Genomic DNA, 71003 nt, shown 5'->3' on the forward strand with positions numbered 1-71003 from the left:
GCACGGAATTATTTTCTGAGAGGGGGTAGAAACAACTCTGAAACTTTAATCTCCTCCTTTCAGTTTGGGAGGGGGAGTTATAGTGACATACTCAAAAGGAGAAAATGGGGGTGGGGGGAAGGGCTATCAGGAAGCCTCAGGACACAGTGATCCTCTGATAAGGAGCTGTGCTTTAGGGCCTGTGTCTTGTCAGGATAAAGAAATCCACATCTGGGCTGGAGAGATGGCTTAGCGGTTAAGCGCTTGCCTGTAAGGCCTAAGGACCCCAGTTTGAGGCTTGATTCCCCAGGACCCATGTTAGCCACATGCACAAGGGGGTGCATGTATCTGGAGTTCCTTTGCAGTGGCTGGAGACCTTGGTGCGCCCATTCTCTCTCTCTCTCGGTCTCTCTCTGCCTCTTTCTCTGTCTGTTGCTCCCAAGTAAATAAATAAAAATGAACAAAAAGGGCTGGAGAGATGGCTTAGTGGTTAAGCGCTTGCCTGTGAAGCCAAGGACCCCGGTTCGAGGCTCGACTCCTCAGGTCCCACGTTAGCCAGATGCACAAGGGGGCGCATGCGTCTGGAGTTCGTTTGCAGAGGCTGGAAGCCCTGGCGTGCCCATTCTCTCTCTCTCCCTCTATCTGTCTTTCTCTCTGTGTCTGTCGCTCTCAAATAAATAAATTAAAAAATTAAAAAAAAAGAACAAAAAAATTAAAAATAAAAATGAAATCCACATCTGGAAACATAGGAAGCTAGAGAGGGTCTATGAATACAGAGTGGTTATTAAGAAATAACTGAATCTGTTGGACTAGAGGCAAAGAAGAGGCTAACCTGTAGGTATGAAGAAGTCCTATCATATAGGGGAATAAATTACATGTCAGATGCAGGATAGGTTTAATTTAAAGGGAGTGGAGCTGTGAGATTTAACTTACAGCAACAGATATCTTAGCTGGTCATAAAGAGATGCCAGGTCATATGTAGAGAAATAATAAGTTAGCTGTTAAAAGGCTAATCTACCCTAAAATATTGTTGGCTCTGGATTGGTAACATTTGTTTCTCCACAATTGCTGCAGTCCATTGTTGAAGTTCTAGTCACACAGGTATGGCTTCTACGAGCCTCCAGTTTTGATTCTTTATTTTCCAAACATGCATGATAGGCTGTTATCCTATGTGACTTTTTCTTAGAGTCTTAAGGATGATGTTCAGTCAGGCATGAAGACAGCTTCTTCAGGACAGTGGTACTAATCAGAGCCATTATTAAAGAAACTCCTAAATCATATTAAATTTATTAGCCAGTGTGATCCAGTCAATATATATCTATATGAATTTTATTTTTCAAAACATTTTATTTTTATTTATTTATTTGAGAGAAAGGGAGGGAAGGAAGATGGGAGGGAGGGAGGGAGGGAGGGAGAGAGAGAGAGAGAGAGAGAGAGAGGGAGGCAGAAAATGAGAGAGAGAATGGGTGTGCCAGGGCCTCCAGCCTCTGCAAATGAACTCCAGATGCATGCACCCCCTTGTGCATCTGGCTTACATGGATCCTGGGAAACTGGACCTGGATCCTTTGGTTTTGCAAGCAAGTATCTTAACCACTAAGCAATTTCTCCTGCCCTGAATTTTCTTTTATATGACATGACATTTACTGAGGGAGAACATTTATTGAAGCTTCATGTATGGACCTCTGCTAGCTAATGCCCTAACAGACAGAGGTCCCCAACATTGATTGTGCTAGAGTTTTATATCTTTTATAGTCCTTTATTTGAATTTTCCTGTGCTTGTAAAGGGGAGAGATTTACAGTGTATGAGTATAGAGTTAAGATATTCCTTTCTGTCAAATAAGATTAACCACAACCTTAATCTTATTGTCTCCCAAGATGAAGTACTTATATATATTGTCTAAAAAGGGTCAGGCCTAGAGTCAGTTCCTCTCTAACTTTAGTTGTAAATTGTTACGGAATTTTTATCTCTTAGCTACTATAAATTGTTTAAAGGCATCTCCCTTGCTGCAGTTTCTCTTACCTCTGCCTCCTGAGTGCTGGGAATAAAGGTGTGTGCCACCATGCCTGGCTTAGCAAAACTGAAAAAAAAAAAAAAGAATTATTTATTTATGTGAGAGAGACATACCAGAATGAAAGAGAGAGAGAGAGAGAGAGAGAGAGAGAGAGAGAGAGAGAGAGAGAGAGAGAGAGAGAGAGGGGGGGGGGGAGGGAGAGAGAATGGGTACACTAGGGAACCCTGCTTGCTACTGCAAATGAACTCCAGATGCATGTGCTGTTTTGTGAGTCTGGCTTTACATGTGTACTGGGGAATTGAACCTGGTCTGGCAGACTTTACAAGGAAACACCTTTGACCACTGAGCAATCTTACCATTCTCCCCCAACATTGAAAAAATCTTACCATTCTCCCCCAACATTGAAAAAAGCTTTTAGCCACTTTCCTGAACTTTCTGTAATATGTAGTATATCATTAAGGAATCCTATGGTTCCAAGCAACAGAAAATCTAAGTCAAGTTTAAACAATAAAGGGAATTTAGTTGTTTATGTAACTAAAAGCTTCAAAGGTAATCTTAGCTGTAAGTGAAGCTTGATCTAGGAATTCAAACAATATAACTAGTTACTATGATTTAAATGAGTCCCCTAAGGATTCATGTGCTGTTAAGAGGCAGTGGGACCTTTAAAAAGTGGTTTCTAGTGGGACCCTGTTATAGGTTATTAAGAGACTTAGAAAATGGTTGTTATAGAAGAGCAAGTCAGACCTTTGAATCATTCTGAGGCTTCTTTGCTAGGAATATTATCTCCTCTCTTGCACATGCTTCTTCCATGATACTGTCCATGGTGCCATGTGTTTCCTCTCACACCAAGCCAAGCTGATGCCAGCAATATGCTTTGTACCTCTCAAACTGTAGGTTTAATAAACCTATTTTGTTTACAAATCTCTTACCCTTCTGTAGAATTTTTTTTTGCAGCAATAGTAGAATGGATTGGTATTCAGTTTCAGTTTGTATATTTCTCAGTTCTATTCCTTAGGTATTGATTGCATTCTTGTCCATTTTTCCTACATCAATGGCTCATGAGATTGTATTCTTTCAGGAGAGAGATTGTGTGTGTGTGTGTGTGTGTGTGTGTGTGTGTGTGTGTGTGCGAGAGAGAGAGAGAGAGAGAGAGAGAGAGAGAGAGAGAGAGAGAGATATTTCAGGTATCCTAATTAAGATCAGAAGTCAAATTACATTAGCTATGATTGGATTACACTGGTCATGTGCTTTCTTCCAGGAGAAACTGTGGGAGAGGTGAATACAGACTGCTTTAATCACACTACCAAAATGACTGGGCAGTAGGGCAAGGATCAGAACCTGGGGGTAGCCTATGACTTTGTCTACACAGTGACTTGCCTTTTGCCTTAGAGGAGTAACTAGATACCAGATTACAGCAGGAAGTATACAGCAGAGTGTGACACATAAATAAAATACTGGGTACTGCGTTGCATAAATCCAGGCCCATAATGGGATTGGAAGTAATATCCAACTCAGTTGACCTCCAAGACAGTACATTTATGGTAGAGGGTAGAAGAGGGATTCAGGGAAAGGATGCTGGGGACTCACTTAACTGAAATCTCCTCTACTCACTGAAACCCTCTAGGGTAGCCCTTTTTGCTTCTAGGAAAATCCTGTATGGTCCCTTCCAGGAGCCATGGCTCCTTTATTAGTTTGGAGAGCCCTCAGGCTCTTCCTCAAACACTTCCTTCATCACACTGCCAGGCTGAGACCATGATGTTGCAAGAATTCACTACAAAACCATCATGGTACCTAACTCTTTGACCCATGAGAATTGCATTTAAAAAATTTATTTATTTATTATTTATTTGTAAGCAGAGTGAGAGAGAAAGAGGGAGACAGACAGACAGACACACACACACACACACACACACACACACAGAGGGAGAGAGAGAGAGAGAGAGAGAGAGAGGGAAAGAGAGAGGGAGAGAGAGAGAGAATGGGCATGCCAGGGTCTCTAGCCACTGCAAATGAATTCCAAATACATGGGCCACCTTGTACATCTAGCTTACATTGGGAATTGAACCTGGGTCCTTAGGCTTCACAGGCAATTACCTTAACTGCTAAGCCATCTTTCCAGCCCAGAATTGTATTTTAAATGGAGGTATTCAGCATATTGATCTAATAAAATGAAGAATGGGTGTAGGTTCTCAGAAGTGTGATATACCAGTGGAGAAGACACCTTTGGAGTTTCTTTCCTCATACTATCTTCCTGCCTTCTCTGCTTAAGGGTAGGACTGGATATTGTATTTCCCCAACAGGAAGGAGGCTTGGTCTCTTCTTCCAGAAGGGATAGAGGCTTTGTTGACACCCCAACCACTCTCTGAATTAGCACATACCTTCTGAGTTCCACATCCACCTGTGTCCTGGTTTACTGCCCATCACATTCAGTCTTTGATCTTCTGTCTCTACTGGGAGGCTGACTTCTATAGACCAACTTCCCCAGACACCCTTGCTGTCTCATTTCGGTTGGAGTCAAGTGATGGGAAACACCAGTAAGAGATTAGAAGATGAGGGCTGGAGGGATGGCTCAGCATTGAAGGCGCTTGCCTGCAAAGCTAAAGGTCCCAGTCCCGGTTCCTCAGGACTCATGTAAGCCAGACGTTTAAGGTGGTGCATATATCTGGAGTTCATTTGCAGCAGCCGGAGGCTCTATCATGCCCATTCTCTCTCTCTCACTTTCTCTTTATGTCTCTATCAAATAAATAAATAAATAAATAAATAAATAAATAAATAAATAAAGATTTTAAAAAGAGATTAGAAGATGGGAGAGGAGTACTTTTTGATTCCTGTCCTGTTCAGCATACTTCTCTGGAAAATGCAGCTTCTAACTGGGTTCTGGGAACACTACTCTTGTTCATTCAGTCTGTGTGTGTTGATGGAGTTCCTGCTGTTGTGAGTCCTTGGTTGATATGCTATATCTTATGTGGTGCCTTATAATTCTGTTTATTTTTTAGAAAGGAGCCCTGAATATAAGTCCCTTCATCTGAAACACCTGTAGTGAATTCTGTGTTTGGCTGGGGTCCAGCACTGGGGGAAGAGATAGCAGACATTCACTAGCAAGGATTTAGCTAAGCTTGTTCTTTAACACAACTCTGGACTGGAGCACTGAGAGCAGCCCCTATCTTGCTGGGCAACTTGGAACATTTCCCTACTCATCTCAGGGCTTGAGTGGCCCCTTCTGCCTAAAAGAGATTGACTTCGATGATCACTCCTCATCAACCTTGAAGGATGATAGTCTGTGTTCCTATTAAATTTGTACTATGGTAATGTCCTCTTCTGACCTTCTGGGGCTATAACACTGTCTCTAAAGTTACCACAGAGAAGAGACTCATAATATTATGAGCCTGGAAAAAGTGCTGGTCTCACCCCTACTCTTGGGTCCACGTCAAAGGGGATAGTGGAAGCCTTCCTACAAGAAAGCACAGGCAAACTCAACCTCGGTTTTCTTGTCTGGGAAATAGGGACAAAGAGTGTGCCTACCATATCCTTGTCCTGTGGGTTGAACAGGATAGTGTGTTCAATGTTCCTTGAACATACAAGGTGCTTGCAGGAAAACGCAGCTGTAATACCAATGATAACACCAAGAATTGACCTTTGCTATCTCTTCCTAAAAACCAAGGTGGGATGCCCACTGCCTGGTATCTCTTCAGCTGAATTTTGGGAGAAGTCACCCAGGCTTTCTCCTCTGCTGTTTATGAATTTTTAAGTTCTTGCCTCCACCCTATGACTCTCAGCTGAGCCTGGGCTGCTGCTGGTTACAGGGTGTGGCAAGAGAGTGGGGACTGGCAGGGTGCCTGGGTCCAGAGTATAAGACAAGCTAGGGGACAGCTGGAAGCAGTTTGGAGCCTGGGCCCTGCAACTGGAGCCATGGTGGTCGGTTTCCCCTCCTTGAGTCTCTCATGCTTCGGCCTGGGGGCTTTTGCCGTGATCCTGATCATAGGTTTCCTCAAGCTCCTCTGCCTGTTGCTCAGGAGGCAGAAGCTGGCCAGGGCTATGGACAACTTCCCAGGACCCCCCACTCATTGGTTCTTTGGACATGTGCTTGAGGTGGGTGTTGGAGAAAGAAGAGGGCCTTCTGGGGTCAGGGGAGTGAGACCATCAGCTTGGGCCAGGGTGATGTTCCAGAAGCCGTGGTTTCTAGTCAAAGCTTTCCAAAGGAGGATAGGCTCCCCTTGCCTGTCTTTCAAGCTAGCTTTATATTGCAGCGAGTGCCTCAATGTTGCAGCCCGAGAAGGTCCCAGCTGTCTTCTTATGTATTGTTCTCAGGTCCAAAGTTCAGACAAGGCAGTACTGAGGTTTGGTGACGGATGGCATGAGTAGAAACCAAATCTCCATAGTGTGACTCCATGAGGCAGTCATGTTAGAGATTCATCGGAACCCTTCTCTGCAGTGTCAATATTTCTGTTACTAAGGGAGAAAAATGAAGATGAAGGCATAAGTAGGTGCTGCTTCACTAGGCATTCTAGGGTGTTCTAGAGATTGGCTCCTCCACAGCAGGGACATTCTCCCTGCTATGCTGTTGATTGGGCTCAGATCCTGGCTCATCCTCCTGTTAAGACAGCACAGCAGGGGTCCATCTACTCTTAGGAATTGCTCCTGTCATGGGGATCCAGATCCTCTGTGAACAAAATACAGGGAAACGGGAGTCAACTCGGAGAAGCAGATTCCGGTTCTCAGGAGCTGGAGACTTGCTTTTGTTAGACTGGAACTAGGAACCTGAGACTGCAAACACCCCCAAGTGGTTTTGTTTTTTTGCTTTTTGAGTAGGGTCTCACTCTAGCCCAGGCAGACCTGGAATTCAGATTCAGTATGTAGTCTCAGGCTGGCCTTATACTCAAGGTGATCCTCTTACTTCTTCAGGGTGCTAGGATTAAAAGCGTGCTGCGCCATGCCTGGCCCAACTGTTTTGATGTGTAGCCAGGCACGGATGGCAGAGATGAAGGCTCAAACTTCCTTCTACCTCCTGAATTTGCTTGCCATCCTTCATTTGGAGAATCTTCTCTCTTCCAGAATTGATACTGGACATGAACTTGGTCTCTAAAGCTTATTCTTTCCCGTACTACTGATAACCCTTTGGGGATTGTCTAGTAACTTATCTGCTTCCCTGGACATACAGGATTAACAGAAAGGTGGGTTGGGAAGAGTACTGGACCCTGCCCAGGCTGTCAATGAACTTACTGTCTAGAGGGGAAAAAGACACCAGAGTCTTCCCTGACCCAGGTTGGCTGAAGTACTTACCCAGAGTCCCATATTTCCTCTATTCTTTTTGTCTCAGCACTTTGCATCTTCCCCTTTAGTCTGAGACTTCTGGAGGATGGAGATCTGGTCTGATTTATTCTATGCTAAGCATGGAAGGAAAGTCATGGAAAGTTGAGTTAGACCCTAATGGAGTATGAGCTGCACTTGGGGAGGCTTTCATTCTCTTTGCTCTATGCTCCTTGCACTCCTATCCGTCTCTGTCACAGTTGAGTTTGCCCTCAGCCAGTGGGTTTCCCTGGGACAGGGATCTTGCTCCCCCACAACTCCATGTCAGAGCTGGCTGCCCTCTTCCCACTCACTGCTCCACGTCATCTTAGAAGCACATGAAGTGTCTGGAACACAGCCTAGCTCAGCTTCTGGTGCCAATACAACAAACTATCTGGAGGGTTGTCTTGGCACTAGGAAGGGTATGAAACTCTTAAACACCACAAAGGTTTCCTGGGGAACTATTATGGGCACAATACCATTGCATTCCTCCAGGTCTTGGCACCCTTGCTGTGGGTTGGATTCACAACTGATCCTGAGAAATGTGAAAGGCAGCATGAGGATTAGTTTCTTTAATGTAAAGGCAAGGAGCCTGAGATTCAAAGCAGATAAGCTATTCATTTAAGTCTACATAATGGCTTCAGGAATCAAGTCTAGGGTGAGCCCAGGGCACCCACATCCTAATCTAGGATACAGTATGCTCATAAAAAGCAACTGAGAGGGCTGGAGGGATGGCTTAGTGGTTAAGGCATTTGCCTGCAAAGCCAAAGGACCCAGGTTTGATTCCCCAGGACCCACATTAGCCAGATGCACAAGGGGGTGCACACATCTGGAGTTTGTCTGTGGTGGCTGGAGGCCCTGGTGTGTCCATTCTCTCTCTCTCTTTTCTGTCAAATTAAAAGAAAAAAGCCACTGGGAATTGATTCCTACACCCAGTGAGGATGGGCGTGGGAAGGGAAGGGAGAGGATTGGTACTGAAGGGACTGGAGGTGTGGAAGAGTTGTCCATCAGGATTAATTTTTCCCTTCTTGGTTTCCAATTACAATATGGAAACCCTGGCAGCATCTACCTGTCATCCTATACAAACATCACGATGTGTTTTTTGAGGCAGGGGCATGCCAGATTCTTCTAGGGTTTCTCTCATTCTGTTCTGGAGCACAAGGAATACTTTGCACATAATAGATGGGAGAGGCTGACAAATCTGATCTCTCTCTGCATATGTACTGGGGAGAATACCGGTTCCCAGCCTCAGGAAAGGTGGTCCCCTGAAGTCCCAAAGGCCTCATTTTTCTCATCTTTGGCCCTGCCAATTGCTGGGAAGCCCTCTTGGCATTGTGTTGGATAGTGACAACTCTGCCTCATTCTGTTTGCCAAATACTGATGGTGGGACTTAGCTGTGACTTGCTGGGTAAGACCTTTTTGTGCTTCTGCTTCCTTCTTGATAAAATGGAGATAAATCTTTATCTTGCTGGGTTAGAAGAGTACCAATGGGATAAAGCATAGGGACATAGCAAACATCTGGGTAGACAGATGTTAATTATTAACTCACTGTAGAGGGATTCTTGGGGGAACAAAAGACTGACCCACTTGCTTCCTTTTTCCTTCTTCCTCCCACATCTTTCATTCTTCTTTTCCTTAGAATGTCACATTGTCTGAACAATAAATCCATGAAAAAGGATACAAAGGACCAGGGTGGAGGACAAACAGGAGACAGGAAAGCCAGGGTGGAAGTGATCAAGGCAGATGTGAGGAGTTAGCCAGTGGTGTGGAGAGGAGTAACTCAGAGACAGAGTAGAACAGGGGGAATAGGAGCAAGAGGCAGAGGGTGTTTCTGCTATTTCTACTCAAATGGCATCTCAAAGAGGCCTTCCCTGTCTCACCAGGTCCCAGTCTACAGTACTAGTCTTGCTTCTAACTCTGTTTAGTTTAATTCCAATTGTTATCCCTGTCTAAAATTCTATTACTGATGTGTTTGATTCTTATTTATTCTCGTGCTTGGAGGAGGGGCAAGGTTCTGCCATTCCTGGGACTATAGTTCATCTTTTGATGTTTCAGAGGTTCTGGAGCAAGAGTTTATGCCCTGACATGACACTAGTTTCCTCAGCATCATTTCCTAATGGAAATTTGGTGGCTAGGAGAGGCATGGTAACCCATGTTGCTCTCACCCAAAGTTTCTTTGCTCCTTCCATTAACCTTGATGTTCTTTCTGTGACTCGGTTGTTCACATGAGTACATTTTCCTCAGAAGAGGGAGATGGAGGAGGAAGCCACCTGTCACTAGACTGGGGAGAAGTCACTTCTGCTCCTCAGGGCATTTTGCACTAGATTCTTTCTTTCTAGGCTCTCTGTTCATCCACATAGTTGGATCCTTGATGAGTTTATTTAACTTAAATCATATGGTGACTTCAGTGATGTCATTTCTTGCTCTTGGTTGGTTCTTCCTACTATCTCTTGAGCTTTTTAAAAATCTTGACTCATGCTTGGGTTCAGGTACGTTGGGTCTGGACAATCTTGTTTGTGGTAGGAGGGGTACCTATAGTGGGAAAATGACTGAAATTAAGACACCTGAAGGCATCAAGGGCTGTCCATCCTGGAGGACTAGCCCGATCCTTGAAGGACTTCTCTGACTGTTCTCCGGAGCACAGCAGGGGCCCACAGGCAGGACTCTGGGAAAGTGGCTTTCAGTTCAGGGACCAAGAATATTGTTCCGAATTTGGATGGTCCGGAGATGCAGTTAAAGTTCTTATTTTTACAGATGTCTGAGCTCTTGGGGAAGGGATTCTCAGGTGGTAGAGGCTTTGGGCCACACAATACTGGTACTAGAAATGACTGGCCTGCAGGGAGCCCAAACATGCTGTGAAAGAGGAATTTTTTTTTCTTTGTCGAGGTAGGGTCTTGGGTCTCACTCTCACTCTAGCTCAGGCTTACCTGAAAATCACTCTGTAGTCTCAGGGTGGCCTCGAACTCATGGCAATCCTCATTCCTCTGCCTCTTGAGTACTGGGATTAAAGGCATGCGCCACCATGCCCGGCGTAAAGAGGAAATTTTTAATCTCCCCTCTTCAACTGTTGGTTTTTCTAAACATCTATTTCCATTTTGTGACCAGATGGCTTTTGTTCTCAAGCAACCCAAGGAGATCTGTGGCAATACCAGACTGGGGAAGCAGGGAACATGTTTATTGGACGTTGACCAACTGGCTGATGGCTTGTTGACAGGAAGGACAGAAGAGCTCAGTCAGGATTCCTGTTTTCCCTAAGTCATGGGGGATAGTTCCCTTGGTCCTTTGGATGCACTGTTCCCACCTATGAAGAGGTCATAGATTCAACCAGGCACCATGGATGTCCCTTTTTGATGCCTTTCTCACAGTGAAAGTTAGTTGGAGAGCACGGCTGTCCTATTGTCTAATCTTGGCAGGGTCAGCAAGAGTGCAGATGAGAGATGAGGCAGGTGGCTTGAGAGCTGGCTCCAGGGACTTACTTCCATGCCCTGATTTCCTCCTACTTCCTTCCTCTGGACAAAAATAAGCTGCCCCACACCTCCTGGTAAGTATCGCAGCTCAGAGCATCCCAGGACAAATCCGAAGCATCCTGTTGTGTAACCCAGTGGAGTTGGCCAGCATCCAACTGTCCTCTAGAAGGACAAGGTCAGCCGTCTTGGAGGGGTGGCAGCTGCAGTAGGGGGGCCTAGTTCTGGCTTCTCACTGGGTTCCGAGGGCGACCAATCAGGGCCCAGAAGAAAAATCTTGGCATAGGAAGGTCCTGGAAAGCCATCTGTGACTGAGGCCAGCGTCTCCTGTCTGTGGGAGGGAAACTGCAGAAGAGCACACACACAACTGATAAGGAGGGGAGTGGAGCTTGGGTGAATAAGAGCAGCCAAGGGCTACTTCCAACCCTGTGATCTGGTGGTCTTGTGGTTTCTGTGACTTAAGGCATTTCCTACCACATGCAGTTGGGCTTTTTTAAGCTGGACAAGACGGGAGAAGGAAAATGACCATGGTGAGCAGAAGATCAAGGAGTGAAGATAGAAAAATAGAGGCATAGGAATGGCACCCCACCAGGGGTACTTGCTAAACAGGAAGGAAGCAGGGGCACCAGCAGTTTCCATCTTATCAATAGGTGGAGATGAATTTTTTCATCACTTTGCGCTTTTGGTAACCATTTGGACTCTGGGAGATGAATCTATAGGAAGACTGTACCAAATTGTACAGAGGCCCAAAAGAACCAGAACCACAGAGAAGGCATGGCTGGTAGCTAGAGGTCAAAGCAGGCCCAATCCTCAGGGCCCTTGAGATGAGTAGCTTGGATGGGCCAATGATCCTTAGACTTCAGCAGTGGTTCCGAGTTTACAGAAGGTACTGCGTCAGAGTTGTCCAGGAGAAGCGGGTAGAGGAGGCCCTAGAGCTTGCTTGGCCAGCGCTCTCCTTTCCTTGCCCAGGGATATGGGATGTGCTGGTGACACTGGGTTCCTGAGACGTCCTGAATTTCTGTCATCATTTCAGATCCAGAAGACGGGGAGCTTGGAAAAGGTGGTGTCTTGGGCTCATGAGTTCCCCTACGCCCACCCACTCTGGTTCGGACAGTTCATTGGCTTCCTAAACATCTATGATCCCGACTATGCCAAAGCTGTGTACAGCCGTGGGGGTGAGGCTCCTGGGGAGAGGGTGGGGTTTCTTGAGAGCAGATGGTTTAGGGCCCATGTGGGGATGAGGGTAAGGCCCATGTCCAAAGTTTGGGAGAAGGATGGCCAAGTTCCCACCTCGTTCACAAATAAGTTTTTTTTTTTTTTTTCCTCTGAACACGCTGTTCCCACTTGACTGACTTGTTGTTATGCAGACCCTAAGGCCCCAGATGTCTATGACTTCTTCCTCCCGTGGATTGGTGAGTGAATCCCTGCCCTTCTGGTTCTTCCTTTCCCTCCCTTGTGTTGCAGACCAGGATCTTGCCTTGCCCCATTGAGTTTATCATGTGGACAGCCTGACCCCTGTGTACTTGTTCTAAGCTCAGCTTTTCTGTGGGAAGAGAAGAAAACAGCAGGAGATCTCCTGGCTAGTAAGGGAAATAGAGTCAGGCACCTGCCCTTGCTGGGCCTTCATCTCCCCCTTATCTTCCATCTAGTTAGGGTCAAGGCTGTAGGGAAAGAGTGAGTTTGAAGAATGGCTTTCTGGAAGAGACAACTCTAGAGTTGATCCTATAGGAGATTTTAGTGGAGGTGACGGCCGGGGGAAGGACTGGAGCACGGGAGCAGTAGTAGGATTGCGGCTGGCGTCACAGAGGCTGAAAACTGCCTGGGTGGCTGAAAGTCAAACCTTGCCTGGGAGATGAGGTTGGGCTGGGAGGCTTGGTCACCCTTGGCTGGCAGGATATGGACTGATGCTGAGGGTGGGAGCCATTGAGTATTCTTGAGCCAAGGCCATACATTTCTCCAAAGCCTTTCTTTTATTCATGTCAGCTTCCTGAGAGCTAAGAAAGGGCAGAGCAAGAGGAAGAAAACAATCTCAGACTACTGACTCACAGAATAACCCAGGGAACTCTGTTTGTAGATGTCAGTGATTTCTTAAACTCAGGAAGGATAAAGAGGAAAGACCGAAAGGGTTTAGGAAAATGAGAAGCACTTTAAAAAAACATTTGTTTATTTACAGAGAGAGCTAGGAGTGAGATAGTGAGAAAGAGAAAAAGAGAGAGAGAGTGAGTATGGGTCTGCCAGAGTGTTCAGTTGCTGCAAACAAACTCCAGATGAATGCATCACCGTGTCTGGCTTTATGTAGTACTGGGGAATCAAAACCTGGTCGTTAGGCTTTGCAAGCAAGCACCTTAGCTGCTAAGCCATTTCTCCAGCCTGAGAAGCACTTCTAGAGGTAAGAATGCATGTCCATAGCAAGGCCTGTGTAGGGGCCAGGTAGAGTCTCTTCTGAAGTTACGAAGCACACAGATGACAGATTAAAGCTATGGCCAGTGTCAGTGGCTGAGAGCCAAGGCCCAGCAGGCTGCCCTCTTGCCCAGCTGTCTTGTATGTCTCAGTCCTGGGTCACCTGGCACAAGGTCCTGGAGCCCAGGCTTTGCAGAGGAGAGGTAGAATGTGACTCATCTGCCTTGAGGAAGGAGTTCACCAGCCAAAATCTGCTCCCTCCTCTATGTCCTCAGGTCCTGGCGGTCCAGAGTGGAGGCCCAGAGGGCTATTCTAGGTCTCTCAGTAGAACCTCTGGAGCGTTCCAGGCTCAGGGATGGGGGGGGGGTATGACTGGTCCCAGCTGTCAGAGATGGGGAAAGATTGCTTGGAAGCTCTAGCCTTTCCTCTTCCATCCCTTCCCAGGGAGAGGCCTACTGGTTCTGGATGGACCCAAGTGGTTCCAGCACCGCAAGCTGCTAACACCTGGCTTCCACTATGATGTACTGAAGCCCTATGTGGCTGTGATTGCTGAATCCACCCACGCTATGTTGGTGAGGCTCCTTGGCAGGCTCTTGTTGCTGTGTGTTTCTGGGCAAACTGTCTGTATACTCCTTTCGCCTTGGGTGATGGCAGGTGCTGTGCTGTACCGGGGAGGGTCCCTATTCTTGTTCTGCTTACAACAGTAGGACCCAAACCCTTCCCTGCCTCCCTCTGCGGCATGCTCCTGTGGCAGGGTGCTGAAGCTCCCAGTGTTCAGGCAGCTCTGACTCTTGTCTCTTCAGGAGAACCAGGTCTTTCTTGCCAAACCAAAGGGGCCTGGGAGGTGAAAGTAAGGTTCCACTAGAGCAGGTAGAAGTATCAGGAAGTTCCTTAACATTTCCAAAGTGTCTCTTTTCCACAACTACCCAAACTGTCATCTCTAAGAGAGATGTTAGGTCAGATTTAGAGTCTTGGGGCTAGAGGACTCCCAGTGTTTAGCCAGGCTAGACTTCGCCCTTATAGGAAACCCCTCCCCAGTATGACTGCAGGCCTGGCTCACACACACTGCACCAGGGAGCTCTCCATCTGTTGGGTCAATGGCTCCTTCACAGGTTTCCCTGCCTGGGAGGGAATGCCTGCGTGCTGCGAAGCATCTGCCTCCTGGTTCTGCCCTCTAAGCCTGATACCCCAAGGCTGCTGAGTGCCACAGTCCAACAACATGGAGGGTGGGGCAGGGACTGGGGGTGATTGTGGCAGATAGATTAAGGATCCTGGAGCACAAAGTGGGAGGTGTCCAGCACAGCTGGTTCCCTTATCGCCTCCTATATATATTTGGGTTCCAGGACAAGTGGGAGAAAAAGGCTCGTGAGAACAAGAGCTGTGACATCTTCTGTGATGTGGGCCACATGGCGCTGGACTCGCTCATGAAGTGCACCTTTGGCAAAGGAGACAGCGGCCTGGGTCACAGGTCAGGGGCACTCAGGGTTGACCTCCCTATCCCCAGGCTCTCAGAGAAGATGGCAGGCTCCTGATCTCCGATTAGAGAGTAGATAGGCATGCCTTGGCTTAACTAAGTGTCACTTATGGTGGGGAGACATGTTTGGTGTTAGGGTGCAAGAGGAAAGGCAGTAATCACTATGGTTGGGAGGGATTCTTGGGAGGAAGCTGCTCAGTGCTCTGTCCCAGGTCACCCACTCTCTTCTGTGCAGGGACAGCAACTACTACCTGGCAGTCGGTGACCTTACCATGCTGATGCAGAAGCGCATTGAGCAGTTCCAGTACCATAATGATTTCATCTACTACTGGCTCACCTCACATGGCCGCCGTTTCCTGAGGGCCTGCCAGATAGCCCACAACCACACAGGTGGCCTTTTCCTCAGTCCACCTACTAGACCCCCAGGATCCTGGCTTTTCCTCTGGGAACCTGTGCATCCCTCCCATCGCAGGACCTTAGGGCAGAGAAGGATTCCTAGGTAGTGACCCGTGTGCTCCTTGCCCAGACCAGGTCATCAGGAAGCGGAAGGAAGCCCTGCAGGACAAAAAGGAGCAGGAAAAGCTCCAGCAGCGGAAGCACCTGGACTTCCTAGACATTCTCCTGGGAGCTCGGGTGAGTGAACTTAGCTCACCCCACCTGAGAGCTGGGCCCAGACTAGCTCCCTAGGGCAGACTCTCTTTCTCCAGAAGATATAACCTACTGCTTGTTCCATGGCTTATATCAACAAAAGTATAGAGTGTGGGTAGCTCAGATGTGGTATCAGGGTGGCGGGAGTCCTTCTGTATGAATATTGGCATTGTAGAACCTTAGAATTTAGACTTCACCAACTCATTCATTCATTATCCTTTGCATCACAAATTCACTTAGTGCTTGCCCTGAGTCTGTTCCTATGCTCAGAAGCAGAAATGAGGGAGACCCAACCCTGCCATCCTTATGTTTGTAGTGTAGGGGATGGTAGGTGCTTTCCTCTGCCAGGTGGCATTCTTTGTGTTGAGTGAGCATTACTGATAGTCAGGGCTAAATAAAGTCACAGGTTTACTTTGCCAGAGGGGAGGGTCTCATGGATAAGAAGCATCTAGGCCAGGCCTGGAAGAAACACAGGAATCTGGGCAAAGGTCCTCCACCTAATCTGCCAAGTGGCTTTCACATAATCTCTCAGATCTGCATCTATAGCTACTGCTCTGGAGTTCTTCTTGGCCTTAACTCAAAGGCCTTGAGCTGCCCCATTATGTCATATTCCAGGATGAAAGTGGGATCCAGCTGTCAGATGCAGACCTCAGGGCTGAAGTGGACACATTCATGTTTGAAGGCCATGACACCACCACCAGTGGTATATCCTGGTTTCTCTACTGCATGGCCAGGTACCCCGAGCACCAGCAGCGCTGTAGGGAAGAAATTCGTGGGATCCTAGGGGATCGTGACTCAGTCCAGTGGTGAGTAAGAGTGAAGATGAACCTGGGCCACCCTGAGCTGTGCCCATCCTGTTCTGCATCTCTCAAGAACAATACAGAGCCATCCTGGAAATAGGATTAGGGTGGTGGCAGCTGTCCTATTCTCTCAGGTGCTGTAGTTTTCTTGGGGTACTGAGTATGGATGTGTCCCTGAGCACATTCTCCCCTCCTCCAAATGGAGATTTTAGAAAGAAAAGCCATACAACCAAAAAGCCAGGGAAGGCTGCAGGGTAGAGTAATACTGAGTGCCTGAATGTGGAGGCAGAGGGATTGGAGATATAGGGATCAATTTGACTCTCCAAGAAAGGGTAAAACTCAGAGGAAGAGAGAAATAGACACACTAGGTTGGGCTTTGACATGTACATAACTTAAGGCAGGGACTTAAGCATTTATTTTATTTCCACTTAATTCCATTTTGAATGTGAAGGACATTTATTCAACAAAATAGTAAAATGAATGAAACATCAGGACCAAGGGGAGGGTAACTTGGAGTTTTGGGTTCTATAATTAGATATTACACAGTAGTGATTGTTGAGCCTCACATTTGGGTTTGAGCTTCCTGGTGGCTAAAGGAATATTTATGTGAGTTTATCATTATTCACCCATTGTTGTTCAAACTCACGAACATTTTCTGGTTCATTCAATTTACATCAGCCTATACTTTTTAAATTCTAGGTTCTTAGGGGAAATCAACAGAACCTATAGAAGTGCCCTTCATGGGACTTCTGTGGGGGCTTGGGAGATGAAAAAGTGACCTTGTATTTGAGGGCTTCCAGATACACATAGATCACTTTGTGCCACATGTGGCTTGGTCACTTGGAGCCCCTGTGTCCCCTCTGACTATTGGGTGTGTGGAAAGTGATATGGTAGTATGGTGGTGACGTTGGGGATGGGGCTTGCCTTCTCCTGGGAGTCCACTGTTCCTTATCCCTAAATGTCCTGTGTTGTTTGCAGGGATGATCTGGGCAAGATGACCTACCTTACCATGTGCATAAAGGAGTGCTTGCGCCTCTACCCACCTGTACCTCAGGTCTACCGCCAGCTCAACAAGCCTGTCACCTTTGTGGATGGCCGTTCTCTACCTGCAGGTGGGATGCAGGGGATCAAGGGTGAAATCAAACTCTTTTGGATTCTCCTTTGACATCTCCTGAGCCACTGGACAAATCTTAGCAGCAGTGAGAGTTGTTTAGGCTTAGTGTTCAGAGAGGCCTGGGTTTATGTAGCAGCTCACAACCTATGAGCAAATTCCTCTCAGTTTCAACTACTTCTTTTGTTAAATTTGGCTAAAAGAGAGAGTACCTACATTTTATGGTTGTTGTTAATACTAAAGAGAAAAATGTCCACCCCGGTTTTCCTGTACCACCATGCATAGTTCAGTGCTCCCTGGACACTGCAGTAGCACAATTCCCTTAGACTCTTAGACTGACCAGTATATAAGATGTGCCACTCTGTGCGGTGGCTTCATAAAAGTGTTTAGATCTGAATCCAACGTGTAGTCCCATCTTGTGGTAGGGTGGGACTGCAACTCCTTTGTCTTCATTCCACAAATGTCTGTATCAGGTGCTGTTCTCAGTGCTGGGCTAGAGAAGCTGTTCATGATGATGATCAAAGGACGTTGATGATCTGAGTGTGGCCAAGAGCCTACAGTCACTGGAAGTGGTTAGGGAGACACTAGGGGATTCAAACCCTACCCCTACATGGAGGTGGGCCTGGCTGCCTCAGGACCACTGATCACCAAGCCTCTGTTCTGCCTACAGGCAGCCTGATCTCTCTCCACATCTATGCTCTCCATAGGAACAGCACTGTGTGGCCTGACCCTGAGGTACTGTATCTCTGGGCCTAGAGAAACAGGGTGGGGGCTGTGGGATTACCCTATGTCAGGAATTAGTGTATATTTGAGAAAATCTTGTCCCCTTAGGTCTTTGACCCCTTGCGCTTTTCTCCTGAGAATGTGACTGGACGTCATCCCTTTGCTTACATGCCTTTCTCTGCTGGGCCCAGGTAGGGAGAGACGTGGCATTCCCAGGACCCCGAGAATGGGTACAAAGGGTGAAGGACATTAGGGGGGTATTATTGAGTGCTTCATGATGGCAGACCTTTTGCTATTATGTTCCTGTTCCTGGGAAATGGACGGGATGGGTGTGTCATTCTGGGAGATACCACAAGCCAGGCCCTCCAATGTGAAGCTATTCTGGGTCCTGCTTCCTGTACTCAGCTCAGGGTCTATTTCTTAAGCCCAAGTCAATCAATGTATTAGCTGTTACACATCTAAAAATAGCTATTTGTTTTTGGGGGGCCATGAAGAGCATTGGATTTCATCACTCTGAATTCCCTATAGTTTGATACTTCCTTTTGCTATTGCAGGAACTGCATTGGGCAGCAGTTTGCCATGAATGAGATGAAGGTGACCTCGGCCCTCTGTCTGCTGCGCTTTGAGTTCTCTCTGGACCCCTCACAGCTACCCATCCCAGTGGTTCAGCTGATTCTGCGTTCCAAAAACAGCATCCACCTTCACCTGAAGTCACTGGGCACTGAGTCTGGGAAGTAGCTTTCTAGAGGACAAGGCTGGACAGCACAGGCTGAGGCCTTTCCTGGGGACCTCACCTGCTGGGCTGAATGTGGAGTAGTTGTGGCTCCCTGCTTTTTGGAGCCTTGTAGTTGGGAAGAGAAGTAGGTTCTGGCAATCTTCTTGCTAACAGTGCCTTGTTAACATATGCATCTAATGATTTCATGCATGGATTCAAGAGCTCATTCATTCACTCCACAAATATTTGGTGAGCATCTATTTGTCTTGAGAAAGTTTGATGATCTCTCATCTTTCTAAAATGTAGCAGAAACATACATCCCAGCCTTAGAAAATCTTAATGAAGACAATGGAAGGTTTGCTTTTGGGATTTATAATTTTGTTGCTGTTTTTTTCGAGGTAGGGTCTCACTCTAGCTCAGGCTGACATGGAATTCACTATGTAATCTCAGGGTGGCCTTGAACTCATGGCGATCCTCCTACCTCTGCCTCCTGAGTGCTGGGATCAAAGGAGTGTGCCACCACACCCGGCTTCTGGGATTCATAATTTTGACTAGGTTGTATGTGAAAGAGAGATGGCTCAGGTAGGGGGGTTGCTCCTTCATGGGGTGTATTTCTATGTTTAACTTTCTCTGTGTGTACTTGAAGTATAATAAGCATAAAATCATTTAAATCAAATCTGTACAAAATAAAGAATAATTCTAAAGCAACTTTCTACCACCAAAGTCAAGAAATACGAAAGATGATTTCACAGGTACATGCCCTCTTCTCCTCCTGAATGGGTCTCTGTGGCGCGCCTGCCCACCTGTCATTTGCAGCATTGGAATATCACAGTCATGCAGTGCTCTAGACATTTAGGGCAGGGGAATCTTGGGAAAAAGTTGGAAGCCCCTGAGTCATGGATGAAGCATGAAGGTGCAAAGGACTTTGGAAAAGGGTCTCAAGCTGGGGCCCATTTGATGACTTAGAAGTCGCTTCCTGGTAATCCCTGTAGCAGCTGCTTGATGCTGTGGACACACACACACACACCTCTAGGATTCAAAGTCGGATGCTACCAGTAGGACCCAATCCAGGAATCAGATACAATTTTTTCCTTCTGTCCTGGCACCTGAATAGACTGTTATCTGCACAAATATAAGGTTCAACAGTCCACCTGGAAGCTGAGTCTACTAGAGCCATAACCATTTTTGCCATGGGCAGCACTCAAGTCCCAACTGTATCTACTTTCCTTATTTTTTTTTTTTCAGGTCTCTCTCTAGCTGGGGCTGACCTGGAATTCACTATGTAGTCTCAGGATGGCCTGGAACTCACAGTGATCCTCCTACCTCCACCTCCCAAGTGCTGGGATTAAAGGTGTGTGCCACAAAGCCTGGCAACTTTCCTTATCTCTTTGGTTCTTCAGCACCCTGGCAGTCATCAAATGTGTATGGGGTGATGGTGCCCCTTTTAGATGGGATGAGGCTGTAATTCCATCTCAGTATTAGGGAAAGGACCCAAGAGACACTAATCTAGGAGGAGCTTGAGCTGAGTCCTCCTGACTTTGATTTTTTGTTAACCAAGACTTCATCATTAATATGGAGTCTTCCTCAGCACGTTTCAGTGGGAAGTAGAGTCAAGGGCTTATGTGTGTGTGTCTTCTTGAGGGAATAAGGGTGGACACTGGAACTACTGGACATCACAGATTAATTCTACTTCTTCATTCTAGCTCTCCTTCCAGCTCTACAAACCCCACTTTGAGTCTCCAGTGATCTTGGACATATTCACATGTGTGCGTGCGTGCGTGCGTGTGTGTGTGTATGGAATGTTTCGTGAGTATGCACAGGAGTCACTTACATGAATGTCTCTATGTTTGTCATGGGGGGGAGCTTGTGCATATTGCTGTGGACTGAGTCTTACGCATTGCTTGTTGCAATGCCACTCGTTGGTTTCTTGTTTACTCTCCCATGAATCCTGTGGGGAGAGTACTTGTCCTTGGCTAACCTCTCAGAGTTTTTATTTATTTATTTATTTGATAGAGAAAGAGAAAGAGGGAGAGGGAGAGGGAGAGGGAGGGAAGGAGGGAGGGAGAGAGAGAGGGAGAGAAAGAGAGAGAGAGGGAGAAAATGGGCACTCCCCAGGGCGTCCAGCCACTACAAATGAACTCCAGATGTGCACCCCCTTGTGCATCTGGCTAACATAGGTCCTGGGGAATTGAACCTGGGTCCTTTGGCTTTGCTGGCAAATGCCTTAACTGCTAAGCCCTCCCTCCAGCCCACCTCTCAGAATTTTGAGCTCTTATTGTCCTGTGCTCTCTGACAACAGCCAGCATGAGATGTTTTGTAGCACTTGAACATCCTACCCTGTTCATGGCGTCCCATCTTATGTTTCTGCTCCACTTTTCCCCTTTTCCTCTCCCCTTAGTCAAGCACTGTGTATTCAGTCTTCTCTCTCTTTCAGACAGGACTGAACTGTCTCAGTAACCTGTTGGGCCAGGAGACTGGGAAAGAAGTCCTGGCTACAAGCACTGACTTAGGGAGAAGCCCCTTCCAGGAAGCAGAACAGGGCATACTGAGGAAAGCAGAGGACTCTGGGAAGGACTAAACATGGCATCTAGGACATTAATCTGGGAATCATTTCAGGCAAGAAGAGGACCTGTGTTTAGAACCAGCATAGAAAGCAAGGGCTGATTTCCGAGACACTGGTAGAGGCAGGGATACCAGTCCAGGGAACCTGGTGAGAGTGCATAGGGGGCTGGGTGGGTACAGGGAGCAGGGCCCTGGGCCAGGAGCTCCATGCCCAATCAGTTCCCAGGTGAAGTGGGGAACACTGGAACTCAGTACCTGTAGGGGAGTGGTACTTAGGGGGTCTGACATCCTAGCCTATTGGTCAGATCTATTTGCCCATCTGGGTTCTTTCTAGCCCTTGCTGAACAGATGTCTGGTCCCTGAGCCCTGAGAGGCCTGTTTGTAGTCTCTAAGTGTGAAGGAGATATTGGTACATGCCAAGCTGTCCTCATGCTTTATTGGTGTGTGAAGAGCAGAATCCCAGAGGCCCTCACATCAAACTACATCCACATGGCCTCCCTGCTCACTAAAAGACAGGCTTTTATCAAGACCTCTTCTGAAAAGTCTAGTGTGAGAAATGAATAAGATGGAAGTCTGGTCTCTTTTTCCAAATGATGTGTGCTTCTTTCCTTGAGTTTCTAGAGAAGACCTTTTGTCTAAATTTGGTTACATGGGAGCGTGGGTGAGAACAACAGAAAGTGTGGGTCACATCAGGCCAGTCTGTGGCCCAAGCATGCCAGGGCAGATGTCACCTTCCTCTTTTTCCTTAGAAGGAACTTGCTTCCTCTGTCTTTCCTCTCCTGTGACTCTTCCCATCATCCCCTTGTAAGGGAAGACAAGCATCACATATGACACTGAGAACTTTATTATAGAGGAGAGGGAAGATGGAGAGGCTTGTGAGGGAGATAGTCAGGTAGACAGAGAGTGTGCAGGACTGATTCAGAAAAACACATCTGGTGACAGTCATGTAAGGACTTTGTTGGCTAAGTCATGGCTTCTCATGATGTCCATTCCTAAATTTTGGAGCCCATGACTATAGTACCTCATAGGAAACTTCACAGGCTAGATCAATGGACAGATAAAGAGATGGGAAAATTATCCTGGATTTCCTAATGGGCTTGACATATCACAAGGGTTCTTACAAAAGGGAAGGGACCTTCCCTTCTTCAGTTCATCCTGGCTCCATCTTACAGAAGAATTCATTGAGCTGTGACACTGTTCCCTAAGTCAGAATATCATTCCCAGTCTATCCACTCACAGACTACCCACCCTTCCATGGATACCCTCCTGTGGGTTTGGAGCCATATTTTCTCCCTCTGGGTCAGTTTCCTTATCTAATGGAAAGAGCACTCATCCAACAGAAGAGGTAGGTGGCTACCCACCAGTGGCAAATGATGTCAACCCAAGCACTGAAGGCTATCTTATACCTAGAGGCTATTCAACTCCCGGAGGCTGATATCCTATATCCAGTGGGCACTCTATCTTACTCTGGATTTTCTCTAGGCCAAAGATTTGGACACCCACCAGGTGGGACAGGATTTTCTGGGTATACTCAGCCACTTTCACAATTTTATGGTGGTGGACCATCCAAGGACCCAGTACCTTATGGCCTTCCTGGAAGACAGGTGCCTTTACCAGTATTTTTGTTTTTTAGGCCCAGTTCCATGTTTTAGCCAGCCTTCTGTGATGACTTAGGGCATTCAAGAGATAGTCTGACCAGCTTCCACAGTCAATGCTGTGAGAGATGCAAAACTTTCCATAAACAATATAGGGATTTGGGATAGATGGGCAAGCAATTGTGGACGTTGTAGCCAACAGTTCCAATGATCAAAGGCAAAAAAATTAAGTTAGTATTTTAAGACTTAATAAAAGATCTCAAGTCAGAGTTGAGTAGAAATATGGAAGAAGTGATTCTTGTCCTGCTTATTCCTCCAGTGTACTATGATGCTGAAGTTTACTGAGTACAACTTAGGGATTAAGAAGACTTTGTGCACAAGAATAGATTTAAAAATTTGAGAAACTGTCAGATGTTATCAATCACAATTTGGGTGAGATATTGAAAGAACATTAGGTCAGATACCTGAGGGCATTTTGAATGCCTGCTTGTATCCATATGCTAGAGAAAACCAGGGTGTAAACCACCAGACGGCTTAGGAAGAAGTTCAGCACCTTTGTCAAGCTGGTAGGGGAGACTAGGGACCGATGAGTCTTTAACATGATTCTTGCCACAAGAAGTTTTCCTCAGCTGAAAGCTACCATGGAGGCTTATGCAAGGATGGCTAATGGAGATAAGTTAAACTGCGTCAGTTGTGAGTATTCCAGCTCTGTTCAAAGTGGATTGAAGGCCATCTTGTGTGCCCTGAACTGTTGGCCTTCTTTGCCCAGTGACTTGATTCTGCTGTTTAAACTATGGGTATCCTCTTGATTTGATTTTGGAAGGTTATATGTGTCTAGGAATTTATTAGCTTCTTCTAGATTTTCCAGCTTTTTGAAATAAAGATGATTCCACCTTGGTCAGGATTGAGAGATATTTATTCAGATGTATCAGAAGATCGGGGCAATGATTGAAGGTGACACAAATGGAGATTAAGTAAGGCTACTTCTGGTCACTTTGGGCCAGTGAGAGGACTGTTTTTTTTTTTTTTTTTTCGAGGTAGGGTTTCACTCTAGCTCAGGCTGACCTGGAATTTACTATGTAATCTCAGGGTGGCCTAGCAAAATCAACCATCATCTAACTCAAACAGCTTTTTTTTTAAACCAAAGTCCATGTCAGGGTAATGTGGTTAGTTTGCATATGATATTACTGTTATAATTCTAATATTATTAAAAATATTTCATTTATTTATTAGATAGAGAGAGAGAAAGAGAGAAAGAATGGGTGCACCAGGGCCTGTAGCTGCTGCAAACAAACTCCAGATGTGTGCACCACCTTGTGGTGGGTACTGGGGAATTGCACCTTGGTCCTTAGGCTTGGTAGGAAAGTGCCTTAATGGCTAAACCAAACTCTCCAGCCCTAACATTACTTTTCTTTTGTGTTCAATCAATATAAAAGCCATATCAATGTTTAGAAAATATCACAGCATTTAGGAAGCTTCATTTATACTGTTTTTATTTTTATTTATTTATGTATTATTTTTAGAGAGGCTGAGGCGAGAGAGAGAGAGAGAGAGAGAGAGAGAGAGAGAGAGAGAGAGAGAAAGAGAGAGAGAGAGAGAGAGAGAGAGAGAGGGGATTGGTGCTCCAGGGCTTCAGCCACTGCAATCAAACTCCAGATGCTTGTGTCACCTAGTACACATATGCGACTCTGTATTTGTGTCATCTTTGTGAGTCTGGATTACTTGGGTTCTGGAGAGAGATTGAACCTGGGTCTTTAGGCTTTGCAGGCAAGCACCTTAACCGCTGAGCAATCTCTCCAGCTCTACCGCTTTTATTTTAATTTGAATTAAAAATTCAACAAAAATCACAGTGACACATTTTTTAAAAGAGAAGAAAATGACAAGAAAGCGAGAGAGCGAGAGAGAGCGATAGAGAGAGAGATCTGAAAAAGATGCTAGGTTTAAGGCAGGAAGAAGGTGCCAGTTCCAGGGAAGGCAGGGAGGCTGATCTGCAGTGAAAAAGCAAGGGAAGATTCTCTCCAAGACTCTGTAGAGAAGGCTGGCCACATAGCACCTTGGTCGTCTCCCAGTGGCACAGCCATTTCGACTTCTGAGCTCTACAACTGTAAGAGAACAATTTTGTGTTACTTAAACCCACCAAGGTTGTGATGGTTGATTAGAATTTCAATAGAAAAGCCATGCAGGGAAATATAAGGAGGCAGAGCACAGAAAGGCCGATGGGAAGGCTGGAGGATAGGCAGGTGATCAGGGGCCAGGGGAACTGAGATGCAGGCAGTGGGAGACAGACAGGTAGAGAACCTGGAGGAAGGCAAAAGACAGATGGGTAGACAGAACAAGAGGCAGGTGAGAAGAGAGATCGAGATCAGGTGGAAAGCAGGATGTGGACAGAGAAGCTGGGGACAAGAACGGATGACGGAAGACAGGATGACAGGCAGCAGGCCCACCAAGCCTGCCCGTGTGCCTACCAGGACTACTGTATTTTCCTGAGGTGCAGGTGGATCCCATTCTTGGATTTCAATACAAGTTGTGCTATGGGGACAGGTATCTTGGTGGGATCTGGCAGCAACTCAAAGCGAAGGAGCGTTAGGGCCACCACCACCTTTAGCTCATTCATGGCAAATTGTTTCCCAATGCAGTTCCTGGAGGGAGAAGTGACCTCTGGTTCCGTTATGAACTGGGCAGACATTTGTCCTCAGCTCAGAGCTAGGCACTCAAGGTCCTACTTCATAAGCCAGGCCTCAGCCCTGTCCTTACAGGTCACTCCTACCCCTCCTCCTCCTCTACAAAGTCTTCTCTTCTTCCATGGCTACCCTAAACTTACTTCTTTAGGACATGACTGACAGGCTAAAGGAAAGTGTCCATCTAGAGGGATCCACGAACTAAGTTCCACAGAGGTTATGTCAACAGAGAGGCTCCTGGAGGGGGCACTCGGTGGGTGACCCTAACGCTACTACTCTCTGGCTTCTACCCAGCGGTCAAGCCCCAGCCTCTCTTCAGCCCATCAGCATCTATAGGTTCCTAACTCCAGTCCACAAGTGCCCCTTGTGCCTTCCTCAGTTTCTTCTCTTAGACTCCTCTGGTCTCTCTGATCCCTTCCTCCTCATTGGCCCTCCTATGCACCCCATTTTTTTCCAAGGTAGGGTCTCACTGTAACAAAGACATCTGGCTTATGTGGGTCCTGAGGAATTGAACTGGGGTCCTTTGGCTTTGCAGGTGAGCACCTTAACTGCTAAGCCATCTTCTCTAGCCCATATATATATATGTATGTATGTATGTATATACATATTATATATATATAATATATATATATTTTTAAAGATCAATTCTGTTCACAGAGCAGCATGGAGTGGCCTATAATCCTAGCATTAGGAAAGCTATGGATCACAGATTCTAGGTAGCCTGGGCTACAGAGTAATACCTTGTCTCAGAACAGAACAGAACAAAACAAAAACAACACAGCAACAAATTCCCACCTAAACTGAATTCTTAATGCTCTCCTATTTTCTAGTGGCAGCAACATCATAGTCAGGATGAAGAAGGGCTCAATGCCAAATGCTGAATAGCCAGTTTCTGGAAAAACAATTTGCTTAAAGGCTTTTCAGTGAAAGCTGATTTACCATTTGAAGAAACTGGAAGTACAAACTCAGGAAAACCTACCTCTATAATATCTTTATAGTTTACAGTGAGTTCTGCCCCATTGGAGGATTTCTGCAGCCTTTGAGGACTTTATTGGTAGCCATTTTGGGGTTTCTGTATCCAGGTCAGCAGCTCTGTCCAAGTGTGTTTTATATTTTACACACCAGGAATCTTAAAATGCCATGTGTTATATATGAAATAGAGGATTTCTTCTCAAAGGCACTTTACTGTCCTAATTTTTATGCTTTTTGTCTGAAATTATATTATATAGCCTCCAAGTGTAATTTCAAGGAAAATATCTCATCTGTCAAGTTTTAACAGTTGAGAAAGTAGTAAGAGTAATGCGAACATTAACAGAACCAAAAATCGTGTTGGAAGAGACTGCTGACATGGAGTCAATGTATGGTTCCACAAACTTTCTTCAAAGGCCCACTGTAACAAGACATGGTAGAGATGTGTAAAACAAATTCAGGCAAACTAACCATGTGCTACAGTGATTTCAGGCTTAGTGAACTACCCAGGAAAGGCAGTGGGCTGGGCTGAGTTATGAAAACAGGAATGCTTCTGTTGAGAATCTCGACAAATGAAAAGCACAGCACCTAAAGTTAAATGCACATGAACATTCTGATTTGTAAAGCACTGCCCTTGCAATAAAGGAAACACCAGAACACATTAAAGTGTGGAGCTGTGGCTGGCTATTTGGAAAGAAAACTAGTTAATGTCTCCATGGTGTGCCCCAAACTACCATCTTCCTTTTTGCTCAGAAACTTCAAAGAAGCTTCTTCTCATACAACAAGACTACCTGAAGATGCCATGTAAGAATACAAGAGGTCAAAAACATCAAACTATGCTACCAATAATCTTCCTGTTCCCATTATACAAATGCCATACACAGGATGCCTTACCTTGATCCTCCTGAGAAGGGAAGGAAAGCATGGCTATGTTGGGCAGCAGCTGGTGAAAACCGGGAAGGGTCAAACACCTGCAGAGGGCCAGGACATGATGCTCAGAGGTGGGAGTGGAAGGAGCAATAGTCCTGAGAGATCTTCCCCCACCCTCCTGTGACTCTCATACCTCTGGGTTTGGCCATACTCTTGGGTTGTGATGAAGGGCATAAATGGAGAGTGTGACTGGAATTCCTGTGTGGCAGACAGGAGACAGAGAGAACACTGGTTATACCTACTGGGTGAGTCCCTCGTCCTTGAGGCAGCAGGGGACATGCATACACAAAAGGTCTTGTCACTTTGGGCAAGGTGATCCTGTTACAAGAGACATGTTTTGGACTTGGAAGAGAACCTGAGTACAAGGGAAGAGCAGAAAAGTATCCAAGAGAGAAGAGCAGGAATTAATCCTTATTTTGTGGAAGAAATCCAAGACAGTTTATATTTCTGAAGGCTTTCTACTGAAGATATACATTAATTCAGTTCTCACAACAATCCTCCAAGGAAGGCTTTTTTTTTTTTTTCAGATAAGTCAATAAATGTCAAAGAGGAATTGCCATGGTCCCACAGATAGGATGTGACAATTCTAGGATTCAAATCTAATGAAGTGGGAGCAAAAGGGTGGTTTCCTATTACTGCAGTGGCCTCATATATAGTTGGTCAGTTGGCATCTGCCACCAACCCGGGGGCATCTTAGAGACTGGACCACATATGACCCATGACATGGGGTCCATTGATCTCCCTCATTTGCCTTGACCCAAGGAAAGAACCACTTCTCCTTAGCCCCAGTCTGATTCTCTTTCTAGCCTTTATGTCTCAGGGAATAGAATTTGTGAGCTAACATTATGAGGCCATATGAAGATGTTAACATTTTTTTTTTTTGTGGAGAAAATTCCAAGCATTGAGTTACATTACATTTGCCAACCTGCATATACCTTTTCCTTGTAAAAAAAAAAGTTTTCCACACACTATATCAAGTTTGCAGAATGATAAAAATATGGAACAATGAGGATGCATGAAGGATGGCCATGAATTCTTCAGTGGTGATATCTGGAATTAAATCTGGAATATTAATATCAAAGAATATCAGTGCATACAAGCTGGACTTTACTAACTGCATCACATAAGACCATGTATTTTAAAGAAGTGAAAACAGTAGCTAAAAAACAAAAGAAGCTTACAATGCTATCATGTAAAGTAACAGAATTTGAAAGGAACTTTATACACCATCTAGACTTATTTCACACATCATAAAATGTGCTTTAGGAGTAACAAAGCATTTATTTACTAGCAAGAAAATGGAGACCCAGAGAGGTTCAGCACTGCTAAAGCACATATAGATCTCTGATCTTCCCTTGTCCTTGGAATGAATGTAGGTGAGTGGGTTTGGGAAGCTCAACCTTTGGGTAAGGAGCGTCCATCAGGGAAGATGACAGGTTTGCTGAGTTCTCTGACTACACCTGGAACAGGTGGGTAGATCCTGAGGGCTTCTTTGATGCACATGGTAGTGTAGGGCATCTTGTCCAAGTGGTCCCTGAAACAAAGTCCATCTTAAAGCACAAGTAGGGATGGAGGAGACCAGGAGTTGCTCCCGACCTGAGTGCCAAGGCTCTCCCACCTCTTGAGCTCTCACTTACCAGCTGATGGGGGTTCCATCTCCAAGGAGGCCCTGGACTTCCTCCCTGCATCTCTGCTGGTGCTCAGGGTGAGTGGCCAGAGCATGGAGGGTCCAGGAGATCCCACTGGCTGTGGTGTCATGGCCCTCGAACATGAAGGTGTCCACCTCAGCACGCAGGTCCTTGTCAGATAAGCTGCTTTCATTCTCTATCTGACAGAGGCCACAAAAGAACAAGAGTTTGTTCCTCATTGTGCGCTTCTAGGAAAACTCTCAGGCCTCTGTCATACATACTCTGGCAAATAGGAGGATGTCCAGGAAATCCAAGCGCCTCTTCTTTCTGATCTTCTCCAACTCTCCCTGGTCCTGCAGCTGATCCTTCCTCAGCTTGATCACTCGGTCTGTCAGAGGACAACAATTATCTTGCAGGGCTGAAAGCTACATTTACCTTCATTATCTCTGTATCCCTTGCTTCAATGAGCACCATCTGACACAGGTTAGCCTCCCCTCAGGACCACAGCCTATGGAAGCTCTGCTTCAGCTGTTGAGTCTTATTCAACATCACCAATATGATCATACACCTAAGTACTCACCCATCACCTAGTAGCCTAACATCTCAACTCTCAACACCTGCACTATGGAAGTGCCCAGCATGAATGAGTCCCAGGTGTTACAGGGGCACTAGAGGGCCTGGCTCTGACCCAGAGGTCATGGTCCCTTTGGGTTGAGTTTAGTAAAGGTGGGGAGACAGGAGAGATGGACAGAACCTGTGTGCTCATGGGCGAGTTGGTAAGCACGCTTGGCCCAGCGGCCATTAGAGGATAGATTGTAGATGATGTCATTCTGGTGAAAGAGATTCTTCACACGGGACAGAAATAGTTTGTTCAGGTCTCCAATGGCCTGGATATAGGACTGAGAATTTCTGAGGAAGAGGACATAGAACAGATTAGACTATGGGGAGGTATGACCACAGACAGGAGATTCTGGTAGGGACAGATAACACCGAGGTACACGTTAGTTCTGCTTTTGTGACTTTCAGGTCTTTGGAAGGTGGCATAAGTAGCCAGGTTTTCACCCCTGCTAGGTATCAATGGTCTGTAACTGGGGCAGGTTGGGAATTTGGACTAGGGCCAGAATTTTAAAAAGTGTGTGTGTGTGTGTGTGTGTGTGTGTGTGTGTGTGTGTTTATGGACACATGGTTCACTTGTGGAGGTCAGAGGGTAACCTCAAGGTGTCCATCCTCTCTTCAATTTCTTTGAGACAAGGTTTCTCTTGTTTTACTGCTACATGCACCAGAGTAGCTGGCTTGTGAGCTTTACAATGTGCTCTACTTTGTGTCTGGTTTCAAGTGGATGCTGGGGAGGATTCAACTTGGATAAGCATGCTTATAAGCAAATGCCTTTACCTGATGAGCCATCTCCATAGCCCCAGAATTTTACTACTTGTGGAGGTGAGGCATTTGAGCAGCTCTGTCTTCCTCTCAGGTGAGTCCATGTTAGTAAGACCAAGGGCCCTGCAGCTCAAAGGTTGTTACTCACTCATCCAACTGGACATTGCCCTGGTGACTAAAGGCACACTTCATGATGGTGTCCAGAGTCATCAAGGAGACATGTTTGAAGATCTCCAGAGAAGTGTCTTGGTCAGCAAGCTTCTCCAATTTGTCCTGCAGAAGAAGGGGCACATTGATCTATATTTTTTTCCCCAGAAAACCTGTGATAGACAGACTGAGTCTTTCCCTAGACTCTATATACTCTGCTCTAAGTCCTTCCCTGTAGATAGCAGATAATCTACAAACTGTCAACCAAAATGTTTTTAAATAACATTTATAGTCTCAAAAATTATTTTAAAATTAAACACAGCATTCCATAAGATAGAAATTTTGAGTATTTGCAAACAGTAAAAATATTTTATCTGACAAGCAGAGACTTTTTAAGGGTAAAAGAGGTGATGGGACTGGAAAGAGGGCTTAGCGGTTACACGCTTGCCTGTGAATCCTAAGGACTGCAGTTCGAAGCTCGATTCCCCAGTACCCATGTAATCCAGATGCACAAGGTGGCACATGCATCTGGAGTTTGTTTGCAGTGGATGAAGGCCCTGTGCATCCATTCTCTCTCTCTGCCTCTTTCTCTCTATGTCTGTTGCACTCAAGTAAATAAATTTTTTTAAAAAAAGAAGAAGATGACTTATCAGTGTTCTAAGAGCTGCACTCAACCTAAAGGAATGATAGATAGGACTCCAGTTTTAGGAGGCAGATGTGTCAAGGCAAAAGAAAATCCAAGTAGTGGGTATGGGCATTACAAAGGGGAGTCATCAGTGACTTCAATTCCTATTTATTCATTAAAAGTTTGCTGAGATCAACTGAGTGAGAATTCAAAATCGTATTGAAAGGTGATAGTATGGCAGGTTTGGCTCAGAGAGTGTGACCTGGTATCTGTTTTGCTGCATGTGTCACTCAAGTCCATGCAGAAGCTCTGGGCTCTAGACCAGAACTTGATTGAGTGACATACTTGGAAGTCCTGAAGCTGCCACTGACCAGGCCAGCCAGGAATCGGGAGTACTGCATTTGGCAGGATTGTCTACTTTCCTAGTCCACTGTGCTGAGGACTTGGAGGTGGGAAGTATCCACTATTATTATGCTCTTTGTTTTGGACAATGAAAAAAGTATGGCCACATTCTGGTGCCCGGGGTTAATTCTGTCTCATCTATACTTGAAGAATCTATTTTCATAGTAATGAAGTTGAGAGTGTTATTTGATGTGACTGTTGTCAGTGTTTGTTAGTGGACACATAGGCTTGAGAGTGGCATCTGTCAGTGTGTGCGAGTAGGTGAAATGGAAGAGTGAAAGAAAAAAAAGGAAGGGGAATAAGAGGAGGAGAAAAAAGGAGCAAAGGAGAAAGGAGGAGGGAGAGAGGAGAGGAGTGGAGGCGCAGCTGTACTCACCAACATCACTTGGACGGAGTCAGCTGTGATCTTTACATAGGGCTTCAGGATGTCATAATGAAAGGCTGGGGTTAGCATCCGTCTGTGCTGAAACCACGCCTGCCCGTCCAATAGAAGCAAACCATACCCTGGGCCAGAGATGGGTTTGCGTATGTTTCTGTGTGTGTGTATGGGGGGGGGGAGGCATGGAATCAGGAAGACCACTGGAATCATTTGGAGGCACTGTGGGATGGGACTGGAGAAGGCAACCTAAATAAGGTAGGGAGTAGATGAACATACCAATCCAGGGAGCCAGAAATCTGTAGACATCATTAGCCTTTGGATCTAAAAGGGAAATAAGGGCTTAATAGGAAATGGGAGAAATAAGGCAGCCCACGGTAGCTATAGTTTGCAGTCATGAGTTGCCATGAATTCATGATGACTTTCTACTGTCCTATGTCATTTTCTGCTGCCTCCCATCCCCTTCTGGGTTGGTTCTGACAGTCAGTTGGGCTCAGGAAGGCAGGCTTCATGTATCAGCAGCTGGGTACCTCTGGGATCAGGATGGTGAGTTGGTGAGAAACACAGACCTTGTCCTCAATGCCAAAGAATAGAACAATCTTATGTTGTGGATGGTGGCTTAGCTTTCTTATGACCCAAACTAGGTGACAATTGGAGATTTCAAAACTGAGTCAGTATGGATTTGAAGTTTGTTGTTCAGATCTGAAATAATTTAAATGACAGATCACCTCAATTTGATTAAAAAATACCCATATAAAAAGACAATTTGCTCCACACAATAGCAATCTTCAGTACTGAGTGTTGTTGGGTTGTGGTCTGGGTGAGCTATAGGTAGAGTTTGTAGGGTGATGCCTAAAGTATCACCCTCTTGTGGAATTTGTCAGCCCAGAGCCTGTACCAAAGTGCTTTCTCTCCACAGTGAGATTTCATTCTCACCTGATCTCCCCAGAATCACTTTCATGTAGTCCGGGTCATAGATAGTAAAGTGAGCTTTACTCCCCCACAGCCAGCGAGGACAGGCACTTGGGAAAGTCTCTACCCACTTCAGCACCTGCTGTAGCTCCTGGTCATTTTGAAACTGTCACAGAGAGAAAGTGAAGACTGTTTAGTTTGTAGGTTGGAGTTAAGGGAATAACCACCACAAAGGCAGAGTTCTGGATCTTTCAGCATTAGCTAGGAATTTAGAGAGGTTCAGTGACCTATCGATGTTATCATTCAGACCTTTGTGGCCTCCCAGGACTTTCCCTGAACCAGATCTGATGGTCCTGGTGCATCTTGGAGGAGCTATGGGCACCACAGCCTTAGCTCTCTGCTTGAGCTCCCTATCCTCCGCTTAAGAGGAGATCTCTTAAGCATGTAGTCTCTTGCTGAGTGCCTTTCCATGCAGCCTTCTACTAAGCTGTGTAAACCTACTTCTAAAGGTGATGTTATAGGAGTCAGTAGTGTTCCTTCCCAGTCTCCAGGCTGCTTCTTTCCCCCTTTTAGGGTCAGTCCATGTACCTGTGCCAGACTCTATGCTGGGCACTGTGGTATAGATATGGTATGCTTGGACCCAAGGAGCTCTTAGTATAAGGTATATGGGGGGAGAACTGAGAGCTAAACACATTCTGGGGAAAGCCTAACATCAGTTCCCTTCATCTGAGGATATCATAAAGCCATTCCCTTTCCCTGAGCCCATGATCTCAGGGTTCTTGCCTATAAATCACTCATTTTGAAATCTCCTTCAGGCTGAAGCAAACCTAGACTTATTGATTTTTCCACCTGATATCATGCACCCATTGCAGCAATGTGACCTCTTTTCTGCTCCTGAGATATTTGTACACAAGTTTTTTTTTTTTTCAAGGTAGGGTTTCACTGTAGCCCAGGCTGGTCTAGAATTCACTACGGAGTCTCAGGGTAGCCTCGAACTCACTGTGATCCTCCTACCTCTACCTCCCGAGTGCTGGGATTAAAGGCATGCACCACCACGCCCGGCTCACAAGCTTTTTAAAAGAAGTATTCTTTATTATTTATTTATTTATGTATTAGAGAGAGAGAAAGAGAGAGAGAGGGGGAGAGAATGGGCATGCCAGGGCCTCTAACCACTGCAAACAAACTCCAGATGCATGTGCTGCCATGTGCATCTGACTTACATGGGACCTGGAGAATCAAACCTGAATCCTTAGGCTTTGGAGGCAAGTGCCTTAACTGCTAAGCCATTGCTCCAGCCCCATGAGTTATATTCTTATGTTACCTTGTTGGGAGCTATGAACCAAACCTCGGCCATGTTAACAGAGACTGCCATATAGAAAGTTAAGTTTCTATTTCCTTACCTAATATTCAACTACCAGAAACAATGGAGTCATACACCTGGCCAAACACTCCCCCATCCTGCCGGTAGCTGATGAAGAAACAAAGGCATTGCAGTTTAACCAGTAACTCTGTGATCTTTGCCTGAACTACATCCCCTTCCCCCTACAACTCCTTGCCCTGACCACATCCCCTTCCCCCTACAACCCTATATAAACCTACATGTAAGAATAAACTCTTGAGGCCGTGACAAACACCTAGCATGGTCTCCTTTTTGTGTCTGTTTGTATTTCACCCAGGTTAGCTTCTCCTTGAGTCCTTGTTCAACTCCCTGCTGGCCGGGGCAAATGGCACCCAACATGAGGCCCAAGGTACAAAGTGTGACCTGGGTGTCACTCTAGTGGACGGCCATCCTAGCCATTAGACCGCCACCCCACTGGAGGTGTGAGTGAAGGTCTGCATAGAGGTCACTATAGGCAATATACCTGTAAAACAGACCTGCACCATGATAGACACAGAAAAGCCCACCTGTGAAACTGATCCATTAGAGGTAAGTGAAGAATTTTAGGCAATTAAAGTAAAGACTACTGAGTCATTTTCTTCAAGGCACAAGAACTGTGGGACTTCCTTTTTGCACTTCTTTTCCTCCTTTTACTTTTGGTTGGCACCATCGCGTGGAATTGCAACATAGCGACAGGGCAACTGAAGCCTCTTGGCCAGGGCTACCCTCTGGCATTGGCTGAAGGCCCCTACCTCCCTGTGCAAATCCTGACAGCCCGTTCGGGCATTGGCAAAGACCTCCTATCTAGCCTCTCTTCCTATCAACAAAACTGGGTACGCAACAGCCAGTAAATGCTCTTAGAGCGGCTGCCAGCTCTTAAAATTGCAGTCAGGCTCATGGTAGGCCCACCAGGGAATCCCCCGTGCTGGTTCTCCAACTGGGAACATTGCCCTTTGGTCTTGCTGTTTCTCCTCTTTCCTTTTATATCATGGGACAGACCCTAAGTAAGCACGAACTTTTTATCCAGGGACTTAGAGACTCCCTCAAGACTCGTGGGAGAAGAGTTAAGAAAAAAGATCTTGTTAATTTTTTTCTCTTCTTAGATTTATGTCCATGGTTTCCCCAGGAAGGTACCATTGATGAGAAAAGACGGGGGAGAGTGGGATATTGTATAAAAGACTACTATAAGACTTTTGGCCCTGAGAAAGTACTGGTTCAGATCTTCTCCTATTGGAATTTAATAAATGATGTCCTACAGATTCACCGGTGCCAACCAGACATTTTCAAAAATTGTTAGGGATGGAGAATTCTTTCTTAAAAATAACCTTAAACCTAGCCAGACCCCTCCCATTCATGAACTAACTCCCAGCCATCAGGATTCCTGTGCGGCTTCAGCCTTAGCTGCTATAGCTCCCTCCCCTGAAACGCCCCGCCTGCCAAGCGGACTTCATGATGGTAGCAGCAGCAGCAGCCCTGAGGCAAAGGCGCTGGGCAGGACAAATGGTCCCCCTGCACAGAGCCCCTCTGTCATTGTTCCTATGTCTGAGGATGACCCACCTGCCCATAAATCTATTTATCCTATTCTCTCCAAATCTAATATTACCCCCCCCCCCAATGCCCCTCCTTCCCCAGATGAGGAATCAGAGTCAGAGGGTGAGGCAGCCAAGTATCATAACTCTGACTGGTCATCTCCTACAGCCCCCATAGCAGACCCTCCACCTCATCTTCACATACCCGAACCACATCATCCCTGTGCCCTTGTAATCCTTGACTGTGATTTAGAGGCAATAACTCGACAGGCGATCCACCAACTCTCCCGGGAAGCCCAATCACTAAAAACCCTCCTTGCAGTTAAAAAAGAAAAGGCCACCTTACTAAAACAACTCCATGACTTAGACTTAGAAACCCGTTCCCCTGCTCCCATCCCCGTCCAACATACAAAGACTAAAATCAAGCCTCCTAAGACCCTTCATGCATTTTCTATAATACGTGCTCAAGCTAAAACTAAAACCGATTCCTTAGCCAGCCTACCACCTGAATCAAGCAGGGCTAAATCTGGATCAGAGGAAAAAGAATCTGAAAAAGAGGAACCCTCTGAACAATCTTCCTGTTCGGATGAGGACAGAGAGCCGCCTAGTGGCAAAAGTATTGTTATTAAGCCCCAACAGTATCACCCTTTAAAATTTAAACATATCAAGGAATTAAAAAATGCTGTTTCTTCTTATGGACCTACTGCTCCCTTTACCATGTCCTTACTAGAGGCCCTTAGTGATGATTGGCTTTTGGTAAATGATTGGAAAATGCTTGCCAAGGCTGTCCTGACATGAGGAGACTTCCTCCTGTGGCAGACTGATTATACTGAGAGATGTCAGGATACCGCCCGCCGCAACGCGTCTGCTGGATCCTCTTCTAAGTCCTGGACACTAGATAAACTTTTGGGCAATGATCCTTATGATACTAATCAGGACCAGGCAAAATTCTCCCCTGGGTTACTCTCACAAATCCAACATGCTTGCCTTAAGGTGTGGCAAAATCTCCCATCTAAAGGAACTATGACTTCCTTGACCAGAGTAAAGCAAGGAGCTAACGAGCCATATAGCGACTTTGTCAGGAGGCTCACTGAGGCTGCAGAATGGCTTATGGGAAGGGGAGAAACAGATAATGAATTCATAAGACCTCTCGCCTTTGAGAATGCCAATTCGGCCTATCAGGCAGCCATCTGCCCCTCCCGCCATGGTAAAAGTATCTCTGACTTTATCCAATTATGTGCAGATGTGGACCCTACTTCTTGCAGCATTGGGTTAGTGATAGGAGCCGCCCTGAAAGGTTTCACACAGGGAAACAACAATAAAACTTGCTTTAAATATAAAATGCCAGGTCATTTTTCCAGAGAATGTACCACCCCTGAGGCTGCATGCCCGCCTCCTTCCTCCCTCTGTCCATGTTGTAAGCGTGGCAAACATTGGGCCTCTGAGTGCCATTCTAAAACAAATATCCAGGGAAACCCCTTACCACAAAAGCAGGGAAACTCAACACGGGGCCTACCCCAGGGCCCCAAGATGATCCCTGGGCAGAACCCTGGGGCTATGAGGTTCATCCCCCAGTCTACCCAAAGTGTAACATCTCTGCCCTCTCTCGGGCAACTGCTGGCAGTGCAGGATTGGATCTCTGTTCCGCCTCCAGAACAACACTGATGCCGGGGGAGGGGGGGGGACTCAGGTCCTGGCCACAGGAGTTTTTGGTCCCTTGCCAAAAAACACTTTTGGCCTTATCTTGGGACGTGCCAGTTCAACCATTCAGGGCCTCACCATTTCTCCAGGGGTCATTGATAATGATTATACTGGGGAAATTAAACTCTTGGCCACTGCCCTTCAGGGGCCTATTACCATTCTTCCTGGACAATGAATTGCTCAGTTAATACTATTGCCCCTCAATGATAAAGCACCCTGCCAGAAACAAAAGAGAGGTCCCCATGGGTTTGGGTCATCAGACATTTACTGGGCACAAGAGGTTACTCAAGCAAGGCCCCTTCTTAAATTAAAGTTAAAAGGAAAAACCTTTGAAGGTCTTATAGACACTGGTGCAGATGCCACAATTATTTCCAGTAAAAATTGGCCTGCATCTTGGTCTCTCACCGCTTCCATGATTCATCTCAAAGGAATTGGATAGGCCTCTAACCCCTTACAAAGCTCTGAAGTCATTCAATGGGAGGATGAGGAAGGAAACCGAGGCACGGTTCAGCCTTATGTGGTCACAGGCCTGCCCATTAATCTCTGGGGCCGAGACATCCTCTCTCAAATGGAACTTATTATGTGCAGCCCTAATGAGTTGGTAGCTCACCAGAGGCTTAACCAAGGCTTCTGCCTGGGACAGGGATTGGGCAAACATTCACAGGGAACAAAAGAGCCAATACCAGTTACTATTAAGATTGATCGTGTTGGAATAGGCTATAAAAATTTATCCTAATGGCTGTTGACATGCCTGTACCCCATGCAGATAAAATATCTTGGAAAACAACAGAACATGTTTGGGTTGCTCCATGGCCTCTGGCCTCTGAAAAATTAACTGCAGCCATGATGTTAGTGCAGGAACAACTTGCTGCAGGCCATATTGAACCTACTACCTCTCCTTGGAATACTCCTATCTTCATTATAAAGAAAAAGTCTGGAAAATGGAGATTGCTCCAGGACCTCAGAGAAATTAATAAGGCCATGGTACCTATGGGAGCCCTACAACCAGGCTTCCCTACTCCAGTAGCAATTCCTGCAGGATATTGTAAAATCATTATTGACCTAAAGGATTGCTTTTTTACAATTCCCCTGCACCCTGAAGATTGACAGCATTTTGCATTTAGTTTACCTGTGGTAAATTTTAGAGGCCATATGCAGAGATTCCAATGGAAAGTGTTGCCCCAATGGATGGCTAACAGCCCTATGCTGTGTCAAAAATTTGTGGCCCAAATTATAGATCCATTTAGACATAAATGGTCTTCTTTGTATATCATTCATTATATGGATGACATCCTCTTGGCCGGTCCTGATCCCACTGAACTCCTTATTTGCTCTCAAGAGCTTTCTGAGGCCCTTACCGGGGCTGGTCTTCAGATAGCTCCTGATAAAATTCAATTTAAACCTCCTTACTTATTCTTAGGCTTTGAACTTTTTCATAACATATTCTTTCACAAAAGATTCAACTTAAACTAATCATCTAAAAACTTTAAATGATTTTCAAAAACTCATAGGAGATATCAATTGGCTCAGGCCTTATCTTAAGCTAACTTCTGGAGAGCTTAAACCCTTGTTTGACATCCTAAAAGGAGACCCAGATCCTGCTTCAGGCTGCTCATTAACAGCCCCCACCCCAGAATCCCTAAAGATAGTGGAGGCTGCAATTCTGAGCCAAAGGGTCACTTTGATCTCTTATGAAAAGCCTCTTCTCCTGGTCATTTGTGCCACTGACTTTACACCCACTGGGGTGTTCTGACAGGAGGGGCCCCTCTTCTGGGTCCATTTACCTGCTTCACCACCCAGAGTCCTTACCCCTTACACCTCATGGGTGGTGGAGTTAATAAAAATTGGGCATGACCAAAGCAGAAAAATATTTGGTAAGGACCCTGATAAAATTGTTCTACCCTATTCCACTACCCAAAAGCAGTGATTAATACAAAATGATGACGACTGGGCAATATCTTGCACCTCTTTTCAGGGTTCTCTTGATAACCACTACCCTGCTAACAAACTTCTCCACTTTCTGAGAACTTAACCATTTGTTTTTCCTACATTAACTTCTCCCCGACCTCCTCCCCATGTCCCCCTAGTTTTCACTGATGGCTCCCCTAATGGAGTGACAGCCTTCACCATAGACAATCAAACCACTTCCCTACAATCCCCATTCCACTCTGCTCAATTGGTGGAGCTTTTTGCTGTTTTACAGGTTTTCCAACAACTTCCAAATACCTCCTTTAATCTGTATACTGATAGTGCTTATATTGCTCAATCCATCCTCCTATTAGAAACTGTGCCATACATAAAACCCACCACAAATGCTACCCCTCTGTTTTTCTCCATCCAGCAATGCATACATTCTAGGCAACATCCTTTTTATATAGGCCATATTCATGGTCATTCTGAGCTCCCTGGGCCTCTAGCCACAGGCAATGCCATGACTGATAAAGCCACCCTGCTTGCCTTCCTTGTTGAGCTCGATCCTGTGGCCCAGGCCAAAGCAGCTCACTCTGTATATCACCTTAATGCTCAAACCTTGCGTTTTCTTTTTAAAATCATTAGGGAACAAGCTCGCCAGATAGTCAAACAATGCACAAACTGTGCCACCCTCTTACCCATTCCCCACTTAGGTGGGAATCCTAGAAGTTTAATTCCCAATGAGATCTGGCAAATGGATGTAACACATGTTCCCTCATTTGGTAATCTTAAGTACCTGCATGTTACTGTGGATACCTTTAGTGGATTCATCTTTGCTAGCTTCCATGCTGGAGAAGCTTCAAAAAATGTCATTGCTCATGTACGCAATTGTCTTGGTGTCATGGGAAAGCCTCAAATTATTAAAGCTGATAATGGTCCTGGATATACTGGGAAAAAATTCCAAAATTTCTGTCATCAATTACAAATTAAACATATTACAGGCATACCATACAATCCCCAGGGTCAAGGAATTGTTGAGTGAGCCCATCAAACTATTAAACATACCCTCCAAAAGTTAAAAACAGGGGATTTATATTCCATAAAAGGCTCTCCAAGAAATATCCTTCATCATGCCTTATTTGTCCTAAACTTTTTACCCCTTGATACTCAGGGAAATTCAGCTGCTGATCACTTTTGGCACACAAATACAAAAAAATACTTTTGCTAAAGCCATGTGGAAAGATCCTTTAACTTTAAAATGGAATGGCCCAGACCCAATACTCATTTCGGGCCGAGGATCAGTATTCTTGTTTGACACCAAAGAAAATGCTGCGAGATGGTTGCCAGAGAGACTTGTAGAACAAGCTGATGATCCTCCAGTGACATCTCACATATCCAGGGAAGAAACACTTCCCTGAGAGAATCTTCCTTTTTTCCTAACAGGACAAAGCTGGAAGGACCTCAAGACGACCCTACCCCGGAGGACACAGCTGGCCTGCTGGAGGGGCCGACTCCCATTCGCACTGTGTTTGGCATCATTGAACCGTCCCTGGAGGACACAGGCTCACCTGGCCATCACGGACACATAGCTCTCTACTGGGCCCTCTGTGTCTGTGTTGTGCTCGTGTGTCTATGTGTTGCTCTCGCTTTAACTCTGCAAATGTTTCTTTCTAGACATATATAACATAATGACAACCTTCACCTGGTGCCCGCTGCTACTGCTACATCTCCCAGCTGCTTGGCCCTCCACATCCCCATTGGCCTGGCGATTCTATCTCACAGAAAACTGGACCACCTATGATCAGACACAACAATTTAGACACATTTTGGCTACTGCCGACTGTCCACCTACAGGCTGTGCCAAGCCTATTTTATTAAATTTTACAGACTTTAAACATCACCCAAATAAAGTTGCTCCCGTTCTGTGCTTCCTTTTCGATCAGAGGCATGACAAATGCAAAACTCATTATATTAAGGAGAGCGTTGGATGCTCTTGGCACTGGTGTACCATTTGGAGCACCTCTGTCCCCGCCAAGGGTCAAATCCTGGGCACCGGATGGTCTGGCCATGAATTCTGGTGCACTGACAGCAGGTATTGCCTCATCATCTGGGACCCCTGGGACTCACGCTGGACCTCCATGGTCCAAGGGGCCATGTATATGAACAAAATTCAAAACTGGCCCTCTAGCAAGATCTATATTTAGTGCAGCTATGTCCCAAGTTCAGTCCAAGGTATACTCTAACATACTACAAGCTGAAAAGGAGCTCTCCTCCCAGCTATCCTCTGCCTCCCACCCCTTCTCTTGGCTAGCCCTGCTCAGAGAAGGCCTAATGGTTGCTGAAATGACACAAGTTGGTAACCTCTCTGCTTGTTTTCTATGGGCCGCCCTCGGGCGCCCCCCTCTTAAGGCTGTTCCTTATCTTGCTCCCCTTAATCTTTCCTCTACTCCAAGGCATCCCATTAACCCCATCCCAGAAGTTCCATCATTTTCTGACTTTCTTCGTGACAAATTCCCCTTTTGCTATGGAGGCAACTCTTCCCTCTGCAATAAGACTCTCTCCCTTAATTCCTCCACACTCTATGCCCCTGAAGGCTTCTTTTTCTTGTGTAACAAAACTCTCTACAAAAATATCTCCAGATCCCTCTCTGACCAACTTTGCCTTCCAGTAACCTTGGTGCCACAATTGACACTTCGGACTCCTGCTGAACTTCTGGAACCAGCCTTCCATCCTGCCTATTGTCAGAAGAGAGCTGTCTTCCTCCCCCTTGTGGCGGGCATCTCCCTGGCAATCTCTGTAGTGGCTGCTGGCCGGAGGAGCCCTCGGCCACTCCCTGGTCTCTACAGCACAGTTGTCCCAACAATTCCAATTAGCCATAGATGCGTCTGTTGAGTCCCTCTCCTCCTTGCAAAGACAGATAACATCAGTCGCCCAAGTAGCTTCACAAAATTGGAGAGCACTAGATATGCTCACCGCAGAAAAGGGAGGCACTTGCCTTTCTGGGAGAGGAATGTTGCTATTACGTTAATGAGTCAGGTCTGATAGAAACCCAAGTAAAAAAATTACATGAGATCAGCCTAGATCTCCAAAGACAAAAATTTTCATTAGCTGCCAATGATTGGTGGAAGTCCTCCCTATTCACCCTTCTCATGCCCCTAATAGGACCCCTAATTAGCCTCATTCTCATATTCACGCTAGGACCATTTTTTATTAACAAGCTTGTTCACTTCATCCGATGACAGATTTACAGTATCATTTCCAAGCCTATCCAAATCCATTATCATCGATTGGACCTGATTGATCAGGGCCTCAATGTGCTAGGTGACTCCCCTTCCTCTCCTGGTTGCCATCAGTACCAGGACACCTACTTATCTTAACCATCTCACTTACAATCGGACCCATTATTATAATTAAAATCATGTCTTTTATATGTCAACAGATTAAAGCCATTAAGATGCAGTCTTTACAGGTCCATTGTCACAGACTGGAGCTGGCGGATCGAGGCGTTGTCACTGAAGACCTACCACCTGCAGCTGTCACTCTCCCTTTATCTTACATTCTGTACTTATTTAATATACTGCTGTCCTCTACACCTCTGCTATAGCTGCGGTCTACCTGTCTTGGCCAAATAGCTACCCCTCCTTTAGGAGCTGCATAGGATTCAGACCTATACATGTCAGCTCATAATAAAGTGAGTGTGATATGGGCACCAACGTGGGTGCGAGGCAAAGCACCGCAAGGGAAGGTCCCTTTCTGACTGCTTCTGATTCCCTGAGAGAAAAACCTGACTTGCATGGGGGTTGGTACCATAACTGTTATCACTAAGGCTGTGCCTTGCTCTCCGGCCACATAGGCCCTGCCTCCCCTCCCCAAAAGGTACCAAGGGCCAAAGATTGTGGGAAAAAGACATCCCACAGGAAGAGTCGGGTCCCTACTCCCCCAGTTGGTTAATGCCCACTGCTGCAAAGCGGGCCTTCCCCTCTTTTTGTATAAAAGGGAGATGTTGGGAGCTCTGAACCAAACCTTGGCCATGTTAACAGAGACTGCCATATAGCAAGTTAAGTTTCTACTTCCTCACCTAATATTCAACTACCAGAAACAATGGGGTCGTACACCTGGCCAAACACTACCCCATCCTGCTGGTAGCTGATGAAGAAACAAAGGCATTGTGGTTTAACCAGTAACTCTGTGATCTTTGCCCTAACTACGTCCCCTTCCCCCTACAACTCCTTGCCTTGACCACATCCCCTTCCCCCTACAACCCTATACAAACCTACATGTAAGAATAAACTCTCAAGGCCATGACAAACACCTAGCATGGTCTCCTTTTTGTGTCTGTTTGTCTTTCACCCAGTTAGCTTCTCCTTGAGTCCTTGTTCAACTCCCCACTGGCCGGGGCATCACCTCTCCCTGGCTCCCATTCCACTGAGAAACATAGTCAGTGGAGTTACTAGTAATCACTTTGGGGTCATGAATGCACGAGCCTCCGTGGGCCTATCGGGGTGGCAATGTCTCAGAGTACAACTTTCTACCCTGTGTCTCTTACATTTTTTTTTCTGCTCCCTCTTACACCTTAAGAGTATGTTATATTTTCCTTAGTTTTGAGCTCTTGGCAGCCACTAACTCTACTTTGATCCATGTTGCTCTTATTTTTGCTAGAGAATTTGTTTTTTACAGATGACAGCAGATATGGAGGAGACCTAAGACCCATAAGAATGGCAAGAAAAGAAAGCTGATTGCCTAGCACAAGAGGAGTTATCTCTATCACATCTTGCAGGGTCTAGGAAATGACATTACAAAGGATGTGGGACATTAAATAGGAGTGCTGCTCTTATGGCTACCCTGAGAAACCCCTCCGTGGAGATGGCTATAGACATTGAGGAAACTCAAAACTCATCAAGGTTCCTGAGATTTTTATCTGTTGTCACTACAGTGAGAACTCCATAGGGCTGGGCTTCCATCACACTGCTGTCTATGTTTGAAGGCAAGCTCTAGGCTTGGGGCAGGGGACCATCTAGAAGCCTAGTTCTTTGAGAACAGCCAAGGCTGGCAGAAGTGCTCAGCATAGAGAGGAGGATAATCATGTGGGATCAATCATAGCCTTTAAGCTCAGGGCTGCCAGAATAGAGGACAGACCTATATAAGAAAGGGTGTGTTGCAAACCTCAACAACAGGCTCCTGCAAGCAAGTAAGCTCCCCATTGCTGAAATGAGCCTAGCCTGTGAGGTGTCCCCAACCTGAGCTGGGTGTCCCACAGAAGCCTGAGGCTTTGCCCTGCAACCTTGATGACCAGGCTGTGATAGTGCTGTCCTCTGCTCTCCCACCCACCTTCCCTCTCCTTCCTACCTCCCTGTAATGCCCAAAGAGCCAGTGAGAAGGTGGAGAAGGAAACTGCTGGAAAGCTTTGAGCAGCCACCGTCTGTGCAGGTAGAACTGAGCTGCCTTGAATAGCAACAGAAGCAGGCAGAGCAGGAAGGCCACTTGGATGAATCCAGAGATGTTGCCCAGGAATCTGGTGGGGCTCAGTGCAGAGACACCCATGGCGAAGTGGAGCCTGGTCACTGACTATCCCTCACTCTCACCTGCCCTCTCCCTACCTCCCTTGCTCAAGTCCTAGAAGAATTGTCCCGCCTTCCTGTGGGAGGGAGAGGGGTAAAGACAGAGCTTGACCTCAGAGTCTGCTATTGATTAACTTGAATGATTTATCATGGGATATAGAGGGATTTGTCAGCTGATGGTACAGCATGCACTCACCTTCCTGTCTTCATTAACTCACAAGAATTTATTTATTTTTCATTTTCTAGGTTTGTCTTTTAAATTGAAAATTATTTTGTCATGTTTTATGTGCACACATTTATGTGATACAGTAGATATTTTAGCACATGTCACAGCATGTTCTGGATAAGTCAAGATAATTACCATTTCTTTAAACATTTACTCATTTATTTCTTCTGCCTTCTAAAAATTTTATTTCAGGGGATGAGAATATTGTTTAGTGGTTAAAGGCACTTGCTAGCCAAAAGTTTTATTTCTAAAATAAAAAATCAAACAAGATTATCATAACAAAATAGCCACACTGCTGAAATAGTGTACAAAATCTCCATGTTCTGAGTGTCTTTCAAGACTTCATTGGTTGTTAACGTGGTGGGTTTACTGACTTACACTTGGGTTTACTCAGTAAGCCAGGCACCTGTACATTTTCCTGAATTGCTGATGCCAAGTTCCTGCAGGCTACATCCAGGTGACGGTGAGTGGTTGAGGCCAGAACATCTAAGCATTTTGCCCATTTCCCTTCTGGTGGGTTAATCAAAGGGGTAGTTTGTGCTTTATGATATCCAGGGCAGTGGTGAATGTCTCATGAACCCAGCTGAAAATCCATCCTCACATGGGCCTGAGCACCGCTATCAGCCCCAGCTTCCTCTGGCTGAAGAAATCTGAGCTTTAGCTCATGGGACTTTTCCTACAGCTGCCCCCTTTCCTTGTATGCATTACAGATTCTTTTCTATGTTTTCTTCAAGCTCAGCAGATCATCCTCTGTCTTTATAGGTAGCAATGGTATCAGTAATATCTGGGTTTCCATTCTTTTTATTGCTTTAGATTAATCTGGGCTCTTGTTATGTGGAGAGGTAATTGACATTTAACTAGTTTTCTTTTTTGCAAATGTTTTCTTTCTTTCTTTCTTAGAGAGCGACAGAGAGAGAGAGAGAGAGAGAGAGCGCAAGCGAGCAAGCAAAAGCACACACCAGGGCCTCTAGCCACTGCAAACAAACTCCAGATGCATGCACCACCTTGTGTATCTGGCTTCACATGAGTACTGGGGACTGGAACCTGGGCCCTTTAGCTATGTTGACAAGCACCTTAACTGTTAAGCCATCTCTACAGCCTGAATTAGTTTTCTTTGACATCTTTTTTTTTTTCCTGGTTGTTGATTATTTCTGATCAAGATCTGCCATTAATGGAAAAGTGATTCAGATCAGGCGGGGCCACATGTGCCATCTGGCTTCATGGACTGCAGATCACCCTTCCTTAGGTCACAGCCACTTTTATCTTCCTGGCCTTGGCTGGGATTACTTCCATCCATAGTATTGTAACCCATCTGCTGCAGGAGTCTTTTTGGTTACTTTTTTTCCTCACATTTCATACAACCACAGGGATCTGATGACTCTTCTATTCCAAACTCATTCCTTTTGTCTTGGTACCCATAGGAGTGTTGGGACTAAGACTGTCATTTACATTCCCACAAACAGTGTCCTTGCCAGCATTTACAGTGTTTATCTTTTATTTAAGGGGTCTTTTTGATTATAACCATCTTAACTGGAATGAAATGAAACTCATTGTGGTTTTTATTTGTATTTCTTTGATATAAATCCTTTGATTTAGTGATTTTTAAAAGATATACTTATTGGCCATTTGTATATCCTTTTTAAAAGAAATGTCTATTAAGATCATTTTCTGATTTAAAATCATATTATAGGCTGAAGAAATGGCTCAGTGGTTAAAATCCCTTTCTTGAAAACCTGATGGTCTGGGGTCAATTCCCCAGCCACCCACATAAAGCCAGATGCACAAAGGAGTTTACAGTGGCAAGAGGCTCTGACATAACTATTCTGTCTTCTGTCTCTCTCATTGTCTGCTTGCAAAAATGTAAGTAAAAAATTTTTAAAACTGTATAATTTGATTTTTCTTGTTGAATTTTTTTGAGTTCCTCATGTTTCCTGGATATTAACCTCTTGTTAAATAGGCAGTTGGTAAGCATGTTCTTTCCTTCAGCAGGCTGCCTCTTCATATTGTCGATTGTTTTCTCTGCTGTGCAGAAGCTTCTTGTTCCCTTTTTCTGATGTCAAAATGTTATATTTAATAAGAGTCAGAAAAATGTGATACACCTTCTTAGACAGTTTAATGCAAAACCCCCAAGTGGTAATAGCAATACTCAGCAGTTAATCTTGCATTTACTCTGAAGCAGGCATTTCTCCAAGCATTATAGTATGTGCGTTGATGTAATCCCTTCACAACCTTAGGAGGGGCATGCTACTAGTATCTGATTTTATACACAAGGAAACTGATACACATAGTGGCCCCTTGTCATACAGCTACCAAGTGAATCCACATAGTTTGGCTCTATATTAATAAGTCTTCTGTTACTGTTATAACAAATTGAATGGCTTAAAACAACATGCAGGGATTATTTTTCAGTTCCATAGGTCAGAAATCCAGTGAGGGAACAGCTGGACTGAATTAGCTATCATAAACTAAAATCAAGTTGGCCAGTTGTGCTATGGAAAGTGTAAGAATAATCTCAGAAGCTTCTTCATTGGATAAAATATCATTTGTCTGTGTTTGCTTTGCTTGCTTATGGTTTTGAGGTCTCAGTCAAAAGCCATTGCTGTTCCCAATACCACAAAGTGTTTTCCTGATGTTGTCTACTGGTTTATAGTTCCAGGTGTTAAATTTTGGCATCGGACACATTTTCAGTTGAATTTTATAACTGATTAGAGACAGGAGTCTAGTTTCATGATTTTGATTTTGGGGTATTAGTTTCTCAGTCAGTGGCTGTCCTTTCTCCACTGTATGTCCTTGGCACTAGGTCGAAAATGAGTTGGATGTAGGTATGTTTATTTACTGCTAGGTTCTTCATTTGGTTACAGTTTTTATGCCAGAACTGTGTAGCTTTGTGGGCAGGCATTAGGATGATGGTCCCACTTCACTTTTTGCGTGATTACTTTAATTAGTCAGGGTCCTTTGTTGTGCCAAGTGAATTTAGAAGAGGTCTTTATTTTTTTCCCCCATCGCTATGATGAATGCTGGAGATTGCATTGAATATATAAGCTCCTTTGTTATGCAGACATTTATCACTGTTAATTCTTCCATCTATGAATGTGGGATGTCTTCACTTTTTTGGATCTTCAATTTTTTTCCTTGGTGCCCAAGGTACCTCTCAGCCTGAGGGCTATGCGTGGACCACTCTTGGAAAGCCTGAAAGGGCAGAACATAGCATGCCAAACGTCAGCAGTGTGGTGTGTCTGGGGACCCTGCAGGGGTTGAGAGACACAAGGATACTTAGGTGGAGGGCCAGCCAGCCTTCAATAACTGCATATAGTATCTTTATGGGGTCTTATTCTACTAAATTAATTGTTCACTGTGTGCTGCCAAGTTACTTCCCATGGTTGCTAATAGAAGAGTCTCTCAGCTACCTCCTGAGGCTTTGGTAGGCTGAGATGCTCAGGGAAAGCTTCATGCTGCTTCATGGTACCTTAGGAAGTTGGTTGGTACTTTCTTTTTTTTAAAATTTTTTTGTTTATTTTTGAGAGAGAATGGACACAGCAGGGCCTCCAGCCACTGCAAACAAACTCCAGGTGTGTGCGCCCCCTTGTGCATCTGGCTAACGTGGGTCCTGGGGAATCAAGCCTTGAACTGGGGTTCTTAGGCATCACAGGCAAGTGCTTAACCACTAAGCCATCTCTCCAGCCAGGTAGGTACTTTCTGACTGCATCATGGGACTAGGGGATGGAGCTCCAGATGGTACTGTGCTGCAGAAGGTTGAGTGGTATGGTGGTTTGATTCACATGTTCCCCATAAACTTAGGTGTTCTGAATGCTAGGTTCCCAACTGATGGCAATTTGGGAATTAAAGCCACCTAGAGGCAGTGTATTGTTGGATGCAGGCTTATGGGGCATTATAGCCATTTTCTTCTTGCCAGGATTTGGCACATTATTCTGTTGCTGTTGTCCATCTGATGTTTTCCAGGAGGTGATGTCAACCCTCTGCTCATGCCACCATTTCCTCCTGCCATCATGGAGCTTCTCCTTGAGTTTGTAAGACAAACCATTTTTCCACAAGCTGCTTGGTCAGGTTTTTTATGACAGCAATGTGAGCCTGACTGCAACAGGTGGTGGAGTTACACGTGGTCTAGGACTGACTTAATGAAGCAGTGTAAGATTCTCTGGCAGCTCTACAAACTAGGTTTAGGTAATATTTTCCAGTGGTAAATATTTCAGATGTATATGGGTTAATTGGGGATTTCTAGGGACCTCCCATGTAGCCATTCTCTGCTGTGTGGGGCCTAGGTTTGATCTCATTTGGAGAGGCCTGTGATGAGAGATGGCATGCACTATATTTCCTTCTTTGTAAAAGCATCTGAGGCCTCTGGGCTCTGTGTGATTTCTGTCACTTCCCTACTGGACATCAGTGCTCTTCCTTAAATGCTGTTCTACTAGGACAGCAATTGCTTGTTCTTTACTTTGGTCCTTGTTATGGAGGGAAGCATTATATTTCTCTCTACTCAGCCATTTTGCTAACAAGCTTCCACTGAACAGTTACCAGGCAGGATAGTAGGCAGCATGCTCAGCAATAAAGAAAACAGACATGAACCTTGACTTAAAAAAATTTCGCATAGTTTACCAAATGTTCTGTTACGTATGGCTGGGTTGAACTATTACCCTTCTTTTAGTGATAAGAAACTAACAACAGAAAGGCAGAGTGATAGCATTTTTAAAAGGAAAACAGCCACTGAGAGTCCCTGTGTTATTAGAATCCTTCTTCATTGGACTACAAAACTGCCTCCCCCAGAAGCTTCTGGGAATGTTCCAGTAGTTTTCTCCTTTGTCTTTCCTAATAACAAGTTACTCATTAGTCAACCCCGGGGCCAGAGGTCTTTCTCTTCTAAATCCTAAACTTTGCCCAAAACTAGAGTAAAGGGGAATGCAACTATTTAAACTTTATCCCACTAAACTTTCCCCAAATTCTGTGTCTAATTTTCATCCCCACATTGTGTTATTTCTCCCTCACCTAGAACTCTTGGGGTATGGTTTCAGCCCAGTTTTTAAATTTAATTTATTTTTTTATTGACAACTTCCACAATTGTAGACAATAATCCATGGTAATTCCCTCCCTCCCTCTACTTTCCCCTTTGAAACTCTACTCTCCATCATACTCCTTCCCCCTCTCAATCAGTCTCTCTTTTATTTTTATGTCATGATCTTTTCCTCCTATTTGTTATGGTCTTGTGTAGGTAGTGTCAGATGCTGCGATGTCATGGGTATCCAGGCCATTTTGTGTCTGGAGGAGCATGTTGCAAGGAGTCCTCTTCCTTTGGCTCTTACATTCTTACCATCTAGCCCATTTTTTAAACCTCCAGAATGAATAATATACTAGAAAGAGTTTTTTGAGTTAGAGTCTGGCTTTTGATTCTTTTCCTTCTCTGAATCCTGAATTTGACCTAAGGGTTTAAAATTTTTTTTTCTGTTGTTCTCATTATATAATAGTGAACGCTTATTGGTGAATAACTTACAGAATAAGGACTCTGACTAAAGAATTCACATACTTGCTTTAAAGCAACATTATATAGCATGCTGCTTTTATGTGTTTTTTCGGGGGGAAGTACAAGTGAAAATTTAAAAACTTTTTAATGACAGTTTTCATACATGAACATAGTATAATTTGCTCATAATACCCTCCCATTACTTTCTTTTGCACCCCCTTCCATCCCCTTGCACTGGGTACTTCCTTTCAACAAATCCTTGTTCTATTTTGATGTCTTCCCTTGCCGTCATCATCCCTGTCAAAATGCTGATGGGCTCAATATAGTAGAGTTCTTGTTGAGGCAATGAGAGCAGCTGTGAGGTCATGAAGTAAAAGGTAAAATCATTATGAAAAAGCCATAGGGAAACCTATCCCATTGCTAGCCAACAGTTAACAACCTGCCACCCATGATCATGCAAACAATCTAAACACTACCTAATATCTCTTCCTCCTTTTTTATGACCCTCTTTGTAGTTTTATGAGTTATACATGCACAAGTGTGAACACGCGCATTAATTTTCAAATCTAGGTTCCACAAACAAAAGAAAACATTCAGTATTTGTCTGAGTCTAGAGTTTTTTTGTAATTATTATAATGATTTCCAGTTACTTCCATTTCCTACAAATGTTACAATTTCACTTTTGTATGGCACATAAAAATTTATTGTGTACATTTAAAACGTTTCCTTTATCCATTCATTGGTGAGTGGACAACTAGGCTAGTTTCATTTCCTAGCTATTGTGAAGAGTGCAGCAATAAACAACTATGCAAATACATCTGTGGCATATTGAGTTAGAGTCCTTTGGGTATATACCTAAGATTAGTATAGCTGGTCATATGATAGTTCTACATTGTTATTATTATTTATTTTTTTCTTTTTTGTTTTTTTCATGGTAGGGTTTTGCTCTAGCCCAGGCTGACCTGGAATTCACTATGCAGCCTTAGGGTGGTCTTGGATCCTTGGCAATCCTCCTACCTCTGCTCCTGAGTTCTGGGATTAAAGGTGTGTACCACCACACCCCGCTAGATTTTTTTTTTTGAGGAACTTCTACATTGATTGTGAATCAGGAATTGTCTTTCCCCACAACCTCACAAGTATTTGCTGTCATTTGCTTTCTAGATGATAACCATTTTGACTATATCAAATCAGTGTTAATTTACATTGCAATTATGGCTAATGAAATTGAATACTTATTTGTCATTTGTATTTCTTTGTTTTAAAGAACTATTTATTCAATTCATTAGACTATTTATTGATTATATAATTTGGATTTTGTGTGTGTTTAATTTTTGAAGTTCTTTATAAAGCCCGTTTTAATTTTTTAAATTTTTACTTATTTATTTATTTGACAATGAAAGAGGAGGAATAGCAGTAAGAGGGGGAGGGAAGAGAGAGAGGGAGACAGATAGAGAGACACCAGGGCCTCCAGCCACTGCAAATAAACTCCAGATGCATGTACCCCCTTGTGCATCTGGCTAACGTTGGTCCTGGGGAATTGAACCTGTAGTTTCAAGGTGGCATCAAACTCACAATGATCCTCCAACCTTTGCCTCCTGAGTGCTGGGCTTAAAGGAGTGCTCCACCATACCTGGCTTAGAGCTTGTTATTAATACTCTGTCTGATATGTAGTTGGCAAAGATGTTTTTCCATTGTTTTGGGTGTCATATCATTCTGATTGTTTTCTTTGCTCTTCAGAAGCTTTATAATTTGATGTAGTCCTAGTTGTCAATTTTTGGGATTATTTCCTATGCTTAGTGGAGTCCTTTTCAGAAAATTCCTGCCTATGCCTATATTTTGAACTATTTTTCTCTTTGTTGTCTTTTAGCAGATGCAACATTTCAGGTTTTATATTAAGGTCTTTGATACACTTTTCAGTGATTTTTTTTTTGCGCAAGATGATAGATATGTATTTAGTTTCAGTCTTTTAATGTGGGTAAGCCCAGCTCTTTAGGAAGCTGAGGCAAGAGGATCTCAAGTTCAAATGTTACCTGAGTTGAAGAGTGAGTTCAAATCTTTTCTTCAATGTATGTTTTTGACATCTTTGTAAAAACTAGATGATTTTATCTGCAAATTTATTTCTGGGGCTTGAGTCTATAACATTGACCTCTTTTTGTGTCTGTTTTTGTTCCATTTCCACAACACTTTTGCTACCATGGCTCTGTAATATAATTTGATACCGGGTATGGTGATAACTCCAGTATTGCTCTTTTTGTCAAGGTTTGCTTTGAGTATTCAGGCTCTTTTATACATCCATATGAATTTTAGCATTTTAAAAAAGTTCTCTGAAGAATGTCATTGGGATTTTGATGCAGATTGCATTGAATCTGCAGATTGCTTCCAGTAATATAGCCATTTTCACAATATTAAGTCTGCTAAACTATGAGAGGTCTTTTCATTGTCTAGTGCCTTCTATAATTTCTTTCTTCAATATCTGAAAGCTTTCAATATAGAGGTCTTTCACTTAAGTTTCTTCTTGGGAATTTTCTTTTCTTTTGTATAGTAAAATGTTGGTTGTAGTTTGCTCATATGCAAACTTTATTATGTTGAAGCAGTAATAAAAAAATCTCCCAACACAGAAAAACTTGTGAACAGACATATTCACAACTAAATTCTGCCAAAACCTTTTAGGAGCACTAACACCAATAATCCCCAAACAGTTACATAAGGCAGAAAGGGAAATAATACTACCAAATTCACTCACAAATAGAGCATTACCCTGATATCAAAAGTGTATAAGGATACAACAAAAAGAAAAATATATACCAATTTCCCTAGTAAGATTGTAAGACTTTGCAGGCAAGCACCTTTAACTGCTGAGCCATGTTTTCAGGCCCCTAAAGTTTTTAAAATACCTATTTGATTTAATTTTGGTAGGACATATTTGTCTAGGAATTTATTGGGCTGGAGAGAGAGCTCAGCTCTTTAAAAAAATTTTTTTATTAATTAGTTTTGTATTCAGCAAATACAGTCAGTTTGGTACCATTACTAGGCTCATCCGTGACCTACCCCCTCCCCATTGGCCTCTCCTTGTTGAGGTATATAGGTCATGCATTGTGGAGTTAGCCCATAGTTATGGGTAAGATAAATGTCCCTGCATATCATGACCCAACATGTGGCTCTGACATTCTTTCTGCCCCCTCTTCTGCAAAATTTCCTTGAGCCATGTTGGGTTCATTTTTGGTCTGCTGCAGTATGAGGTGTTGGGGGCCTCTGGGTCTCTGGCTCTCTGATTTGGTAGGAGTTGATTTTTCTCTGTGTTTATGTCCTTTTCCCTTGTGCTGGTATCCGGTTCACCAGGAAAACAGCACCCTTGCTTGTTTCGCCAATTGTTCTTAGTTTCAGCTGGGGTCCTTTTGAGGTATGATTGGGTGGCTCTTTCCTTAGGATCTATATCTATCTGAAAAAGAGAAGCAGATTCTTCAACAGAGAGTAAGTTAGCACCAGGACAAATGAGATAACCCTTAATTTTTTTTAATAGAGAATTTAATAGGTGTAGGCCTTCTTGTAGCCCATGATTGATGGTAGCTTGATATTGGAGAGTGGGCTTATGTTTGGATATGGTTCTGACTTGTTTCTCAGCTCCAGCTATGGGTCCCATACCACTGAGGGGATCAGTTAGCCAAATCAAGGGCAGTTGGTTCCCCACCATGGCTGTGTGCCACTATTGCACTTATGTGGGCATCACAACAGGTTATTTGCTGCTAAGTAGGTTAGACCATGAGGTGCTAAGACAGATATTGGTCATTTTCCTCCAGTCGCCCACGTAGCACCTTCTGGCACACGCTGACTGTCTGGTGACTGACTGTCTTCCAACTTCTAGCCATGCCATTCCATTTTATGTGTCAACAACATAAGGTGTCTTCAGCAGTAGGGTCTTACCACTAACCTTTGGTGGGTCATCAAGTACTCTGACAGAAATCTGTCTTTCTTTTAGGAAACCTGTAGGTCTCTCTGATCAAAAGCTCATTGTGGATGATAGCCACATGCTGGTACTGGGAGTTACAGGTTAGTGCCCACTAAGAAAATGAGGAAAAAGATAACTAATATATAAGAGCTAGAGAGGAGAGAGACAGAGAGACAGAGAGAGAGGGTGGGAAGCTGTAGAAGATTAAGGTTAATCTTCATCATACCCTCTCCAGTGTCTTGTGGTTCAGGTGTTTCCTCTAAGGGCCTGGTGAAGGTTTAGCCATTTGGTCTGCCTTTTAGGATGTAGGATTTTATGGTCCCATTGCCATTTGGGTCTAGATTTGTTTTTCCCACACCTCCGTTGCCCTCCCCTCCCTCCCCACCCATATTAGTGTGTAGTCCACAAGATGCTTGCTGGGTATGTAAGGTATCTTGGGTAGATTCAGGTTAGGTGCTGTAGATGAGTGAGACTATGTGGCACTTTTTTTTTCTGTGATTGGGTAAGTTCACTGAGAATGATCTGTTTCAGGTTCAACCATTTTTCCTCAAAATTCATTGTGTCATTTTTTTCTTACTGCTGTCTAGAATTCCATTGTGTAGATATACCACATATTAGTTATCCATTCTTTAGTGATGGACATCTGGGTTGATTCCAGCTCTTAGCTATTACAAATTGAGCTGCTACAAACATGGTTGAGCAAATCTCTCTGGCCTGTGGTTTGAAGGTTTTAGGATAGATGCCCAGTAAGGGAATAACTGGGTCTGCTGGTATCTCTATAGTCAGCTTTTTAAGGAGTCTCCATATTGCTTTCCAAAGTGGTTATACCATCTTACATTCCCACCAACAGTGAATGAGGGTTCCTACTTCTTCACATCCTCGTCAGCATTTATTTTCATTTGATTTTTTGATGTTTGCTATCCTTATTGGGGTAAGGTGGAATCTCATAGTTGTTTTGATTTGCATTTCTCTGATGATTAGGGATGATGAACATTTTATTAAGTGTGTGTTTGCCATTTATATTTCTTCCTTTGTGAACTGCCTGTTCAGCTCTTTGCCCCATTTTGTGAGTGGGGTGTTTGACTTCTTACTGTTTAGATTTTTGAGTTCTTTGTAGATTGTAGAGATTAGGCCTCTATCAGTTGGATTACCCGCAAATATTTTCTCCCATTATGTGGGTAATCTATTGGCTTTGCTTATTGTATGCTTTTCTGTAAATAAACTCTTCAGCTTCATGTTATCCCATTGGTTGAGTGACTGTTTAAGATCGTGAGCTACTGGGGTTTTGTTCAGGAAGTCTTTTTCCATTCCTATATCATGGAAAGTACTTCCTAAATTTTTTTTCCCGTAGACTTGAGTGTAGTGCATGGCGAAATGTGTGGATCAAGTTTCAGTTTCCTGCATATAAGGTACTTGCCTACAAGGCCTGATGATGCAGGCTTGATTCCCCAGTACCCATGTAAAGCCAGATGCACAAAGTGATGCATACCTCTGGAGTTCATTTGCAGTGGCTGGAGGCCTTAGTGTGCCCATTCTTTCCCTCTTGCTCTTTCTGCTTGAAAATAAATAAAAATATTTTAAAATTTATTCACTTATTTGTGTGTGTGTGTATGTGTTCACACATGTGCGCATGTGCAGCATCGTTTCTTGCTCCTGTAAATGAATGTCCATCAGGCTTTAAGTGGGTGGGTGGAGAGTTGAGCCCAGACCTTCAGGGCTTTGCATGTAAGTACCTTTAACCACTGAGCTGTTTTCCTAACCCCTATGATAAATTTTCTTTTCTTTTTTTTTGGGGGGGGGGCGGGAATGGACTTTATTTGAAGCTTACAGATCCAGGGGAAGTTCAATAATGGCGAAGAAGCTGGCCCCCTTTACCATATCCATAGAGAGAAAGAGTACCACCAGCACCATAGGAAACACATTCCAGGAGCTCCCTGTGATGAATTTTCAAAGTGTTCCTTAATGATTCTATTGATTTCATTGGAATCTGTTGTAACCTTTCCCCCCCGTTTTGGAATTTTATTAATTTGGGTATTATTTTTTCTCTTTTGGTTAATTTGTTCAATATTTACTTTTTTAAAGGAACCAACTCTTTTTAAAGCCCTTTAAGACTTTATTTTTCCATTTTGACATTTCCATACATATTAATAGTGTATTTTGATTTTCTTTCAATCACCTTCTTTTATCTCCCTCCCATCCCATTAACATCCTTCCTTTCCCCATCAATCTCCATTTTACTTTCATGTCTTAAAAAACAAAACAAAACAAAACCCCCCACACATTGAGTTAAATTAGGATTTTGTGTGATAATGAATGGAAGGTCCTCCTCATTGTGCTGGGTGTCTTCCTGTGTAAGGTTGGATAGTAATCCCTTTCTGAAAGACCTCATGGTCTAGCTCATCCTGTCTGTCATGCCACACATATTTTTTGACCTAACAGGCTAGTGGATAAAGGTAGACAATGAAATAAGTACAACCAAATACAATAAGGATGGACTGAAGGAATGAAATATCCAGCAAGAAAAGAGAACACTGAAATAGAAGATGAATTAGAAAGAGTCCATCCAGGTAAAAGGTACTAGATAGAGGGATGTCAACACAGATAGTTAAATGGAGGGACATGTTCACCTTCAAGATGTCATAACAGATGCATTCCACATTCCATGTGACTAGAGTTCTTGATAGTTCCATGAATCTTGATATCTATAATAATCTAAGGACAACTGGGGGTGCCAATATTTACATCCCACCCCAGTCAACTTTACCCTGCTTTGAGGCAAACTTACATCCTGTATTTGTTGAAAGAAAGAGCGAACAATTGCTATTCTCCCTGCCATCCCGGGGGAATGATGCCGACTCTGTTCTCTCCAACTTGGGGGCGAGCTAGCGCAGCATCGCGCCCGCGGCGGGAGCGATGAAGATGGTCGCGCCCTGGACGCGGTTCTACTCCAACAGCTGCTGCCTGCGCTGCCACGTCCGCACTGGCACCATCCTGCTCCGCGTGTGGTACCTGATCATCAATGCTGCGTTCCTGTTGATCTTACTGAGCACTCTGGCTGATCCAAACCATGCGATGGCTACCTATGCTGCATACAAGCTGCACGCTGCCTGGATCATCCCATTCTTCTGTTACCAGATCTTTGATTTTGCCCTGAACACCTTGGTGGCTATCACTGTGCTTGTTTATTCAAACTCCATCCAGTAGCATGTGCGGTAGCTGCCTCCTGACTTTCCCTACAGAGATAATATCATGTCAGCGAAACCTGCCTGCTTGGTCCTTATTATCCTTCTGTTTATCAGCATTATCTTGACATTCAAGGGCTGCTTGATAGCTGTGTTTGGAACTGCTACCGATACATCAATGGCAGGAACTCGTCCGATGTCTTGGTTTATGTTACTAGCAATGATACCACGGTGCCGTGCCCCCGTGTGACGATGGCAATGCAGTGAGCGGTACCACCAAGGAGCCACCACCACCGTACGTGTCTGCCTGAGTGTGAGCGCGGTGGAGCCGGGAGCAGCGGTGGGACTCCAGCCACCGAGCAATAGCTCTGTGCTTCCACCTCCACGATGAGCTCTTGGAGCCCGTTTGTTGTCAAATACCACATTTTATGAAGTCAATATTAAGTTGGATTCCTCTTCTTGCAGTCATATGCTTTGGCTGGTTCACTGGGATAATGTAGCTATAGGATTCTTTCCTGAGGGGTGTGGGCATAATAAAGTCCCTTAGTCTTTCCCCCCAAATCTAGGTGGCTCTTGAGTTCCCCATATTCACTTTCTCTCTCTTCCCTATCTCTTTTGAAAGGGTAAAATTAAGTCAAAAGTAGATAATACTTTTCTTAAACCATTCCAGTATATAGAACAATCCCTTATGAAAACAAGAATACTAATTGCAGTAGGTAAATAGGAGCCTTGATGTATAAGAATTTCCTGCCTGTTCCTAAATTCAGAAGCATTTGGAATTTGCTGGTTAGATTTTCTCCATTTGCTATACTGAGATGACCTGATACCAGGAGACAGTGAGCTAGGGGCGAAGGTCTCTGTTACAGGAAAACTGACTTGTTTGTGTGGCACCCTCTTTTACAGTGTCCTGCCCTAGCTCAATCTCCCTATTAAGTAGAATTGCCCATACTCGTTTGCCTAAAAATAAGGGAAAAGGTTTTTATTTGCTGTCAGTAACATACTTCCAACTCTTGAATTTCTAAGAATGGCTAATCATCCTTTAAAATGTCTAGAAAGATGATGTGGGTGGTTTCCCTGTGCAATGCTCTTGAACACAAAGGACAATTGTGTATTCGTATGTTCAACAGCCAGCAGCTCTCCTGCTTGTTCATCGCTGAATGTGCTGTAAATGACGGCTTTCAATTAAAGTGAGATGTGTCCACATCCTGAAAATGAAAATAAATAAATAAATAAAATAAATAAGAAAAGAGTGAATGATTGAAATAATGAGCTACCCTGTGAAGTATTTCAACATGGAAAATTATCTTGCTAATCCTCTTACTAGGAACTCTTGAACCTTGACTCTTCCCTGACATGACTTAGCACCCATTTTTTCACTCATATGAAAGTTCTATTGATTCGGTCTGGCCTTGAATTTTGGCTGTCTTTTCCTCTCTAAGTCTTTTGTTTTCTTTCTTTCTTTTTTTTTTTTGACAACTTTCATACTTATAAACAATAAACCATGATAATTCCCTCCACTCCCCCACTTTCCCTTTACAAATCCTCTCTCTATCATATCCCTTTCCTGTCTCCATTAGTCTCTCTTTAATTTTGATGTCATCATCTTTTCCTCTTATTCTGAGGGATTCATGAAGGTAGTGTTAGGCAGTATGAGGTGGTGGATTTCAAGGCCAGTTTCTCTCTGGACAGTTGCATTGTTATCAGTCCTGCCCTTCCTTTGACTTACATTCTTTCCACTACCTCTTCCACAATGGACCCTGAGCCTTGGAAGGTGTGATAGAGATGTTTCAGTGTTGAACACTCCTCTGTCACTTCTCAGAACCATGGTGCCCTCTGAGTCATCCCAAGGTCACTGCCATCTGAAAAGAGAAGCTTCTCTAACAAAACGTGAAAGTAGCATTAATATATGAGTACGAACATTAAGTAAAGTGCTTGCAGGGTAGTTTCCTGGGCATAATATATACATTTAGCCACACAAGAACAGGAATTGCACTCCTAAATCTCATGACCTCCTCCACCATAGGCTTTTGATTAGGTTTTTAGGACCAGACATGTATTCCCTCCCGTGTAGCAGATATCCAGTCCAGTTAGAAAGCAATTGGTTTCCCCATAACAGACATGCCACCATTGTACCTGTTGGCTCATTTGGCCTGTCTGGCTATAGTTGAGGCCTGCAGTGTCCACTATTTTCACCACTGATGGCTTCTGTCTCCCTGCATGTAAGGCTACATGCAGTGCAGCTTTTCCCAGCTTACTGTGAGCTGGTCTACAGGGAAGAGGTTTTCAGCTCAGCCTCAGTTTGATTTCTTAGTAAACTTGCAGCCCAGGCATGTGGAGTCTTCAGCAATAGGGTCTTATCATTTATTCCTGGTGGGCACAAGAGCCTTGGAAATAGCCTGTAATGTTTTGGGGGCATCAGAGACCCCTGTGGCCTGCAACTCATTGGAAGGTATCCCATCCCTGGCACTGAAGTTTTTCTAGTAAGTCTATGGCTTCTGGGTATGCCATTATCCAAAAAACATAGGTTTTCATATAGCTTATTCACAATATCCTGAGATTTAAAAAATATTTATATTTATATTTATTTATGAGAGAGAGAGAGAAGGAGAGAGAAAGACACAGAAAGAGGATGAGCGATCAGGGGCTCCAGCCACTGCAAATGAACTCTAGATGCATGTGCCCCCTTGTGCATCTGGCTTATGTGGGTCCTGGGACATTTTACCTGGGTCCATTGGCTTTGCAGGCAAATGTCTTAATAGCTAAGCCATCTCTCCAGCCCTATCCTGAGTTTTGATTAACGCCACCCCCCACATTTCTTTTACTCAATCTCTTCCCCTGACCTTGCTTAGGCCATCCCGCCTACAGTAATCTGTCTACTAACATAGATACAGTACCATCCCTTTAAGTACATCCCTTTATTCCCCCCCCCCCGCCCCACCCATATAGCCCTTTTCCAACTTACTGGCTTCTGCTACTGATTTTTGCTCCAACTCACACACAAGTCTGAGCATTTAAAATTAGGATCCACATATGAGAGAAAACATGTGACATTTGGCTTTCTGGGCCTGGGTTACCTCGCTTAGTATAACCCTTTCCAAATCCATCAATTTTCCTGCACATTTCATAATTTCATTTTCCTTTCCCACTGAATAGAACTTAATTGTATAAATGAACCACATCTTCATTATCCACTTGTCAGTAGAGGGGCATCTAGGCTGGTTCAATTTCTTAGCTATTGTGAATAGAATGGCATTAAACATGGTTGTGCAAGTATCTCTAAGCTAGTGAGAAGAGTCCTTGGGATATATGCTTAGTAGTGGTATAGCTTAATCACATGGTAAATGTATTTTTAGCTGTCTCAGGAAACTCCACACTGATTTTCACACTGGTTGTGCCAGATTACATTCCCACCAACAGTGTAGTAGGGTTCCTTTTTTCCTGCATCCTCACCATTTATTGTCATTTTTTTTTTCTTGATGATAGCCATTCTGACAGGGGTAAGATGGAATCTCAAAGTAGTTTTAATTTGCATTTCCCTATGCTAAGGATACAGAACATTTTTTTTTTTTAGATGTTTACATACTATCTGTATTTTTTCTTTTGAGAACTCTCTATTTAGTTCCTTATCCACCCCCCTTTTTTTTTTTCAAAGTAGGGTCTTACTCTAGCTCAAACTGACCTGGAATTCACTCTGCATTCTCAGGGTGGCCTTGAACTCACGGTGATCCTTCTACCTCTGCCTCCTGAGTGCTGGGATTAAAGGTGTGTGCCACCATGCCCAGCATCCTTAGCCCAGTTTTAGTTGGGTTATTTGATTTTTTATTATTTAGTTTCCTGAGTTCCTTGTATATCCTAGATATTAATATGGTGTATAGCTGGCAAAGGTTTTCTCCCACTCTGTAGGTTGCCTCTTTGCTCTATTCACAGTGTCCTTTGCTCTACAAAAACTTTGCAATTTCATGAGGTCCCATGGGTTGATTATTGGTTTTATGCCCTGAGCAACTGGGATTATATTCAAAAAGTCATTGCCTTTCACCATCATAGAGAAAATCAACTCCTACCAAACCAGAAAGCCAGAGCCTCAGAGGCCCCCAACACCTTATCACTGAAGCAGACCAAAAATGAATCTAACATGACTCAGGGAAACTTTGTGGAAGAGGGGGAAGAAAGAATGTCAGAGTCACATGTTGGGTCATGATATGCAGAGACATTTATCGTACCAAGAACTGTGGGCTAACTCCACAATGCACGAACCATTTACATCAACAAGGAGGGGCCATTGGGAGGGGGTAGGTCATGGATGAGCCTAAACAATGGTACCAAACTGCCTGTATTTGCTGAAAAGAAAACTAATAAATTAAAAAAATAGTCATTACCAGTGCGAATATGTTGAAGGGTTTCACCTACTTTTCCTCTAATAGTTTCACAGTTTCAGGTCTGATATTAAGGTCTTTGATCCATTTGGACTTGATTCTTGTGCATGGAAAGAGGTAAGAATGTATTTTCATCCTTCTATATATAGATATCCAGTTTTTCCAGCACCATTTGTTAAACAGGTTGTCTTTTCTTCAATGTATGTCTTTGGCAATTTTTTCAAAAATCAAATGGCTAGAGCAGCCTGGATTTACATCTGGGTCCTCTATTCTTCTCCATTGATCTATGTGTCTGCCTGTGCCAGTACCATGCTGGTTTTGTTACTATGGCTTTATAATATAGGTTAAAATCAGGTATGGTGATACCACCAGCCTTATTTATTTATTTATTCTTTTCGTTTTTCGAGGTAGGGTCTCACTCTGGTCCAGGCTGACTTGGAATTAACTCTGTAGTCTCAGGGTGGCCTTGAACTCTTGGCGATCCTCCTACCTCTGCCTCCCGAGTGCTGGGATTAAAGGCATGCACCACCACGCCTAGCTTCCACCAGCCTTATTTTTGTTGCTCAAAATTGTTTTGGCTATTCGAGGTTTATTGTGCTTCCAAATGAATTTTAGGATTTGTTTTTCTATTTTCATGAAGAATGCCATTGGAATTTTAATGGGGATTGCATTAAATATGTAGATTGCTTTTAGTAAGATTGACATTTTTACAATATTGGTTCTTGCAATCCAAGAACATGGGATGTCTTTCTATTTTCTAATGTTTTCTGTAATATCTTGCTTGAGTGTTTTAAAGTTCTCATTGTAGAGACCCTTAACCTCCTTGGTTAGATTTATTTCAAGGTACTTTATTTATTTATTTATTTTTGAGGAAATTGTGAATGGAAGTGATTCCCAGATTTCATCCTCTGTATGTTTGTTGTTAGTGTCTAGGAAAGGTACTGATTTCTGTGTGTTTATTTTGTATCTTGCTAGATTGCCAAAAGTGTTTATCAGCTCTAACAGTTTGCAGGTAGAGTCTTAGGGTCCTTTATATTTAGAATCATATCATCTGCAAATAATGATAATTTGATCTCTTTCTTTCCAATTTGCATCCTTTTTATGTGTGTCTCTTGACTTATTGCTATAGCTAAGACTTGCAGTACTATATTAAATGAGAGTGGGGACAGTGGACACCCTTGTCTTGTTCTTGATTTTAGGGAAAAGCTTCAACATTTTCCCCATTTAGTATTATGTTGGCTGTAGGTTTCTCATAATTAGCCTTTATTATGTTGAACTATGTCCCTTCTTTTCCCAGTTTCTGTGGGACTTTTATCATGAAGGGATGTTGGATTTTGTCAAATGCCTTTTCTGCATCTATTGAGATGATCATGTGATTTTTGTCCTTCAGCCCATATGTAGTATATTATATTTATCAATTTGCGTATGTTGAACCATCCCTGCCTCTCTAGGATAACGTCAACTTTTGATATACTCTTGTATTCTGTTTACTAATATTTTGTTGAGAACTTTTGCATCTATGTTCATGAGGGAGACTAATCTGTAATTTTCTTTTTTTGTTCTGCCTTTGTCTGGTTTTGGTACCAGAGTGATGCTGGCTTTGTAGAAGAAATTTGGTAGAATTCTTTCCTTTTTTTATTTGATGGAAAAGTTTGAGAAGCATTGGTATTAGTTTTTCTATGAAAGTCTGGTATAATTCACCACTGAATCCTTCTGGGCCTGGACTTATTTTTAGTTGGGAGACTTTTTATAACTGTTTGGATCTCCATAGTTGTTATAGGTCTATTTAAGTGGTTAATCTCATCTTGAGTTAATTTTGTCAGGTCATAAATCAAGGAAATCATACTTTTTTTTTCAGGTTTTCAAACTTAGAGGCATATATATTTTAAAAATTTCTTTGGGATCTTGCAATGATGCCTTTTTCATCTCTAAGTTTTTTTTCCCACTAAGAATATACTTATTACTGAAAGACTAATGAAAGTGTATCAGATTGTGGAAAAGGTAGTGGAAATAATGTTAAGAGACACAAGGTGGGAAGGTGTACTGTGAGGTATTGTCCTCCTGACATGAATGGACTGGTACATTCATGAGCCAGTGATTACCTATGTCCCCACTGATGAGTGCCCTCAGTGGAATGAGGGTGAGAAGAGGGGACAAAATAGGATAACCTGATGGGAATAGGCTAATTTGCAGAATGTTCATAAAAGTCCCAATAAAAATTATTTTTTAAAAAATGTAGTCACATTAGATTTTTACACAAGAAATCTAAAACTTCCACTCAGAGCTGTTTCCCTCCCCCGCAAAGTAAAGTCTCATTTTAGCCCAGGCTGGCCTTGAACTCACAACTGTCCTCCTACCTCTGCCTCCCAAGTGCTGGGATTAAAGGTGTGCACCACCATACCCTGGCTCAGTGCTTCTAATTAGCATAATTAGTATGAGACCACCTGTCAAAACCTTATGTGAGTAACAGCAATCATTTTTGTTATATTTTTTAAGATGAAAGTCTCATGTCACCCAGGCTGATCTTACACTTGTGTAACTGAGGATGACTTTGAACTGATCTTTCTACTTCCCAGGTGCTAGGATTACATGTCTGCCACCAGGTCTCACCTAGAGTAACTTTTGGAACCTTTGTTTATCTTATCCGTTCTAGTAAGAGGGACTGTGTTGGCCTTAGGCTGGTACACATAGGTCCATGTGGCAAGTATCACACAACCAAGCAAGAGAAGCTTTGCCCTTCATAACTCTGCTCTCCATCATATCCTCTCCCTCTCTCCATTAGTCTCTCTTAATTTAATGTTATCGTATTTTTCTCCTATTATGAGGGTCTTGTGTAGGTATTGCTAGGCACTGCGAGGTCATGGATATCGAGGTGAATTTCTGTCTGGACAGTTGTATGTAAAGAGTGGTACCCTTCCTTTGGTTCTTACATTCTTTCTGCCACCTCCTCTGAATGGAACCTGAGCCTTGGAGGGTGTGATAGAGATATTTCAGTGCTGGGCATTCCTCCATCCCTTCTTCTCAGCACTATGTTGCCTTTGGGGTCATCCCAGTGGTCATTGCCATCTGAAAAGAGAAGCTTCTCTAACCAGAAGTAAGAGTAGCATTAATATCATGATATGAACATTAAGTGTAGTGCTTTCAAGGCAATTTTGTGAGAATAATATATGCAGGCTTTATTCCCCTAAGGCTCATGACCTCCCCTTAGGGTGAAAGGATGGAAAACAGTATTTCAAGCAAATGGGCCTAGGAAACAAGTAGGTGTTGCTATCCCAATAGCAGGATAGACTTCTGACAGGATAGACTTCAACCAACATCAGTGAGGAAAGATTAAAGAAGGTCACTTTATCTTAATTAAAGGAATACTCCAGCAGGAGGACATTACAATCTTAAACATATATGCACCTAACATGGGGGCTTCCAATTGCATCAAACACTATTAGACTTAAGGTCACAGATAACACCAAACACAATTGTAGTGGGTGACATCAATATCGCACTCTCATCAATTGACAGGTCATCCCAGCAAAAAAAACAAAACCAAAAAACAACAATAACAATAACAACAACAAAAAAAACAAACAGAGATGCATCTGGGTTAAATGAAGTCAGAGAACAAATGGAGCTAACAGATATCTACAGAACATTCCATCCAAATACTGCAGAATATACATTTTTTCTTAGCAGCACATGGATCATTCTCTAAAATAGGTCATATATTAGGACACAAATCAAATCTTAACAAATACAGGAAAATTGAAGTAATTCTTTGTACTCTATCTGACCACAATGGGATTAAACTACAAATCAGCAATAAGAAAAACTACAGAGCATACACAAATTCATGGAAACTAAACAGTGCACTACTGAGAGATGAGTTTCCTGGAGGCAACAAACAGCAGGATGCTGCTTTTTCCCCTCTATGTCTTGAGTCTTTCTTTATACTTGGGCTCATAATGTGGTGAACATTAATAATTAGTGAACATGGTGTTCAGGACATGGAAAAAAGAACTTTATTTGCTTTCACTCACAATGCTACATAGCAGTTTAAAATACCAGGATGTTGATGAAAAACCTAAGATATAAAGAGGTTCCTTGTTTGCCCAGGATCACCCAGCTGGTAAGAGTCACAAGTAAGATTCCAGCCCAGGTAGCCTGTCTTTAAGGACTCTGCTGTTAGACATTAGTGTGAATGAAATAATGATCAGGTTAAGCCTCCCACCCATGTGTGCCCAATTTTCCAGGCAATATTTTATGTTTGCTGTGTTTTACCAAGTATTTCCAAATAGCAAATAGATATGACATATTATCTACTCCCCATGTTGGCACAAAAACAATATTGTTATTCAGAGAACCCTGTGAGAAGATCTATGGCAAACTTGTGGCTTGAGGAGAATGGTCTTTTCAAGTGATTTTTTTGTGGAGGAATTTGTTACAGTCAGGTTCATATTGCTGGTAGAAATCACCCGACCACGAGTAGCTTTTGGGGAAAAAAAGGTTTATTTTGGCTTACAGACTCAAGGGGAAGCTCCACGATGGCAGGGGAAAATGGTGGCATGAGCAGAGGTTGGACATCACCCCCTGGCCAACATTAGGGTGGGACAATAGCAACAGAAAAATGTGCCAAATACTGGCATGGGGAAACTGTCTATAACACCCCAAAATCCACCCCCAACAATCCAACAATACACCACCTCTAGGAGGCTTCAATTTCCAATTGCCGTCAGCTGGGGAGAATGGCATTCAGGACACCTAAGTTTATGAGGTTCACCTGAATCAAACCACCACAGGCTGTGAGTAGAGTTTACAAGAAAGTGATAAAAGCCAGGTGTGGTGGCGCACGCCTTTAATCTCAGCACTTGGGAGGCAGAGGTAAGAGGATCACTGTGAGTTCAAGGCCACCCTGAGACTACATAGTGAATTCCAGGTCAGCCTGAGCTAGAGTGAAACCCTACCTCAAACAACAACAACGATAACAAAAAACCAAAAAAAAGTGATAAAAAGAATATAGAACTATATGAAGACTATGAGCTTCACCCTTACAAAAATTATGGTTGATATCAAGATTCACCTATGAACTTACAGGTCTGCCATGATTTGGCATACAGACAGCTCAGCCAACAATTCAGGAAGGTGGTAAGGATGTGTGCCCTGATGTTTCCTATAGCATGGAGCAGAGATTGTGCCTATTAGTGATGCCTGAAAAATCCTGTCTTGTGTGATGAATGAGGGATCAAGGGAATGAGTAAACCTTTGGAGTGGTTGGATTTCCATCTTGAACAAATTAGGTTCGGTTTTGAGTATCATACATTTAAAAACAATCAATATTTTTCTTCCTCTGTATGCCTCTTAGTTAAATTTATAAGCCAATAAAATGGAAGGGAGGTTGTGAATTCTGAGGTAGCATCTTAAATTTTTAAAAATATTTTATTTATTTATTTATTTGAGAGAGAGAAAGGGGGGGAAGAGAGAGAATGGGCATGCCAGGGCCTCCAGCCACTGCAAACAAACTCCAGGTGCATGTGCCCCCTTGTGCATCTGGCTTACGTGGGTCCTGGAGAGTCAAACCGGTGTCCTTTGGCATTGCAGGCAAATGCCTTAATTGCTAAGCCACCTCTCCAGCTAGCATCTTAAATTTTTGACTACAGTGTATTTGTTGTAAAAATGATGGATTTTGTAACATTTAAAAATATTTTATTTTTATTTATTTATTTGGAGGGGGAGAGAGAGAGAGAGAGAGAGAGAGAGAGAGAGAGAGAGAGAGAGAAAAGATGGGTATACTAAGGCCTTCAGCTAAATTCCAGATGAATGTACCACTTTGTGCACCTGGCTTTACATGGGTATTGGGAGATCAGACCCGGGCTATTTGCTGCTTTTCAGGCAAGTGCCTCAACCTCTGAGCTATCTCTTGAGCCTTCATAACATTTTATTCAAACATTTCATGCACTTTTATCAGGTTACATCTTCACTATCCTTTCTTGTCCTCTTCTCCACCCTTTCTTCTTGCCAAGATACCCTCCTTCAGTTTTCATGTCACATGTATGTGTATGACTATATGTAGACATATACCTTAGGTTCTACATGTGGAAGAAAATGTATAACATTTGTCCCTCTGGAACTGTCTTATTTCCTTAAAATGATGATCTCAACTTTCATCCATTTTCCTGTAAATGAGATAATTTCATTGTTCTTAATGGCTGTGTAAAACACTCTCTCTATATATTTCTTTGTATAATCATCTGTTGATGTACATCTAGGCTGGTTCCATAACTTGGCTGTTGTGAATTGTGCCACAATTGACATGGATGAGGTTTCTGATTGAGACTGTGGATTAGAAGCAGTGCCAACAGGTGAATGGCAAGAGTTAGGATAGAAATTGTGATAGAAAAGAAGCTAAAAGTTGAACTGATTCACTGAGTTATTGTAAAAATTGCTGAGGAGCTAAAACTTATCTTTGCAGGCAGATGGAAAAATCCCCCAAAATGAACTGTCCATAAAGAGCCTAAAGGTCTGATAAGAAGGAAAGTTTAGGCTAAAACAAAGTAAAATAGAGTTCATTGTTAGGATGGCCTAACTATAGAAATGATTGCTATGCAAATTGCAACATCTTGTTTGTTCACTTCACCTTCCCCTTGGCTATGAAAACTATAAAATGGAAATAAAATCTCATCTCAGGGCCAGAGCTGTTTTGGAGGGCTATCTGAAACCTTTTGCCCCCTGGGTAATAAAATTCTTCTACTTTCAGTTATACTGGCATTGGTGTGATCTTTCCAGAGAATTTCTACATCTCTGGAGACCCTTCATCATGACCCCCATTGATCAGGAAGGACTGCTGTTCCTGGGCCTCCCAGCCTGCCAAAGGTCCCTGGAACTGGGAAGCATGTGCCACTGACATGATTATGAGGTCCCCTTCCAGGTGGCCCAAGGAGACTGTGAGACTCCAGACCAGAGTTGCTGAGTAGAAGGAGATGAGGCTGAGTCAGACATCTGGACCAGGTAGAATTCCCCAGGGAAACTGGAAATTGGGGTTATGACTAGTCAGGTCTGGAGGAGCTGGCACGGACTGATCCCTGCAAGAGGAGCAATCCCTGAGCCTTGATGCTGCTCTGAGGTGACAGCTCCCATCAGGTGGACTGATGGTATTCCGGTCTTCATAACTAGCTAGAAAAAGACTGATGTTGTTCTGGTTTCTGTAACTAGCTCGATCAGTGTTATGAATGGGATTAGATAAGAAAAACTGTTTGAACTCTGAATGAATGAATGTGTGAAGGGGAGCAGCGCATGCTCAGGAAGGCTTTGTCTTTGTGTCTGTTCTGCAGCACCAGCACAGTGGGAAATTCATTGTGGAGGAAGTCCTCCACCAAGCTCATTGTCCTAGACTGCATGGTCAAAACAAATCATACTCCAGGAGGGAATATTCATGAGGTTATAGTACTAAGATGATGCTAGGAAAATTAAAGGCCTCTATAAATTAGGATGGCCAGCTTTTAATGTTGAATGGCCCCCAGAGGAAACACTGAAAGTAACCAAGATTATAGACAGGGAAAAATACAAGTTCTCCTACTCTTAAAAGTTATAAAATGGCAGGTTCAGTGAGCTGCCCTGTATCCCTGAGAGAAATCCAAAACTCTCCTTGGGAAAACCAAACCAAACCAAAACAAAAAAAACAGCTCATTTAGTGTCAGACCAGAAGCTTCAAGGCCAGAGATCACCCCCAAACGGCTGCATACTAATACACTCTCTAGTAATGAGGTACTGGCTGGCAGAACTTAAAATTAACAAAACCCAAGGCCACAGAAAGGGGAGTAAAAGGAGACAATGTTGTCTGGGCTACTGGAGAATTCCACCACTCCAGGACCTGACATTGAGGAAGAGATTAAATGATGGAAAAGAGAAACCAAGATAAAAGTCTCACTGCAAGGTTTTAGAAATGCTTCTGAGCTAAACGAATGTGATGGAAGTCACTCAAGCCCTAAACCTGACCACATACCTACCAGAAGAGGTGGGAAAGCCCCTCCATACTTGCGAAGAAGAAGGGTTATGCTGTCCTGCTGTGTTCCCCAGAGACAAAAGGTCAATCAGGAATAGCTAAATTCTGGGGCCAGTTCCAGGCAGATGCTAGAAACCTGGGGAAACTCTCTAAGGCAAGGATAAAATGGGAGACCACACATGAGTAGGCATCTGCAGTTGCAATGTGTCACTTAGTACTTATCCTGCAGGACTTGATCTACATGATTGCCATATGGCCCTGGAATATGAGGAGAAACCTGACACACAAGTCTCATTGTTGGGCAGGGAGACAAGGAACAAGCCTCTCTGGGCTTATGCCACTCCAGGGAAATCTCTGATGGCTTTGCTTTCTTGACTTCCTTGCCTTGCAGAGCCAGGGGCATCTACAGGCACAGGGAATTTCAGGGTCTTGGTCCCAACATGATGATGGGTGAGTCCCAAATTGCTGCAGACAGACAGGGACTTATAAGAAATTTGTAACTGTTTTAAGTTTACTTTAACCCTCTATGCTTTTACGGAACTGCTGACAACAGCCCCAAGGTTTGTGTTTAGATTGAGAATTATTCAATACTGAGTTCATCCTAATATTTCTCAAACTTCTAATAATGTTCTAATCTACTTTCATCTTTTTAAAATATGTATTTTGGAAAGCAGATAAAAAGAGGTTCCAAAAATCAACAAATGTTAAAATCTATATGTATATTTTGAGTAAATAATATAAGTCAAGTCTGGTCTACTTTTTATGAAAGATTATTTCAAAGAGCCTTTGAGGACAATAGAACAACAACAACAACAACAACAAAATGTAGGCCAGAGGGTACATGTGGCGCAGAGTGAGCAGGCCAGATCCCTGTTCCCTGGCTCCTCCAAGTTCCCAGGTCCCCCTGCAGCTGGCTTGGGGCT

General features: G+C 43.8%; 2 protein-coding genes and 2 pseudogenes across 4 annotated transcripts; 3 read left to right on the top strand and 1 right to left on the bottom strand.

Moving 5' to 3' along the window:
- The first annotated feature begins 5900 nt into the window (after nt 1-5900).
- LOC101608287 (cytochrome P450 4B1) lies at nt 5901-19289 on the top strand. Of its 2 annotated transcripts, none has more exons than XM_004672158.2 (12): nt 5901-6080; nt 11775-11916; nt 12109-12153; nt 13586-13713; nt 14485-14609; nt 14851-15005; nt 15142-15248; nt 15879-16069; nt 17042-17175; nt 17845-17909; nt 18006-18088; nt 18452-19289. In XM_004672158.2, exons 1-12 carry the CDS (start codon nt 5901-5903, stop codon nt 18633-18635), a joined length of 1539 nt encoding a protein of 512 aa, XP_004672215.1. In that variant the 3' UTR covers nt 18636-19289. The 2 variants fall into 2 exon arrangements, with proteins under 2 accessions (XP_004672215.1, XP_045005600.1); XM_045149665.1 differs by lacking the exon at nt 5901-6080 and adding an exon at nt 11107-11271.
- Nucleotides 19290-22547: 3258 nt separating this feature from the next.
- LOC123460679 lies at nt 22548-23776 on the top strand (annotated as a pseudogene).
- A 568-nt stretch (nt 23777-24344) lies between these two features.
- Nucleotides 24345-44933, bottom strand: LOC101608571 (cytochrome P450 4A10). 2 transcript variants are annotated; one of them, XM_045149477.1, is made up of 13 exons: nt 44679-44933; nt 32838-32979; nt 32181-32225; nt 31902-32029; nt 30500-30624; nt 29729-29883; nt 29256-29362; nt 28984-29174; nt 28807-28880; nt 27480-27544; nt 27311-27387; nt 25235-25408; nt 24345-24871 (listed from the first exon to the last, which is right to left on the bottom strand). In XM_045149477.1, exons 1-12 carry the CDS (start codon nt 44871-44873, stop codon nt 25240-25242), a joined length of 1473 nt encoding a protein of 490 aa, XP_045005412.1. In that variant the 5' UTR covers nt 44874-44933; the 3' UTR covers nt 24345-24871; nt 25235-25239. The 2 variants fall into 2 exon arrangements, with proteins under 2 accessions (XP_045005412.1, XP_045005411.1); XM_045149476.1 differs by having other exon boundaries at nt 28747-28880.
- A 12515-nt stretch (nt 44934-57448) lies between these two features.
- Nucleotides 57449-58028, top strand: LOC101608861 (annotated as a pseudogene).
- Nucleotides 58029-71003: the final 12975 nt, after the last annotated feature.

The sequence above is a fragment of the Jaculus jaculus genome, chromosome 5, assembly GCF_020740685.1.
Source record: "Jaculus jaculus isolate mJacJac1 chromosome 5, mJacJac1.mat.Y.cur, whole genome shotgun sequence".
Taxonomy (NCBI): Eukaryota; Metazoa; Chordata; class Mammalia; order Rodentia; family Dipodidae; genus Jaculus; species Jaculus jaculus.

Bases quoted from the DNA above. Each gene is read 5' to 3' on its own strand.
- LOC101608287 (XM_004672158.2), top strand. From the start codon at position 5,901: ATGGTGGTCGGTTTCCCCTCCTTGAGTCTCTCATGCTTCGGCCTGGGG. The intron at 11,917-12,108 runs GTGAGGCTCCTG...GTTGTTATGCAG, and splicing joins AGCTGTGTACAGCCGTGGGG to ACCCTAAGGCCCCAGATGTC. The intron at 13,714-14,484 runs GTGAGGCTCCTT...TTTGGGTTCCAG, and splicing joins AATCCACCCACGCTATGTTG to GACAAGTGGGAGAAAAAGGC.
- LOC101608571 (XM_045149476.1), bottom strand. From the start codon at position 44,873: ATGGGTGTCTCTGCACTGAGCCCCACCAGATTCCTGGGCAACATCTCT. The intron at 32,980-44,678 runs GTAGGAAGGAGA...TCTCTGTGACAG, and splicing joins TCTTTGGGCATTACAGGGAG to TTTCAAAATGACCAGGAGCT. The intron at 29,884-30,499 runs GTGAGTAACAAC...CCTCTTCCTCAG, and splicing joins GGCAATGTCCAGTTGGATGA to AAATTCTCAGTCCTATATCC.